General features: G+C 38.0%; 1 protein-coding gene across 1 annotated transcript; it reads left to right on the top strand.

Moving 5' to 3' along the window:
* The first annotated feature begins 31,464 nt into the window (after positions 1-31,464).
* LOC140236860 (receptor-type tyrosine-protein phosphatase alpha-like) lies at positions 31,465-60,654 on the top strand. The gene is made up of 16 exons (XM_072316802.1): positions 31,465-31,515; positions 33,431-33,518; positions 39,576-39,652; positions 47,043-47,079; positions 48,134-48,231; positions 48,784-48,897; positions 51,143-51,294; positions 52,831-52,966; positions 53,333-53,482; positions 54,775-54,874; positions 56,038-56,111; positions 57,623-57,754; positions 58,398-58,526; positions 59,186-59,340; positions 59,975-60,110; positions 60,577-60,654. Exons 1-16 carry the CDS (start codon positions 31,465-31,467, stop codon positions 60,652-60,654), a joined length of 1,707 nt encoding a protein of 568 aa, XP_072172903.1.
* Positions 60,655-63,941: the final 3,287 nt, after the last annotated feature.

The following is a 63,941-nucleotide window of genomic DNA, read 5'->3' on the forward strand; positions in this document are numbered from 1 at the left end:
CACCTCCTTACCGATCGTCCAGCATATCCCCTGCACCCCACCTCCACAGTATGCACCTCCGCTCTCCACCCCCTTTTCTCACACTCCTCCCTCAACTCAGCATACCTATCCAGCTTTCTTTCCCTTGCCTCATCCATCCTTGTCTCCCATGGCACAGTCAGCTCCACCATTGCTAACCTGTGCACAGACCTAGCCACCAGCACCATGTCCAACCGAAGGGCAGTTACTACCACCTCCTCTGGCACTGTACGGTTTCCCTCATCCACCCGCACCTCCCAATCATCCCCCGCTGCTAAGATCCCCCCCACCATCATCCCTCTGACCCTTCCTTCTCACACTGCATCTCACTCCCTCCTTCACAAACCGGATTCCCCTCAACCTATATCACAATAAATCTTACAAATCACAGATATTAATGTAATACCTCTGTAACTTAAAGGTTCACGTTCATCCATATCAGGTTTAAGAATTGGATGAATAATACCCTTTTGCCATATCTGAGGGGAAATACCATGTTCAAAACAAAAAGAGTATAAAGCATGCAGGAACTGAATAGAAGCTTTATTTTTTACTACCTCAGCAATAAAACTATCTATTCCTGCTGCTTTATCTAATTTTGCTCTGTTTACTGCTGAAGTTACCTCTGATAAACCAATAGGGTGATTCAGATCATCTCCCCGTGAATCAATTTCCTGAACATTTGATTCTAACTCAAATTTCTTTTTTATACCAAACAAAAAATCATCATCAAAACCAGCATCATTATCAGTAAAAAGAGAGGAGAAATCATTTTGCCATTTACTCAATACATTATCAAAATTCTCACTTATTTTATGACACCTGTTATTTTCATCTGAGCCAATCTTCCCAATCTCCTTCCAGAAACTACTAGAATCTTTATCAACCATTGCATCCAATGCATTAATTTTTCTATGCTGATATGCCCTTTTTGCCTGACGTACAGCTTTATCAAAATTTCTATGTACATCTTTATAATCATCAAACTTGATCTTTATACCATAAGCATTTTTACATTTCAACCATTCTTTTTGTTTACATTTCAATATATTCCACAAAAATTGGAGATTTTCATCCCACCATGCTTTAGGAGTATGAGGGAGACCTTTTACGGGTCTATTGGTTTTCTTTTTCCTACAATGACTGTGTACTGCATTTTGCAGAACTTTTTCAAATTCAACATATACTTCATCCAAATGCTCTTGTGATGGTACACCATCTGTTAATCTTCTCAAAAGAGAATCTACTGCCTTTTTACTTTCCTCATCACACATAAATCTATCATTTACATCATTTAAATGATACAGTTTTGACAGATTTTGAGAACTAGAATTAACAGGCTCAGTGCATTTGGTTCTATCACCTGAAGGATTTCTGTCGAGTGACCAGCATAGAATAGAATGGTCAGGAATTGAACCTAACACTGGAATAGAATGCTTGTCAATTAACTCTGCAACAAGCAGAACATAAAAATTGGAGTATAGGTTTATATCATGGTAGGGTACGATACAGTAGTCCACAACTGAACTTCCTTTATAAGATCCACAAGTAAAATTATGATTTGTATATCTACCATTTAGGCAGCACAAATTTGACGAAACACAAAAATCCATAAATAATCTTCCTTGAGAGTTTGTTTCAAAGTCAATAGTCTTTCTTTGTCTAATGTAATCTATGCCTTCGATAATATCTGATAAATCTCCAGTTCTTGCATTAAAATTTTACCACAATCTTTATATTTGTATACTCCGGAAAGTAGCTTGTAAAAAATTCTTCACCATGTCCCCCTCTACTTGAGTTTTCTGGGGGTAAGTAACAGATGCATATATAAAACAAATCCTTTCCTTGCTTGTCTTTCAACTGCAGCCATAATATCCCATCATATGATTTCTCCAAACATTTAACAGAATAATACTGAAGCACACGACGATGTATTAAGCAGCTGACTCTTCCAGATCCTTTCCTTGCATATTTGTGCAATTGTAACCGGTTATGCCCAAACCAAATGTAGTTGCTAATTTGAATTGTTTGACTTTCAACAAGATTAGTTTTTTACCAAACAAATAATATCAAAATCACACTTCGCTAAAATGGTTTTCCTCAATGAACATGAATCAGACCAGCCACCAACATTCCAGCAGCCGATGTTTAACTGGCAAGAGCCATCGCTATCCTACGCAATCTCCTTGGTGGCTCCTTCCACTTCCGCTTGGGTGCCAGCGTTTGGCTTCTTGTATTCCACTCCGTCAATGAAAAGTTTGTTGTGCCGGAAGAACGTTTTCTTTCCTGCTTTGAAGGCCTCAGAAGCTACAGACTTCAGTTGCTCCTTCGCTTTGCGATCAGACAAGGTCTCATCTTGCTTGATGTACAACCGAGACTTTGCCTCACGAAGTTTGCCTATGGCCCGTAGGATCCTATCTCTCACATCGATTGAGCTGACTTTGAAGATCATAGATCTGGCAGCCCCATCACTCCTTCTTTTTCCAACTCTGTGGGCTACTTCCACCTTTGCATCAATGCCTAGCTCGCCTTTCAAGACACTGTTGACTATTGCAGCAGGGATCACATCCTTTTTCTCTGGGCCATTTATTTATTTTATTTATTCTGTCTTCTTTATACAGGGTAGTCTCTTCAGTAATAAAACTGCTTTACAAGAGAGCCCTGTATTACATAAAATATCAAAATATAATTTACAATTAGAAACAAATTTGAAACCGTATAATGTTACAATCTACAGCAATATATTACATAAAGTACAATACAAAATACGACAACTTAAAACGGCAATCAAAGTATAAAACTGAATATGATATAAGTTGTATAAAATGTATAACAATGTAAAATTAAAATACGTCTTACATCTTACATTCAGGATTCACATTTATTATGGGTAAAACATCACCCATGATTGAAAAAACAAACAAACAAACAAATACAATCTATCCATTATCCCCTATCCCCTATCCCCACCCCGCACCCCACCCCCTTTCCGGATAATACAGTGTAGGGCCTAGTAGCTGCGGCAAGACGTTTTTGGGTAGAAAAAAAAAGAAAAAAAAAAGGTGAATACGTTCGGCAAGAATATGTTCAGCTAAAATGAAAACAAAAATCAAACTCATATTTACATAATTTCTTTAAATATTCAAACTACACATAGATTCGTATATAAATAAATAATCACTGTTTGGTTTGGGTAAAACCTCAGATGGGTAAAATATATAAAAATCAAGAATCGAAAATCAAAACTTAAACGTTTACACTGTTTCTTAAAATTTTCAAACGACACAGAAGTTTGGACTTGAATAGGTAACATATTGAAATACAATGTGCCTTGATACGAAAATGTTGACTTGATATATTCTGTACGTGGTTTCGGAACAAAAAGAGGATTGTTTGCAGCATATCTTGTATAATAATATATCGGTCTATTGGAAATTAGTTTCTTTAAATACACGGGTGTACGATTATTGATAATTTTAAACATCATTATACAATGATTGAATTTAATCCGTTGTTGCACTGATTGCCAATCAAGCAACCTTAATAAATTATCAGTTGATGTATATCTATCAGCATTTAATATCATTCTAGCATATCTGTTTTGAGCGCGTTGTAATCTTATTATATTACATTTTGTCGTATTCCCCCATATAATGCTACAGTAATCCAAATGAGGAACAAACATAGTATGATATAAATCGATCAAATTCTTCTGATTCAAGTATGTTTTAATTCTACGTACATTTACTGTTACCCATGAAAGCTTACTCACAAGGTTATCAACATGTTTTGTCCATTTCATATCAGAATCAAAAATAACCCCGAGGTATTTCATTTTATCTACAACTTCCAATCTGAAATTATTACATAAATAATATCAATATTGCAATTTCTTACTTTTTTTAATAGAACCAAATATCATAACCTTTGTTTTGTCAACATTGATATACATTTCATTTCTATCCATCTAATCAACTATCATATTAAACTGAGATTGTAATATAATCTGTAATTCTTCCTTGGTTCTTGCTTTACAAAAAAATTACAGTATCATCAGCATATAATGAGAGTTTAGTCAATGGCATATACTTCATTTCACAGATATCATTAACATACATACTGAAAATCAATGGCCCAAGGGTGGAACCTTGGGCGATTCCTGTTTTCACCAAAAGAGAGTCACTCAAAATACCTTCGACTGAAACACAGTGAGATCTGTCTGTAATATATGACTCGAACCATTTATACTCTGTACCCTTTATACCATATGACCACATTTTCTTTAACAGTTTATCATGAGGTATGACATCAAAAGCTTTCTGAAGATCTAAAAATACACCACCTGTTATAAATCCAGAATTCATGTTTTGTAAAATATATTCAGTTATATCAAGGATACAAGAATTTGTAGAATGTAATGGTCGAAACCCGGATTGATTATTGGCAAGTAAAGAATGTTCATTCAAATATCCATACAACTGTTTATAAATTTCTTTTTCTAAAATCTTACCTACTATTGACAATACAGGGTCTATAATTCAAAGGGTATGTTTTATCACCGCTTTTATATATTGGAATTATTTTGGCAGATTTAAAATCTTTTGGTATACTTCCCGTTTTAAGGGAACAATTAAATATATAAGTCAATGGTTTCGCAACACTTTCCGCAGCTACTTTGAGTAACAATGGGTGCACTCCATCAAGACCATATGTTTTACATACATCAATACTCTTCAATTCTTTTATTACAAATTCTTCTGTGATATCCGTAAAAGATAATATGCTGTCAGTTACAGGTACATCTTGGAGACAGCTGTCCTCGTCATTTTGATTTCGGTTTCGTGTGGTTGACCTATTTATTCTATCCGATACAGTATTGGATATCTGATTAAAAACATTACCGATTTCATATTTACTTTCTACAACTTTTCCTTCATATTTTAACTTATATTCTGTTTCACATTTAGGTTTCGACAAAAGATCATTAATAACCTTCCACTTCTGTTTTAACATAACACTCTGAAATTTATTACAATAATATTCTCGTTTCAACTTCTTATTCATATTATTTATCTTATTGCGGATGCGTTTATATTCTATCCAAAAATGCTGCATAGATCGTGTATCAGAAATAGACTTACAATAATCAAATTTTGATTTGTAATAATCTCTCCGTATATCTCTTGAAAGTATCAGATATTCATTCGTTATCCATGGTGCGGGACTACGCTTCTTTCTTATGCTGACGTAGGGGGCGTGTTTATCGCACAGTTCAACAAACTTTGCTTTGAACTCCAACCACATAGCATCGATATTATCATCTTTGCCTGATAAAACACAGTCCCAGTTTACAGAAGATAAATCACGTATGAACTTTTCGGAGTCAAAATTGCGAAAAGATCTCATGTTCGAAATTTTAGGATGAGATTTAACATGTTTTTCAGAAAGGATTGCATATATCAAAGAGTGGTCACTTATACCAATTGATTGAACACCAGCTGTCAATGAGCCGAGAGATTGTGATACAAAAAAGAAATCAATCAATGTTTTACTGAATGGAGTAATGCGAGTTGGTTTTGAAACATAGGCGCCGGAAGTGGGGGGGGGGGCAGGGGGGGGGGGGCGGCCGCCCCCCAATCCAAAAAGTGGGGGGGGGGGGCAAAACGCATTTTTGCCCCCCCAAAAAGCCCCCCCCCCAAAAAAAAAAAAAATACAATAAAATAAAATGAAAATAAAAAAATAGATAAACAAATAGATAAAAATAGCTAAAATAAGATAGCTATGTCTATAAATGAATAAACGCGAAAAACATAGCTACAAACGGCAGTTTTTGGACTGTAAAATGTCGCTCGCTCGCTCCACTCGCTCGCATTCAATCGCTATGCCATTCTCCTAATGTTGCTGCCAGTAATTGCCAGCAGTTGCGCCTGGGCCGCCCCCTCCCCTTAATTTCCAAAGCTAATATATATATATATATATATATATATATATATATATATATAGCTATACAAACGGCAGTTTGGGGACTGTAAAATGTCAAAATTAATTGTCAAATTTATTCGTTATGCCATTTTCCAAACGTTGCAGCAAGTAATTGCCAGCAGTTGAGCCCGATGCGCCTCCCCCTTAATTTCCAAAGCGAAAAACATAGCTACAACGGCAGTTTTTGGACTGTAGAATGTCAAAATTTTCAAGCTCCCTCGCTTCGCTTGCTCGCATTGAATCATTATGCCATTCTCCTAATGTTGCAGCCAGTAATTGCCAGCAGTTGCGCCCGATGCGCAACCATTAATTTCCAAAGCGAAAGATATAGCTACAAACGCCAGTTTCGGGACTGTAGAATGTCAAAATTTTCAAGCTCGCTCGCTTCGCTCGCTCGCATTGAATGGTTATGCCATTCTCCTAATGCTGCTGCCAGTAATTGCCAGCAGTTGCGCCCGATGCGCCCCCATTAATTTCCAAAGCGAAAGATATAGCTACAAACGCCAGTTTGGGGACTGTAGAATGTCAAAATTTTCAAGCTCGCTCGCTTCGCTCGCTCGCATTGAATGGTTATGCCATTCTCCTAATGTTGCTGCCAGTAATTGCCAGCAGTTGCGCCCGATGCGCCCCCATTAATTTCCAAAGCGAAAGATATAGCTACAAACGCCAGTTTGGGGACTGTAGAATGTCAGAATTTTCAAGCTCACTCGCTTCGCTCGCTCGCATTGAATGGTTATGCCATTCTCCTAATGTTGTCACCAGTAATTGCCATGATATATGCCCGATTGCCCCTCCCCCCCTAGTTTCCAAAGCGAAAGATATAGCTACAAACGGCAGTTTTGGGACTGTAAAATGTCAAAATTTTCAAGCTCTCTCGCTCCGCTCGCTCGTATTTTATTGTTATGCAATTCTCCTGATGTTGCTGACAGTATATAATTTGTCGTTTCACACCGTCATTCCATAATCCATGTAAGGAAAACTTACAATGTTGCTCAATGACGGCGTTGTTGAATGTATCACATTCCGTAATGTATTGTAGTCCCATTATTGCGCACGCACACACGCACATGCTTACACACCGTCAAAATTACTTTTCCACATAAAGGTGCCCACCCCCAATGTTTCGACCCACCGTACGCCACTTTATATATATATATATATATATATATACACACACACACACACAAACACACACATATTATACGTATATATATATATATATATATATATGAATATATATATAGATGTGTGTGTGTGTGTGTGTGTATGTGTATATTGTGTAACATAATGTATGGTCTATCGTGAGCCCCCTCCAATATTTGCCCCCCCCCCCCCCCCAATCCAAAACTGCTTCCGGCGCGCCTGTTTTGAAATCAGTTGGTTAAACTGTAAAGCCTCACACATGCGTGTTACTTTCTGTGACAATACATTATCTGTTAACATGTTACAATTCATATCTCCTGTAATCAACACTTTATCCGTCACAGTACGAACACTTTCAAAATTACATTCCTTGGTTTCAAACACATCTGTTGTGGCCTTCGGTGGACGATACACAATACCAAGAAGATATGGTTTATGATTTTTCATTTGAATTTTAATCCACATTATTTCTAAGGATTTTTCTTCTAAATCCTCTCTTCTCTTATGTGATATTAGTTTTGATATAACATCCGACACCACCACCTCCTCCATTAACTCTATCTTTTCTCTCAAAAACATATCCATTTATATGTAGACAACCCTTGGGAAAGTTGTTATCAAGCCACGTCTCAGTCATAGCAAAAATATCATATGGGTTTGACTCTAAGAACAATTGAATATCATCTTTCTTATTCCGTAAACTACGAACATTTAAATGTGCGATTTTAATACCTTTTCCCTGAGGATAATGAGATGTACATTCAGAAAATTCATCATCTTTAATAGATGACTGCATTTCTTCCCCTGGCGAATTTTCTATATATCCTGGAAGTTCATTCATGTAGCAAACATTACATATCCTGTCTTCGGATGAATAAAATGTATCATCTGTGACATTTCCGCATTTAACGTGTGACCATTTCGAACATTGTATACAAAGAATTGATTTTTGATTTTTTCTTACAGATTTGTGGCAGTAAATGCATGGGTAAACAACATTCATAGGTGTAAAGGAAGCACTAGACATTGGCAATTCCATATTTTTATGAGTCAAGTTCCTCGATTTGTTTCGTCGATGTGATAGTTACCCACCTATCTTTAGACTTCTTCAGCACTGTGACCCGTCCGTCAGTTGTGTAGACCTTTGATACATGTGGAGACTTGTTGGCTAGATTCACGAGGGTTTGTCTGTGGCTTGTGAGATCTTCATGGATGTAGATCCGAGTCCCTTTCAATTTAGCTCTGTTGCTGTATATCAGCTGTCGAACACTGTAGCGAGCAAATTTCATGATGATGGCTCGTGGCTTTCCATCTGCTCTCGATCCTGATCTTGCGGTAACTCGATGACTGCGATCGATGTCGGTCTCCGCAAGGTTGATGTCAAGCTTCTCTTGGACGACCTTTCGAACGACGTCATCTGTGTTTTCATTCGCCTTCTCTGGGATTCCATGGAATCGGAGACAATTTCTCCGGCTGTATTGTTCCTGCGTTTCACATGTACTCTTCATCCTCTCGATTTCTTTGTTGAGATCGTTTACCTTCTTTGTGAGTGACGTAATTTCATCCTTTTGTTGGTCAAGATCAAGCCGTACTGCTTCGTACACCGATTGCGTAACACTTTCCACGATGACTTCAACAATAGCGTCAACCAGCCTTTTTTGTGTGGCTTCAGCGCAGAGAGCTTCTACAATAGGCCATGGTTGCAGAGAAGCAGGTTACATCTGCGAGAGTGACGCTCTAGGTTATTGTTGACGTCCTGCAGATTGTCAATTTTTTTCATGCATGCAGACATGTTCTTTGTGAGAGCCTTTAATTTTTTCTCAACTTCATCGGTTCTTGATGCTTCCAAGTTAATCGAGTCTTTCAGCTCAGCTTGTGTAGTTTTAAGTTCCTGGATACACTGCTTCATTGATTCCTGGTCATCTAAAATGGATCTAAGTGCCTGTCTGACATATGATTCGAAGTCAGAATCGTCCGATACATTGCCTGCGTTCATATGTCGTGGCTTTGGTTTATCCCTATTGCCGCCAGCGCCACCGGCGAGGCGATCACGCAGCTCCATACTGGACATGAACACGGGCGCCCACAGTAACACAAGACGCAATACGTCGGAGTGGGCAAGCTGTTTTTACCCAAGACACGTTTGTGGCGTAACAACAACTTTAGTGAATTCGTCAGTTAATAGGGATTCATAAAAATTACAGACTGAACAAACGAAAAATGTCATCTTTTTTTTACCGGTATGTGAACACTCCCAGGATCGCACGGATGTCATCAACAGGAGAAATTCAGCAATTTGTCGGGGTAGAAAGAGCGAACAGGACACTACACAAAGCCGCCATATCTAACATCATATATTTATGTCATCGATCATTACATTTTCTCTCTAAAAAAAAAAAACACTCAAAACGAACAAACAAACAAAAAGAGACATTTCATTATAGTATCAGAGTGATATCTCTGGAATGCTTCACTATCTAACTCTCAAACAGAGAACAACCTATTTTGGTGTAATGATACTGAATCTCAGACTTTCTTCAATTTATTATGGCGTCCCACGGGGCTCGCTGTTAGCTTCGCTTTTGTTTATTTTATATCAAACTTTTATATCAAGTTTGATTTTCAAACTTCATTTGATTTTTTTTTGTCTGTTATATTATTTGCCGATGACTCGAAGATGATTTTCTCACATCGTGACCCAAACGTACGGCTCATAACAATTAACACGGAACTCAGGTAGAAGTTGGTGCGATCAAACAACATCTCCTTGCATGTATCAAAACAAAAACCAAGAACATCTCGTTGCACTGTTACCACTTTTCAATTCCGGGCGATATCTACTCTTGATAGCGTACCCCTTGACCTTGTTCATAAATTCCTCTATTTAATTATAGAAAGTAAACTGTCCTTAATATTTTACATCAGTTTGGTATTTTGGTAAATTTTTATCAAGAAATGTAGGCATTTCTTTCTTGAGATTTTTTTTTTTCGCAGAGAACATAACTTCAAACAGCATTTTCTAGTCTGCCTAACAGAAATGAAAGTTTTCATCATTACCGCACAAGATTTTTTTTAATCGGTTGTAGGGATACTTTCCACTGTTGAGAACGCAACTCATGTAAGAAACATTAGATTACACTGTCATTCCATGCCTTCTAACGAAAAAAAAATCCACAAAGCAATCAAATTAATATATCGTTTAACATGTAAATATGGATTACCCTCAAACTCTCTTTCTCACACACCGACACCTTCTCTCTATAGCTTGTTTGCACGTCAGTTTCCTAGCATGATGCTGAACATTCAATGTAGGAAGCTTTAGAAATATCAAATGCTTTTTCTTTATTTAGGTGTATGTGGAATTATTTAGTACTCTGTATATAAACATTGTAATCATAATTATTTTTTAAATTTTGCCTGCTTTTGGTCTGTACGTCATTTTCGAATATGGGTAAGCCCCGCGTCATAAGCTATGCTTTTAAGGTTTCCGTCTATGATAATTCACTGTGTAATTTTGCCAGTTCAAAAAAAAAAAGCAATTAGTGTGCACTGTTTATGATATCTTTAAGTATCGTAGCCTTGTTTCAATGTTCGTATATGGTTTATGATTATTATGGAAGAATAAATCAAATAAAAAAAAAATCAAATCAAATATGAGAAGAATGCTATTATTAACCCTGCTTCTGAAAGAGGTAATTCAGATGCGTTTGCATAATTTCAAAAAGGTTAAGCTATGTTAAATTAATGTTACAGTCTCCTTACGTCGTTATCTGAAAGGTCACAAAATAGTCTTCTCATCCAAATTTTGCGTACTATAAACCTAAGAGGAGAATAATGAAATATAATAATAATAATATAATAAGGAGAGAGAAACAAGTCACCATTGTGACATTTCTTATTTTTACTCTACTGATTATAACCATTTCATCATTATTATAATCATTATCATTGTTACTGTTAAAATGTATATAATTATTAACGTATCATTGTTCTCATCTTTAATGGTACGAATAAATCCTTATCCTCATCATTTCACCCGGAGGCGACAAAAATCGTTGAGTGAAATTATGCGCTTTGCCCGAATCAACCCGTGTAATCCTCTCCTGATACTATGATAATTAAAGCAATGCGTCGTGTCTCTATACGATTTTGTCATCCTACATTGAATATTTGATGTGCGTACGATTATTCTATTTGCGGGAGCGAATCCTAATTTATATTCGGATTAGCAACTCTATTTAACGCCTTATTTAAACTGATTGAATAAATTGACTACATGTGAGAGATTGCATTCAGTAAGAATATTTCAGTGTTAACAATAGATCAAGCATTAAGACATTTCAGGAAAGAAGCTTAATACTGTACGCCTACACAGATGAACTTGGATGCGGTACAGAATGTAGTATCAAAGTGACACTGAAGATTACCCATTTCCTTTGTAGTTGTTAAAAATTATGAATACACTTTTTAACATTTTTTTTCACTTTCAAGTTAATCAAACCATAGATTTTTCTGGTAATTGATTTCAATGATTTGACAAGTGGACGTGAAAGAAATTGTAGCCACTTATTGGTGTCTTGATAAGAAGAAAATGGTTATTTCTTGATTTGCAGATTTTACCTCAGTGGCGAATCAAACATTGTTGGCATGTGGAGTAAAATCATGGATCGTGGAAAAAAAATAATGTGCAAAAAAAAAAATCGGTATTGAGTTTTATTGTTCAGAATTCAGCTTGGAAAATCATTATAGGAAACAGATTTTGATTTCATTTAAGGTGGTAAAGAATAATTACACATAGATACTTAAATTCACTGCCATGCTAAAGTTGATTATCCGTAGACACGATCCACCGATCCTCACTTTTCATATAATTTCAATGACCCCTTTTTGTTTCACTTTAGATTGAGCAGTAGTTATTCTTTCTGAACCTATCTGACACCATGTCAACCCTTTGACAGCTTCAGATGATTAATTTACGAATCCTTTTTCACAGAATTTCTAAGTAGAGGACAATAAGAATCATTACGAACGTTTGTAGCAACCTCTGGAAAAAAAAAAGAAAATTCAAAATAAAATCATTGTAAGAGGCTTAGTCTCCAATTCTCTCTGACTCATAAATAGAATAGTTTTATTTTTCAACGCATATACGGGGTGTAATGTATTCGTCATTTCTTGTGTCTGTATAATATTTATTAATTTAGATTACGAAGTGCAAAAAATAAGTTGCTTTTGCTAAAAGCAAATCCTTACCTGAAGTACTATGCAATCAGGACATATAAAACATAGTCATAATAATTATCCAAGAAATTATGAAAAAAATATTTAAAAAAAGATTTCCCCTGATTCACACATTCTCCAACAATAGTTATATATATATATATATATATATATATATATATATATATATACATATATATATATATAGAGAGAGAGAGAGTGTGTGTGTGTGTGTGTGTGTGTGAAATGTGTGTCTTCAGGTGGTAAACCCCTGGGTCGTCGCATCTTATGGTAGTGTGTATAACGAGAGTAGAGAAGATGCGGCAGACGTAGCTTTTGAATCCTCACAATTTGATTTTACTTCTCGAGCTTTTGGGCCCTGCCTTTATCAAGACTGAGGACAAATCGGACAAAATACAGAACATGGATATTATACACAAAAAAATAGTGATGATCAGGACAATAATTCAATTTCAATTTCAATTTCAATTCATTTTCATATTTCTCGATGAAAAAATACATCAAATATAACAAAATTGAATGAAATATATGATATCCAGCTGGAGACATACATAAAATATTGCAAATATATAAAACATATAGTGGTCAGTCTATGAAGTTTGGAATCCGTAAATGAATGCTATTCGGTAAAAGAAATATGAAGGAACCTACTTAAAAGCGAGCTTGTTGAGCGTAGGTCCCAGTTAAAGTCGAGTTCAAGATTAAGATGGGGAGCACGGGTACAACAATGACCAAAACAGAGAAAAACGAAAAATAAAAAAAAATACAACTATACAGTTATATAGCAAATTCTTCTCTAATACAGGTTTGGGGTCGGATAATCCACATGCTGTAGGCGGATGAACCATTGCCGTTCTGGCAATAATAACAATACGACTCAATATAATATATCATAAAATGGGTTCAAGAACGTAGCCAATAGGAAGCGCTGAAATGAGTCACGTGGGCTTTGATTACTTTAGTACCATTGCACTGCAGTACCAGTGCGCACTCAATCAGTTGTAACAAGTGCGTCGCGCGCTACTTTACGCGCTGTCAATCCTGTAAACAACTTCTAGTTCGGGCTGCCGGCCGGCCTTTCTTGTGTGCATAACATATTATGTGGCGTACGTATACAGTACTCTTATACGTACAGTACTTACATGTGCGGGATTTCCGAGTGCGACGTGCTTGACTCGACTCTCTCGAGCGAGTGCTACATGTAGCTGACTGGTATTGACCCACAAAGGTACGTGAAAAATGCTGTTAGATTTCGACCCATTTTATAAAACAAATGATGCACAGGATTATTTCGTGGCGTTAGTGGAGATGCAGCTCACTCTCGGGTATTTACAATGTAGTGCAACATGCACTCGGCTTCGCCTCGTGCATGTTTCACAATTGTAAATACCCTCTAGTGCGCTACGCCTCCACTAACGCACTCTATCCTGTGCATCATTTGTATAATAACAATGATACGGTTTAAACAGTATTAGAAATTTATACATTGCATGTAATAAGGAGGAAACACATGCACCTGCAAATCCCCCCCCCCCCTAAAAACAGACATTCAACAACCAGTTACAGTGCAGTGAGAATTAAAATACTAGCTGTTACCCCAACTGTCTTTAAAGAAGGAAGAATATAAATAGGTCACAGAATTTGAGGGCGCTTATAGCTGGTTTAACATGACAACACCCTGGAGTACAGTACAGCGGGATAGTCCTGTACAGCACAAAACAGATTTCAATGAGATGAATTAATGTAATTATTCAGTAAATACTGTCTTAGTTTGCATTTAAAGGTTGATAGTGATAAACAACCTGTGAGTTCAGAGTGGAGATCATTGCAGTATTTCGGTCCGTCATACATAATTGCTTTCATCGCGAAAATTGTGTGAGCACGTGGAAGGTGATAAGCGTCCCGTTGGCGGGTGGGATAATTGTGAACTGAGTAGTTTCTTTTGAACATGTGAAGAAAAACATCAGGAAGATCATTCGTGGAGTATTTATACATAAAAATACCTAGGTTGTAATTAAACAAGTCAGTCAATTTCAAAATTTTATTCTTGTGAAAAAATTCATTTGTATGAGATAGATATCCGGCGTTATTGATAATTCTGATGGCGCGTTTATGGAGAAGGAAAAGCGAATCAAGCAAAAATCTGGACGAATTACCCTATGCAAGAATTCCATAGTTGAGGTAAGGGGAAATCATTGTTGAGTAAATAATTTGTAATAAATGTATGGGGAAAAATATTTCAGCTTGTTTAAAATTCCTATGTTTCTGGACAAAATTTTACTTAAATAGTTAATATAGGTTTTCCAGGATAGATTACTATCAATGTGAAGACCTAGAAACTTGATACTATCTACCTGGTTTAAATTTATACCATTGATCTTGATATAATCAGAAACAGAGTGCAGACAATTGCTGAACAGCATATAATACGTCTTATCAATATTTAGTGACGACTTATTTGCGTGGATCAAGGACTGAACAAGTTTCAGTTCGTTGTTAAACATATGTATAAGCGTGTTCGTGTTACAATGTGAAAAAATAAATTTGTGTCATCAGCAAAGCATATGAAAGAAAGAATCTGAGACGAATTTTGGAGCTGGTTTATGTACAAGATAAATAATTATAGCCGGGTTCACACGTACAAATTAGCGGGATGACGATCGCGATGCTCATCCCGAGTTTTTTTTGCGAGCGTCCACACGTACCAAATTAGCGGGATACCGATCGCGATCGGTATCCCGCTAATTTGGCGAGCGTCCACACGTACCGAATTATCCCGCTAATTGCCGATAGAGATAACAGCAAAGCCTGCAAACTAGGTCATACAGCGCCCTTCTCTATCACTGCCTGCACGCACTTACCTTTGTCCATTGTCTTTTACGCGTCAGTGGTGTGGTTCGCGCGCTGTTGTTGTTGTGCTCCAAAGAGGTGAAGGACCTCTTCGCAGAGGCCTCGCTGTTGTGATGTGCGCACTGCATGATGGGATGTAAAAACTCGAGATTCTAATCCCGACCGTTCACACGTACCAGCGCGGGGCCAATTATCCCGCTAATTGACGAACCAGCGCAAGATTTCTTGAGATTAGCATCGCGATGCTCATCCCGCTAATTTTCGGGTTTTTTCTGTCCACACGTGCAAAAAACTCGGGATGACGATCGCGATGCAAATCTCGAGATTTGTATCCCGCTAATTGGTGTACGTGTGAACCCGGCTAATGGGTCAAGTAGGGAACCCTGGGGGACACCACAAGAAGTTGTTTTCAAGAGAGGCTCATAACCGCTTAAATAAACACATTGCTTCCAATTAGTAAGGTAGTCTTTAAACTAATCTAGAGCTGTCCCACGAATGCCGTAATGGCTTAAATTATAAAGCAAAATATCATGGTCTATCGTATCGAACGCTTTCGAGAAGTCGAGAAAAACACCGATGGTATGGGAAGCGTCGTCTAAACATGTGCTACTTTATCAATGAAAGCTAACAAAGCGTCGGTTGTGCTATGCTGTTTCCTGAATCCAAACTGAAACTTTGAAAGAATATTGCAATTGATAAGGAATCTAAGAGTTCGTTTGTGAACAAGCTTCTCCAAATTTTTTTGAAATTGAAGTTAAAAGAGATATTGGACGGTAATTGCTAACCGATTCTTTAGCACCCTTTTTGAATATTGGAACGACTCTAGCAATTTTAATCTTTTCAGGGACCTTTCCAGTTGACAGAGATTGATTGAAAATATAAGTAAGGGGAGTAATTATTTCAGTTATTATGGTTTTTAAAATAAAAACTGAAATTCCGTCATCACCTGTACTTTTCTTGTTATGTAGTTTGCGAACAATTTCTTTGATTTCTTCCTCGATAACAGGAACAAAAAACAAAGTCCGTGCATTCCTATCCCTTAGAAACGAAAGAAAAGGTGTCCCGGAGCGAGGTATTTTCTTAGCAAGATCTGGCCCAAAGAAGAAGTCATTGAAAACATCTGCCATCTCTCCTGCATTGTCTATCACGCGAACTTCTTTCAGAATACGATTTGGGGAATTCGCCTCAGTGCTGGATTTTAAAGCTGTGTTGATCACCTTCCACGCGTGTACTCTTTATATCAGATTTGCATCTATCGAACTGTCGGTAAAAATACTGTTGCTAAGCTAAGCGTAACGTAGAGGTCAGCGTATTGCGATAACGAACATAACGAGATTTAGTTGAAGCATTTGGGGATTTACGGTATCTACAAAATAATCTGTTTTTCTTATTGATAGACCTAAGAAGAGATTTCGTGATCCAAGGCTGTCCTGGTATTTTTTTTTTTTTGATAATTAGATTTAGATCATTTAAACAAAGGTATATAATTATCACAAGTTTCTATCAAAATTTTCATAAAAACCTCAAAGGATGAGTTTACATTTCCTGCGTTGTAGACAGGAGACCACTCAACGGACCCGAATCCCTCCCTGAGCCTATCTAGATTGCGTTCAGACGTGTCACGAATCCCATGGTTGGGTGTTTGAGTTTTTCTGGTTGTGGACTGAGGTACAAGGGTATAAATCGGGAAGTGATCAGAAATGTCAGAAACTATAATACCAGATGTGACGTCAAGAGATGAATTATTAACAAATATATTTATCGATGAGAGTTGAAGTGACATTGGAAATTCGAGTAGGTTTTCTTATAAAAGGGATGAAGGATTTGGACAACATAAGGTTGAGAAAATCTTGACAGACTGTAGTATCATTATGATTAAGGAGATTTATATTAAAGTCTCCCTTAATAATGCATGTCTTATCAAAATATTTATCAGAGAGGAGATCATGAAGCAACCCAATAAACTCAGTAGGGTTAGAATGCGGGGGTCTATAAATTTCCCCCAGGATAAAGTTTGGAGTTATAACCTCTATAAAAATACACTCTATACATTCTGAGGTGATGCTGTATTCATATAACAATTGACAATTCAGAGTTTGTGAAACATAAAACCTACTCCACCACCTCTTTTACCAGTCCTGTTATTGGTAAGTAATTTAAAACGATTGATGAAGTATTGAGAAGCAGGCGACGTTTCCTTTAGCCAAGTTTCACTGAGGCCATCAATAACCATATGACTAAATTGTAACTCATTAACAAATAAAAGCAATTGGTCAAAATTTATATTCAAACTTCTAATATTGATATGCGAAACAAAGAGGTCTTTAGGGTTAGAATAAGAAAAGGTAACTATATCATTTTCCAAAAGATAATTAGAAGATACATTTTGCAGTGAAACATCATTGAAATCAAAATCCAGATTTAATTCCTGAGTTTCTGCATTTAAAAATGTAATAAAATCGGTGCTGTCGCCTTCTTCACAATCAGAACATGGTAAGGGAGAATTTGGTACAGCTAACTGATAATCACATACTTCGTTGTTCATAACAGGTAGTACATTTGCATTACTTTGTTCAGCCATATTTGGTGACAAACAAACACAAGTTACATAATGGGTTACCAGGAATGCATATTCGTAGATTTGATTTCCATCTGTCACTTTGAGACAATTTTCAAAAACAACATTCCAATAATAAGCAATGACAGAAGTACAGGCGTTTACGTGGGATAATATCCGAAGAGGTGGTAATGACAGGTGTGCATTGCACAGTGTGAAACTACGCAGTAAGGACAGGTATGCAATTTCAAGGGATGGGCATGGGCAATAGATAGTGGAATATGGGTTTGGGCTCACCATCACCCTGAAGAAGACGAACGTCATGGCTCAGGGCACAGACCATCCCCTAACCATCGTCATTGATTGATATGTGCTGGAGACTGTGGGAAACTTCACCTACCTTGGGTCCTCTATCTCAAGCTCGCACACACTGGAAACAGAAGTTAGCAGCAGAATCGCTAAGGCCGCAGCAGTTATGTCGAAACTGCACCACAGAGTCTGGAATAACTCCATTCTAACGGAAAAGACTAAGATGCGTGTCTACCAAGCTTGTGTGCTTAGCACCCTCCTCTACAGCAGCGAAGCATGGACCCCCTACGCAAGGCATGAGAAGAGACTCCACAGCTTCCACCTCAGATGCCTACGACGCATTCTCCACGTCCTTTGGCAGGACAAAATCCCAGACACGGAGATACTACAGCGAGCAGGCATGAAGAGCATGGTGGCCATCTTGAGGGAGAGACGTTTGCGCTGGCTCGGCCACGTGCGCAGGATGGATGCAGGTCGAATTCCAAAGGACATCCTGTATGGAGAACTCGCTGAGGGCACTCGACCAACTGGGCGCCCCCGCCTCCGCTTCAAAGACGTCTGCAAAAGAGACATGAAGCAGTGCAACATCGTCATCGACGTCTCCTCCAGGGAGAGCCTTGCTGAAGACCGGTCTTCCTGGCGCTTAGCTGTGAAATCTGGCGTAAAGGTGGCTGAGGATGCGAGAAATGCAGCTTTGGCTGAGAAGAGAAGAAGGCGGAAACAGAGAGAGTGCCTGCCACAACAACAATCAACATTCGTCTGCGAAAAAATGCAAGAGGGACTGCCACTCGAGGGTGGGACTGTTCAGCCACTCCCGCCGTTGCCGCTGACCTCCCATCTCTACGAAACTACATTGTACTCCATCGTCTCACGAAGACGGAAGGATGCCAACACGCATTTTAAGAAAGAACCAAATAACAAGGAACCGCTATAGACAGTTTGTTTCACTGTGACAAAGTGAGGTCCTTGACAGTCGTTCTATCTACGCGAGAGTTGATCGAGTATCAACGTTACGTAATAAGTAGCTGGAACAGCAGGTTCATGGATTTTTTTAGACGTTGCATGAATGACTAAGGATATGAAGCTTGTCTTACAAACAGTGTAAAGTTGATGAATTCCAAATGCCAGACTATACCAGAAGGTGTTATCGAATAGCTTACAAATCAAGACTACTTGCATTTTGTTGCTTACATTTACAGACATGTGGCTTTTGTGTAATAGTGAGCAGGAACAAATGAGACACAAAGTAAGACGGTAGTCGTTGATTGGTATACAGGAAATGCGTTGAGAAGTAAAAAATGATCGAAACATACTCAGGAAGGAAAATATATCCAAAATAATGAAGAAAAATAGGATTTGATCTGATTTCGAGCGTGTTAAAGCACATAAGATGGCAATCCAAAACAGACTCCAAATAGACATATCATGGACGGACTCCCGGAGTATCAACGGTCACACACCCTACCTCCCCCCCCCCCTCTCCCCGACCCAGTCAGATAGCTGAGACAAAGTTTTGTCCAGTTTGTAACTTGACTGAGTTAAAGTGAAATACAATCAATTTGTGTTACAAAACCTTGAAAGAAACTGATTTTGTCTCATATCAAAACAAGAGACATAGCAGGGTATCAGAGTCTGTGTGGGTGAAAAATATTCGTAATTTTAAAGACGTATAAACAGTCGTGATAGGTTTCATGATACCAGAGTGGCAGCCGAGAACGACACATGCAATATGGCGTTAAGACATTAACCTGTTCCGTTCGGGAACCTACTTGTCTGTGTATTAAGTCTATGGGGATTTCAGAATTCAGTATGGAACGGGTTAAGTAAAGATATTTACCATATGTCGTCAAAGCAATATATCTGGTACAAATACATAATTATGTGACTTTACGGAAGATTATATTATACTTAAGGGGAACACAAGAAGGATAGTGATCTCAAACATCAAGATTAATTTTCACCACAATAGACTTAAAATACCTGGTAGCAAAATAGACAAAAGATAAAAGGCAGGTTTGGTGTACAACAATTACATGAATCCTATAATGGCAGTCGAGTATAACATGTACGGCATGAGCCAAGCTATGAAATAACAACATTGCAATTATGTTTTGTTAACACTGATGGTGTTTTTGTTTTTACCAAAAAAAAAAATGTCTCCAAGATAATAGTGATAATAGTGAAAATAATAACGACAATCATAGAGGCCGAGACGGCAAAACATAACATCACTAATAGAATTGTATACATGAGTCAATTATACAGCTGTACAATCACGAACAAGCATACGAATAAGCACCTACAAACACGTATGACTAAACAACTGCGCACATACATGTACATATAGATATGAATATATACGCACATACACACTTGTAAATGTCCTCACACATGTACAGATACAAAAACACTTAAATTGGTTTTCTGCGGCACGGCTGTCAACTCGGTGAGTTGGGCATCACTGACGTTGCACCTTTTTGCAGGCTCTTACACGATCGCTTGCAGGAATTATTTTTTCAAAAATCGCGTACGGAGACAGTGTTTGCTTTCCACGTGTATAAATTGGTGAAAGGTTATATTTTTCTACTCTTCTAAATTATCAGTACAGTGAAAATTCTCAGGACTGCATCCCTTTAAATAGTCAATATGAATATGCAAATGGCAAAGTGAGCATGTTGTACCCTCACAACTTATCATATAGTTTGTACATAAAATCTTGAAATTTCCAGTTTTTTATTCAAACGCAATTATCCTCGAGGCTCAAATCCTCTTACATCTAATCACTATTCTGAAGTTATTAACCGGGAATAACACCATGATTCAAACTTCAATGACAGAAAATTGAATTCACGTCATTTTCTTGTACACGACCAATGGAAAATTGTGAGGTATGACATGGTTAGCTCACTCATTTGCGTATTCATAGTCACTGTACACACTTCAAAATTACATAACTTTCCTACTTTTTATCCAATTTCAGTCATTTTTTTACCATTGAACTCGATGACTTTACTCTTTTTTTTATCAGACAAATTATATTTGGACTGGATTTCCCTTTTAAACTTGGTTCAAGCGGTATTACAAAACCGAACCGTGGCAAATTTTGGATCACCTTTTGAGGTTACACTAGTCTGTGCCGCACCTCGATCTCTCAATTTGACACATCCATTCCGTAAAGGCTCGATCAATCTTGCAAGTTGTATCAGAGCATCTGCTCAACTGCATGTCCATCATGCAAACATATCATATACAGTATACGCTGAGTGTTTTTTGAACAACAAAGTTGAGCGCTTTTTGTGTATGTGTATTACAAACGCTATTTTCCCCGACAAGTCTGAAGGGGAAAAAAAGAAGTATTACCCACTCTCGTTGTTGTATCCTTCTGTCCTTATTATATAATTCGGAGTGGAGTATATTTGAAACGTCTCGGGTTTCTTGCCTCTATAGAATTTGCAGTTAACGTCGCTATCCCCATTTTTTCTTAAATGTTAGTATGGTCCTGAATTTTTCATTTAAAGCTATGATCACAATCCACAAAGTCGCTCTTCTCGGCCACCGTTCGGCAAGTTTTTAGCCATTTTCGGTTGGGCACCAACCGGTGACCGACTAGTAATGGACCACTAACCGACCGGGTACCACTGATTTAAATCTGATAGAGGCAGGGGAGGGATAGATGCAAGGAAACCACACCAACTTCTCCCCTTGAAAGAAGAAACATGTAGCTGGAGCTTCTATCTGACATTCTCAAGTTGATGGCGCACGCAGGAGAGGGCGTTGTTATGTATAGATATGATTATTTAGGCCTATTAAATGAAAACTTAACGAATGACAAAGGAAATGAGGAATGAATATATAAAATTATAAATTTTGAGAATAGCAAATATAGTGAAAATATCGTAGTAAGCAGAAATATTTTGAACATTTTTATCAAGGAATGAATACAGACTTTTGTTTTCTTTTCAGCTTGGGTTTTCCTCTCTTTTATTTGATTTCCTATTATTTTTTGTACAACTTAATTATCTGAGGTTTCACATAGCTTAGGTTCATAGTTCGCAATTCCAGTTTTATGTTTATTAATCAATAAGTTTCTATATAGCGAATATAGCAAATCAATATTCCCTATGCTCTTTACAATAATCCAATTCATTTCAATTTAATTTAATTTAATTCAATTCAATTCATATGATTTATTTCCAAGTAATGCTTACATGGGTACAAAATGTTTTAAGGAACTTTGCATCACATTAGTTTCAACAAACCATCTCTATCTTTCAACAAAATAGTATCTCTTACCATTTTATAATATTATTACAAAAGTGTATTTTGCAAATTACATGAACCATAACCAAAAATCGATTTAATCACAGAACAAACAACTGCTGTGAACTATGCATTATCAATCAATCAATCAAATTTGTTTCATTTTCCATTAAATAAACAGGGAAAATCATATACAATGCATTAACAGAACATATTTGTAATATTTTCGAAAATGTAAAGTGACAAAATACATGTGATTACGAGTAGCAACTTAAATTCACTTTTTTTAAGGTATTTACATTATGCATAATACAAAGATTGGAATGGAAATGGAGGGTCCCACTAAAATGCAAAGCTTGTAAGATATGGGACCCTCAGAAAATGCATAAGAGAACGAATAATAACTTAATGAAACTTCAAACATTATATGAAACAAACTCAAAGAAACCAATGTCAACTGACATGAAATCAAAGGAAAAAAAAAGGAAAAGAAGAAAAAGAAACTACAACACGCGCCATCGTGGACACAAGCAGACTGGATATCATGATGTAAGTGTAATGATAAGACGTCACGCACCCTGGATTGAAATTGTGAAGGATTGGGTGCATATACCAGTAACAAGGCAGAAGAGCGGATATACAAAAAGAGAGAGAGAGAATAGACACACTGTTTTACGGTGAAACAACAGTAACATCTGAGGAGGACTTTTGTTTGACAGATTATTTTTCTCTAATCAAAAGAAAATGATTGATATAATTGATTAATGCTTGTAAAATGATGACTTGATTGAGACAATAAAAACGAACGTAATTCTGTTGTATATCATGAAATTTCAATAGAAATGATTTTAATTTGTTCTTGAAAGAATCCAAAGTTTTAACTGTTACTACTCTGTCCTTAGAAAGTCAGTTCCACAATTTTGGCCCATCGTAGATGAAGGTGCTCACAACCAGCAAAGTTCTTAAAAAATGGTAAATTGATTTCATTCATTCATTAATATGCGTGACTTAAAAAAAAAATGACTATAAAGAATAAAACTACGGGACACCTGCAGATGTCCCACCGATCACCGGTGATTTCTTAAAAATCGACCGATGACCGGTAGGAGATCGTCCATTTGCCGATGGGTCATCACTCGAAGACTGCTTGATTTCTGCGTGGAGATTTCGCCAAGTTTTGACCTAACATGGACCAGTGACCGACTGGAAATTGACAGAGCTTCGCTCGGGCATCGCTGAGGTTTTACAACCCCCTCGACTTCCCCAAATGTTGTTGAGCGATGCCTATGAATTCTAGCGGTGACCGAGCGGGCTACCAAATCGGCCGCTTGCCGCCCTGAGCAAACAGCAAGCTTGAAGAAAAAAATATAAACACAGAGAACGTAGGCCTACGCAAAGTTTGATCATCGTAATTCAAAGTCTTCTTCTATCTGATGCCGCCAGAGGAATCAAACAGTCTTTTCAGCGTAATTGCATTTTACCTCATTTAACTTATCATTGTAGAACCACTTGCACCCGAGAACCTCATCGTCACTCAATTTGGAACTAGTAGCGTCACCGTAACGTGGGATGCACCTGGCTCGCCAAATGGAAGATTAATGGGTTACAAGCTTTCTTTCTCATATGTCACTAAAAATGAAGAACCAAAAACAGACATTGTTATCCTGCCCTGCTCAGCATCAGCTTGTCAACAGATGAATTTCACTCACGATTTCAAAGAAGACGTGTTCCCTTCAAATGGTACTGTTTACGTGGAGGTAAGAACGCGCGGATACGACATTGCAATGGTCTTAAACTTTGCTTCTGAAAATTGTTATTATTATTATTATTATTATTATTATTATTATTATTATTGTCATCATAATAATCATATTATTGTGTTTTTTTTCTTTTTGGCTAGTCTTCAGAATTTCCCGACGATGTATCGATCACATTTTGTTTTCTTCAGCCCAGATATGTAAAACATTTCACCGCAATTTTTCGTTTGGTACCAACGGAGGCTGAAAACCTTCATAGAGGGAGAGTAGGAACTGTACAAGTTTGTAGAACCTGTTTTAAGAAGGGGGAGCGGATATACAATATTTTAAGAATTTTTCAACCGTTCAGAGGTTTCACTACCGGCATCTGCATACCCAGGTCTTTAATATCTGTTTTATTTCCGTCAAGGTAAACATGTGTATTGTCAACTATAGTAATATCCAATTACTGGCCGTGTATTGTCAGCTGCTCATTGACACGTAGAAAATGAGGTGAATACACATTACTGTTTATTCACACACATCATTTTGAGACTATCGTTACTGAATAAATGACGAGGGTAGTAATTGCATTTAATGATTACTCTCAAATGTCTTTTAGTTAAGGGTAAAAATCCAGCAAACACTTTGATCATCACTCTGTAGGTACGAGCTGAAAACAAAGCTGGATTTGGAAATTTAAGTGCGACGACGATCATCGTAATTTCTTTCACAGGTAAGGGCTTGACACTCCAAACATAAAGAGAAAAATAAAAAATGACATTTTCTCGTCGTTGTATTACTTCTGTTGCGTTTAATGAGTCAACCCACTTTCTGCTGATAATGAAAACTTTGTGAAAACGCCATCTCCAAATAAAATTTTAGTAAGGAGTCTGTGAAAAAAAAGGTTTAAATAAGGAATTGATATGCTATTCTATGGTCTATCACATGGCTTGCATACTGCAACGATGTTCAAGGTATAAATTGCAATATCATTCAAACTTATCCGTTATCTGCTCATAGTCGGTAATTAAGATTTGATGAGCAAGGCATTAAAGTAAGCTGTTCAATACAGAAGCTGTCAAAGTTGCTCAAAAACGTCGGATAGGTCAGATAATTTTGATTGAGATTAAGTAATCGGCGTTGCCTAACATATCGGAATTTTCTTATATTTCTTGTAATTTCTTAATTTTGATAAAAGTACCGGTTTCACATCTTAAGTAAATTCTTCAAGCAATATCATGAATTAGGAAGCGAAATTTGTATATTGGTCTGTAGAAAAAGAAGTATGCGAATCGAATGAAAAGGATTTTGAAACCAATGTGGGCCTGAGAGATATCAAGAATGTTTTATTTCTTGAGTTTGGTTTGCCTAGTTTAATGAGCAAATATTAATCTTGCATCATGCATGTTTATATACTGTTATTTTTTGGATGAAGCTTAAAGGATTTTACTCATTCAAGCATTTCGTATCATAAATACGTTATTACCACACTTTGTCCAGCGATGCACTGTTCAAAATCCTAGGTATAGTCCACGTTTTGTACGAGATAATAATACAGGTCGAAATCGACACCCTAAAATGTATTTTCGCTCATATTTTCCTTGTTCGGTCACCTCCATGGCTTTACCTTAAGAATGCGATTCTTGCTTTAGCATTCAACTTGTAATTATGTAGGCCCCCTATTATCATTATTTTACTGTTTTTTACGTAATTTTGTATAAATTTTGTGTTGCTCTTAAGGAGGCCCTTGTAGGAAATATAGAAATATATAGAGAATAAATAAATTGAACAAATAAAATGATGTATAACAACGTAGTTGCTTATTAGTCATTATAATCTTGAAATCTCACAAGTTTGAAAGAGAGAAGTGAAGTATAAGAATACAAAGATATCGGGTGGAAACCCAAACTATACCAATGCACAATATGAATAAGTAAATGTATAACGTCTTCATAAAATACATTTCTTTATTTCTTTAAATATTCCCGTTTTTATTCGCATGTTTCAACGGAAGCAAGTCCAGATCATAATACGAGTGTATCATTGGTGGTATACCCGATCGTCATTCTGGTAATTATTGGAATGATAGTTTGTATCATGTAAGTAAAAGTTTTATTTTTTATTCACACAACCCTATACATGATAAACGGAGAGATTGAATCGGTGTGATTGCACGGATATCGGCCCTGGTCTCAGGGTGTGTTCCAGCGCTCATTTTTAAGCCTATACCTTACCCACGCTAAAGGAGCTTTTGAACACTTTCAAAGCGGTGTTATGGCAAGCCAAATCACATTTTAAAAAGATTTTCTGATATCACGAATTCCCTTTCATGATATCAAAAATTCGAATTTCTGATATCACATATTCATTTTTTTATATCACAAATACCCATTGGTTTATCAATAACAAAACCAATTTTTTATATCACGAAATCGAATTAGTGATATCACAAATTCAATTCGTGATATCACAAATTCAATTCGAGATATCACGAATTCACATTCTTGATATCAAGAAATACATTTCAGGGGCGGATCCAGGAATTCCGTAAAGAGGGGGCGTGTTTAACAAAATTAAAGGGGGGCGCACGCACCCCTCCCCCATTTTGTTCTTTTTATTTCTTTTGTTTCAACAAAAAATAAAGGGGGGCGTGCGCCGGTTGCGGTCCTCCCTGGATCCGCCCCTGCATTTTGTGGTATCACTGATTCCAATTTGTGATATCATTAATTTGCATGAATTTCATCACTTATCTTTCGCAAAGAAATCATTTGATTTCGAGCATTAGTTTTGCGCTAAAATTCAACAGTAAATTCTAGCGTTAGTTGAGCGCGGAAATACACAGGGAATTCGAGATTTAGTTCAGTGCAGAAAACCAACTGGAATTTGAGCGTTAGTTGAGCGCAGAAATACACACGGAATTCGAGCATTAGTTTTGCGCTGAAATGCAACTGTGAATTCGAGCGTTAGGTGAGCGCAGAAATACACAGGGAATTCGGCGAGCATTGCAGTTTTGCGCTGAAATCTGTGAATTCGAGCGTAAGTTGAGCGCAGAAATACACAGGGAATTCGAGCATTAGTTTAGCGCAGAAATTCTTATGGAATTTCAGGTGTTATCTTTACATAGTATATAACGATAGTTACAAAAAAAAAGATAAATGAAGAGTTTTGGCAACTCGTCTTCATTTGAAGTGATTAGGAATTGGTTTTAAAAGAATCGATAAAAATAAATCGTTTAGCAACATATCTAAATTGCCATTATTGATATGTTGTCAATTATTTCAAAGTCACATATTATCATTAATATATTCTTATTTTTCTCCATTTCTCGCCACTGATTTGGCAGAGACTGGTTGACTTACAATTTTTGTTTGCGTTTCACTTTACTCTGTCACGTGAAAGATACTCTCTCCCGACCTCCCCCTGTTACTCCTCCAAGTTAATAAGAGAAATTTCTCATTGCGCAGATTAACAAAATTGAAGTCCTTCGTACCACTGCTTTTTTCTTACTACAAAGTCTAACTGTTTGTTTGCCATACATACTGCTGCATAAACTCCTCAGAAGATCGATCTGGATATCTTCACTCTTCCTGCTCTGATCTGAAGACTTTTGGGCTTGTGCATTCCAGTTTTGTTCTCCCCGGTTTTGGTTCTTGAATAAACTTGCCTATGATAGATTACCCTTTAAATTATTTTACAAAATCATAAACATATTGGGGCAGGCAAACTGTACACCCAACACTATTGGTCTTAATGGATACACCCCTTTGTTCTGGAGGAGTGATTTTTGAGTAGTGAGAAAATGTCTTTAGGAGAAACACGTTGCTTTATGTGACCACCAGCCGACACCAGTGATGGACATTTGGCAGGGTTACGACTCCCTCTCCGCACCCTGCATGAGTCACAGTCTCTCTATCTTATTCTCCGCTGTTGACATACACAGACCAGAGGGGTGATTGCCCTCGGTCGGTCCTCCGCAATACAAACACGTGGTATGCTTTTATAACACACATTCACATACAACCACACATAATTATCATCGATTTGGTGGAAGAGTCTTACTGTAAGGGGGATTACCACATGAAAAATGTATCATAATTAACAATAATGTAGTAATAGATGACAATTTGAGGACCAAAACGATGAATTAAATGCAGGCCCTAAGTGAATATAGTATCATTGAATTCATGATAATAACGTGTTGCAAAACAATTGATTAGTATCTATAATTCATCGAATATACCTTGATGATCATTTAGGGAATGATGGATGTGTAAATCTCTCATATATAGTTATTTGTATTTTGAACATTGTTCTAAAAAAAGTTAGCAGTAGTATACATTCCATCTGAATATGAGCTCAAAACTAATGTTCCAATTCCCTGTGTATTTCTGCGCTAAAAAAAAAAAACAAAAAAAAAAACAAAAACGCTCGAATTCACAGTTGAATTCCAGCGCAAAACTAACGCTCGAATTCACAGGTGAATTTTAGCGCAAAACTAACGCTCGAATTCACAGGTGAATTTTAGTGCAAAACTAACGCTCGAATTCACTTTGTATTTCTGCGCTAAACTAATGCTCGAATTCACAGCGATTTTCTGCACTGAACTGACGCTCGAACTCCCTGTGTATTTCAGCGCTCAACTAACGCTCGAATTCACAGTTGAATTTCAGCGCAAAACTAACGCTCGAATTCACTTTGTATTTCTGCGCTAAACTGATGCTCGAATTCACAGGGATTTACTACACTGAACTAACGCTCGAATTCCCTGTGTATTTCTGCGCTCAACTAACGCTCGAATTCCCAGTTGAATTTCAGCGCAAAACTAACGCTCGAATTCCCTGTAAATTACTGATATCACATATTCGAATTTTGTGATGTCAATAATTCAATTTGTGATACCACAAAATGGAATTTGTGATATCAGAAATTCGCATTTTTGATATCACAAATAAGAATTCTTGATATCACAAATTCAAATTAGTGATATCACAAATTTATTTCGAAACATCACAAATTCGAATTTGTTATATCAAAAATTAATTTTGTGATATCACGAATTACCATTGGTTTTTCACGTGAAACCTATTATTTATATCAAGAATTCGAATTTCTGATATCACAAATTCATTCAGTGATATCACAAATTGAATTTTTGATATCACATATTCGAATTTCTGATATCACAAATTGAATTTGTGATATCAAGAATGGATTTTGTGATATCACAAATTCGATTTCTTGATATCACAAATTAAGTTCATGTGCTACACTTACGGGAATTTGTGATATCACAAATTTAATTCTTGATATCACAAATTGAATTCTTGATATCAAAAATTTGATTTTTTGATATCACAAAATGGAATTCGTGATATCAGAAATTAACTTTAGATGTACACTCTTATTTCTGCCGAGTCAAAATTTCAACTCTGGATCCGAGTTAAAAAATTTTCACTCCGATCCGTGTAAATTTAACACCAACCGTGTACTTCTGACTCAAATCCGAGTTATCATTTTGGTTATCGGACTTTTTACACCTGCGCAGAGTCACTTAAGAAATACCCAGCGCGGTGTACATGACATACGCGCGCTACAATTGGACAAAACATGTCATGTGTCCTATGTGACGTAGTACCCCCGCGAAAAAAAAGCGTCATTTCTCGACGATACGCCACGGCCGCGAGATGTCTTTTTTTTTTTTTTTGTCTTCAAGATGGACAATTTTGTGTGCACTTTTCTAGATGAATGCGGAATGGAGGAATACATAGGAGTTTTCATTGGTGAGTACCCACCTCATTCACAACACTAATATTGATAATTGCCTGAAACATGGTATAAACAGTCAGTTTTATTTAGGGCAAAATGAACTATAGGTAGCTTGAATTAGCAATCAAGATCGTATGTGTATTTTATGCATGTACAGTGGAGGTATAGCTAGGTAGGTTAACATCTATTGTAGATTGGTTCTAACGTATAGCATATAGCCCAGGGCTACGTACAAAAGGTACGAGCTACCGTACGGCCGCCTACGGCTACGCCATTACCAGTCAATGTGTCCGTGTCGAAAGTTCATTTTGCCCTATAAAATAAACTGACTGTTCAGACCATGTTTCAGGCAATTATTTACATGAGTGTTGTGAATGAGGTGGGTACTCACCGATGAAAACTCCTTTGTGTTTCTCCATTCCGCATTCCTCTAGAAAAGTGCACACCAAATCCGAGTCATTACTACACCAAATTGGGTTACTTACAATGCGGGAAACGACACCGTATCAGAGTGAAATTGTGATCTTTCCGAGTCAAATTTGACACTTTCCGAGTTAATTTGACGCCACAGAAATGACTCGGAAAGTGACTCGGAATCCGAGTGAATCATTTGACTCGGAAGTCCGAGTAGCTTTCACTTGGAAGGAGTTGACTCCCAGCTGGCGCCATTTCCGAGTCACATTTCACATTTTCCGAGTTATTTTTGACGCCGCAGAAATAAGAGTGTAAAAAAAGGGCTTGCCATACGGCCTTAACTTTACTACACCCACATACTGATCTCTGTTTTCTTCTTATCATAATTTTAGATTAAAGGGGATTTCTGTTATTTGTTCTTCTGTTGTCCTGTCGTATGGTTCCGTCAGATTAAACGCTTATTTTGCTCGTTTTGTTTTCTTAAGCGGAATAATCTATCGAAGACGAAAGCAGAAGCAGTCGAAGCATACCTCTGATGAATCGACGAGCAACAGCAGGTGAGGTTTTCTTGGTTGAGTGTGATTTCCTATATTGAAAGCAACGTGTCTTGTGCCATTACGTTTCGTTGTTTGTTTGTTTGTTTATGTCACCTTTACCGCCTTTTCTACGTTTTATTTACAGAGGACAAACATCTGAGTTTGCGATGTATGGAGTTAAGTCGGGTAAGTATGAAGCACAAGTCCTAACGTAACATTCAATATCAACATAAAAAAACAACAACTGAGGGTAGAACAGCAACTGTAGAGTATGACTTTCTAATATTGCTGTTAGAGATACAAGGATTGAATATCCTGTCCATTTTGTATGTGAGCAATTTAGTTACGATGTGATTTGCAATGGTACGAGTACATGGTACGTTGACTTCATATTTTTTTCCATATGCATCAACGGTTAATGGAGTGCAAGATGAATGAGGGAAATATCTATTATGTTTGGAATATCTCTGAAGACGAAAAACTTCAGCCTGCTTGTTTTGCGGCATCAAGTGCAAATGAAAGCAATGACAACGAAGATGTCGACAGTCGACTCAGTTATGACGAGATCAACCAAGAGGCACTGATCTATGAGAACGTCCAGCAAGATATATTACTACGGCCAGCGATTCCTACAGACCGGCTGGCGGAGTACATGACGGGCATTAACTCAAGAGGGGCCACTGGATTTCAGGACGAATTTGAGGTAAAGTGAGGGACATTCACTCTTCAGAGTACTTGCCTAACCTCTTTCCAATTTGCATTAAGAGAAATCTATTCTGAGTATGACACTTTGAGCTTAATATTGCGGAAGATTAAACAGGACAATTGGCATAATGATAATAAGTGATTGTGAGAAGAAACGTATGTTGTGTTTTTGTATACTGTATAATACGATATTGGCGACTATAAGAGTGACGTGAAAAAAGTAAAAAGGGTATTTTTACTCTTACTATAGGTATTTTTTAGGCAACTGCATTATAGTCAAGAAGGTGTTTTGTCTGTTTTTTAGTTCACCCGCGACAATTGTACGTTATCAATTATGATTTTTTTAAGATGATAATGCAGCTCCCCTCCCCCAACACAAAATTATGGATATGAAAGGAAAAAGGGCAGAGAAAAGAAGCACATATAACTTGCTCCTATCGGAGGTGTGCAACTCTATAAAATGGATAGCCTAATCTTCATGATCTAAATGATTAAAAGAAAGCACACAAGTCTTTATTCAGAAAAGAGGTTTTAAGGATATTTTTAAGGGTCTATTCAAGTAATTAATCCCATCGAGCTGCCCTCTGTTTATTGAATGGGACAAAAGACAGGATATAATCTTTATATCAGCCACAATAAAGGGAATATCAGACGAGGCTGAAATGTGATTTTCATAGTCATTGAGCACAGTGAGCACATTCTATAATGGATGAAAATAACTCTAAACACAGTAGCACGATCTTTCAAAAAGTTATCAGCCTTGAAAATGAATGTGTGAAGGGTTATTAAGAAATGGAAAGAGGCCTATGAAACTTACCTAAATACCCTATCCTACAAATAATCAAAATCTATGTAAAAAAGAATTACACTTTCAGAAAAAAAATATCAAAACCCGAGAATTGACTATTAGCAAATCAATCCATTTCACCTAGACTATAACGAGTTTGTTGGGTTTTGTGATGCACGTATAGAGCACGATGCACTGATGATGTAAATCCCAACAAAAGAAGAAAATGACAAAAGGCTACAGATTGCTCTGTCACTCCTTACTTTTTTGCCGAAAAGAAAAGATGAAAATGCTATTTTTACTCTAACATTTCATAATCTAATAGAAGTTAAAATCTGGAGCTAGAAACCCACTTTCTATACAAGTTCCGTAACCATCCGATTACCATACTATAGCTACTTTGATTTTATGTGCATCATTCTAATGGAACTGCCTTTTGGCAATGAGCTTGGAATTAAGTGTTTTTTTTTTTTGTTTCGTTCACTGATTTCTTTTTATTACAGTAGGCATTGCTTCAGTCGAAGCAATTAGATACTTACTAAACGGTTTCTAAATTTATTGTTTTTAATTTTGAAAGCTTAAGTCGACTCAATGAGACCATGTTACTTCTACCGGAGGGAAGGAGTTTCGAGAGATTAGAGTCGTAACTGTCTTATTCTCTTTGATTCCATGCTCAAAGCCGCATGATTTTGGTTTCATTCCCATTTCAGTCGCATCAATTGCATATCAAAAATCCCTGTCCTATGCGTGTCGATTCATGCAAGATTTGTCAGTGATGTAGAAACCATTAGCACGATTAGTCTTTGTTAGTCGTCTATTTTATACCGAAGTGAATTTACACTGGCATCACAGTTTGCATGGTAAAAACACCTATGCAAACAAACACCCACACACAATATGCTTACACACAATGTCTGTAACGCATATGTATACACACATAAATTAGTGTGTGTGAAATAACTATAAGCACGTACTATTCTTGTATGCATTGTTTGAGTGCTGTTGAAAATTGTAAAACAAAATACACGATGAACATATATATACAATTAGATATGTAATCCTCGCGGCACTTAAAAATTCTTACCTTCTATTGATGATGACTTCTGTTTTAAAATTCGTCAATCAGATTTTTCAGTTAGAAGTGACGTATCCGACCGATGTGGCTAACAAGAAGGAAAACCAAAAGAAGAACCGCTTCCTAAACGTCTTGCCATGTAAGTTGGATACGTTTGTCTTCCCCTAATCATTTAGTTGACAGATAAAACAAGAATATGAACATAAACAAAAGAAAAAGCGAGAAAATAGTTGAGCAGAGGCCGTCATCAAACTCAAGCTTCAGCTTCAGCCAGGGGATGGTTAGTAACTGATCAGTGGGAATCGGTGGGAATGCTGGGGATGATTGCTCCAATCCTCGTGGGATTCATTTTAAAGTACGTTAGGTATCTATTGTTGTGTGAAAATTATTTGCTTCAGAATGGTCTCATATTCAAGTAATGTGCAGTTTAATGTTTCCAGCTAAAGCCCCTGTTCCACTATGCCGTTCTGGCTACGATTTGACAATTTTCTCAGATCGGGAAGGATCGGGTAAAACCTGAGCCGATCTTGACACAGTACGATGTTAGAACGCTCTAAGTACGCTGCGGTTACGACTATATACCACGTGCTTTCTACGCTCTTACTACGATGATCGAGAATGAGGCATTACGATCTCTGCCGCTGTAGCTACGCTTTAGAAAGATGTAGCTATACGCTGTCAGTGCGATGTTGCCGATGTTATCCGATTGATGCACGCTGTATCTACGCTCTGAACGATCTATACGATCTTATCACGCTGTCACCCCGTTCAGAGAGCTGAAAAGTGCCCGATGTGCCCCGATGTACCCCGATTCGACTGTCAATCTGCAGTCAGTCAACTTATTAGCATGCAGAACCCAAGAAATATACTGTGGACCTCGAAGAGGCTCCTCAACTCCCGGTTCTTTTGCAGCAATGCATTGTTTTAAACAAAGACGTGCTGATTTTTCCAAGGCTTTTCTCGATGTCGTTGCTTTTCAGGGGCGTCACCAGCTTTTTTTCAAGGGGGGTGCGTTTTGACAGTAAATGTAAACCGTGAGATTTTTTTCTTCAATTGATATATTCGCTTCTGTGTCATCATGTACATTTACACATACTCTATATATTGTACATAAACATGTGATTGTATATATACACACACGAATCTTTCGCTATGAAGGACTATACGGGGGTACATTATGTGACGGTGTGAGATCCTCGGCGATGATCCATTCCGCTCCTTCAGTGCGGAGGGTGTGGGAGGGGGATATATACCCCCTCCCACGGTAGGAACTTTTTGTAAAAACAAGGGTGTAAAAGTCGCGTTTACAGAGCATAGTGAAAATAAAAATACTATGAAGGACTATTACGGAGGTACATTATGTGACGGTGTGAGATCCTCGGCGAGGGAGCGAAGCAACCGAGCGGGAGAGGGTGTAGGAGGGGTATACCCCTCCCACGGGAAGGACTTTTTTGTAAAAAGAAAAAAAAGAATTGCATAACAATTAAATGGGAGCGAGCGGAGCGAGCGAGCTTGAAAATTTTGATATTTTACAATCCCAAACTGCGGTTTGTAGCTATATTTTTTCGCTTTGGAAATGAAGGGGGCGCACCGGGCCCACCTGCTTACAATTACTCGCAGCAACACGAGGATAACGGCATAACGATTAAATGCGAGCAAGCTGAGCGAGAGAGATTGAAAAATTTGACATTTTACAGTCCCAAAACTGCCGTTTTTAGCTCTATCTTTTCGCTTTGGAGATTAAAGGAGGAGGGGGGTGGCGCACCGGGCGCAACTGCTCGCAATTACTGGCAGCAACGTCAGGAGAATGGCACAACGATTAAATGCGAGCGAGCGAAGCGAGCGAGCTCGAAAATTTTGGCATTTCACGGTTTAAAAATTGCCGTTTTTAGCTACATTTTTTTGCTTTGAAATTTTAATGGGGGGGGGGGGCGCCCCGGGCGCAACTGTTGGCAGTTACTGGCAGTAACATCAGGAGAATGGCAAAGCGATTAAATGCGAGCGAGCTTGAAAATGTTGACATTTTACATTGAAAAAAATACCCGGGTTTGTAGCTAGATTTTTTCGCTTTGGAAATTAAGCAGGGCGCACCGGGCGCAACTGCTGGCAATTACTGGCAACAACATCAGGAGAATGGGATAAAGATTCAAATACGAGCGAGCGGAGTGAGCGACCTTGAAAAATTTGACATTTTACAGTCAAAAAAAAAAAAACTTCCGTTTGTAGCTATATTTCTTCGCTTTGGAAATTAAGGGGGGCGCACAGGGCGCAACTGCTGGCAATTACTGGCAGCAACATCAGGAGAATGGCATAACGATTATATCGTCTGTATCACTTCAGTCAATCAATTTTCCTTACAACGTTTTTGTTACCCCAAGGTTCCGCAACTATGTTTGTTTTTTTTCAATTCACTTTGCTTTGATTATGCAACCTTATTCTATGTTACCAAAGAAAGTGAAATGTTTATGTTCTTTTCGAAAAATGAAATAAAGTTTGAATTGAATTGAATTGATTAAAATGCGAGCGAGCGGAGCGAGCGAGCTTGAAAATTTTGACATTTTACAGTCTAAAAACTGCCGTTTGTAGCTATTCCTCTTCGCTTTGGAAATTAAGGAGGGGTGGCGCACCGGGCGCAACTGCTGGCAATTAATATTGGCAGCAACATCAGGAGAATGGCATAGCGTTAAAATGCGAGCGAGCGGAGAGAGCGAGCGTGAAAATTTTGACATTTTACAGTCCAAGAACTGCCGTTTGTAGTTTTTTTTCGCTTTGGAAATTAAGGGGGGCGGTGTGCCGCTGGTAGTCAAGGATGTCGGTTTATGTTCATGATTGGGGGAGGTATAACCAGCGAGGGGGCGTCGAAGTGACCAAGCGGGGGAAGGATGTCCAAAATCTGCACTTTAGAGCATCCCATAATTGTTTGCGTTTGTGTGTGTGTGTTTTATACATGGAAAAGTTGGGAAATAGCCCAGGTCAAGTCTTATTATTGGCAATGCAAGGCATTTTTGTATAGACTATAGTATGTAAAGCAACACTCAGTGATCTAGCTTTGATATAACAAAGTGTAAGGTACAGAGGTGTACATTCTACATCACATTGCCCAACATTGCAGCGATTCTTTGCCGTTCGGATGTTCTGAGTACACTGCTCCATCCTGCTTATCATTCAGAATGCCAACCAGGAATCACGCTGAATCACAATCATTTTTTCGGCTCCGGGCTTTTTGAACAATGTTTCACACTATTGATGCCTCTTTAATTATGGTTAAAAGAAATCTTAGAGAAAAAAAAAAGATAATTTCTTGCTCACCCTTTCATGTCAATTTCAAAAGCAGTTTACCAACCCTTGAATTACCATTTTGATTTTTTTTTTTTTAACCAGCGGATTGGGGGGGAGGGGGTACGTGCCCCCCCCCCCCAGCTACGCCACTGATTGGAGACCTATAACGGGGGAGGGTGTGGGCAGGTTATCTCCCTCCCATGCGACGGAGCTTTTGTATTTTCTGAATTGATAATCCGTTGCCCAATGAATGAAATATACCTTACGTATACAGTACGGGCGATAGTAAACACGTGATGTATGTAAAGCATCAGTGCTGCCACAGCCGGGGTGCGATTGTTTTTGTTGTTTTTTTTTTTGTTTGTTTGTTTGTTTTTTGTTTTGTTTTTGTTTTGTTTTGTTTTTGTTTTGTTTTGTTTTTTTCCTCCTGATGCAAAAAAAAGAAGAAAAATAAAAAAAAAGAACAATTATTTAGCGTCCGGCGTTGAGGCCGCTCGCAGACTGAAGCGTTTTTTTTTTGTTGTTGTTGTTTTTTTTTTGTTTTTGTTTTTTGTTTTTTAGGTTCTGAAGGGGGGTGCGTTCGCACCCAGCGCACCCTCCCCCCCCCCCCCCCCTGGTGACGCCCATGCTTTTATAGTCCGTCTTCCTCCAGTTGTAGATGATTTCATATTCATCAAAATTTTGCTATGTCCTTTTCCTCCTCTTTAAGCATCACTTGCAGTCTCTCTTTCTTCGCCTTTTGGGTAGCTGCTTTAAATTGCTGCTTTCTTCTCTTCTTTCTCTTCATCTCTTCTCCTTCTTCGAAAATTTGAGCTCCTTCTTCTTCATGTTCTACCCTGACAGGTGCAGCGACAATGCCATCCTCCTCCTCAAAAGTTCTGCCTCTCGATCTCCTTGATCTTCTACTGGCAGACATTTTAGTTTTCTTCTCATTCTTGTGCCGATGTTACTTCGCTCAGAAAGACGTTGTTACGCTCATCCCGCTGCGTTTACGCTGTCACTACGCTCTCCCCGCTGCGATTACGTTGTCACTACGCTCTCCCCGCTTGCTTTACGATTAAAATTAGGTCAATTTTGATCGGGGAGATCGGGAAGAAATTTTGAACAGGTTCAAAATTTCTTCCCGACCTGAAAAAATGCCCGCTCCAACCCCGACCTCCACATGCTGCTGCTACGATGCTTCCGATCCTCGTACGCTTTTGCCGCTCTCTCCCGATCTGCTATAGATCGGAACAGATCGGGGTCCAGATCGTGATAGTGGAACGGGGGCTTTAGCATGCCTGTATAGTGACGGGGCGATTAAACTGCACATTACTCATTACTTGAATATGAGACCATTCTGAAGCAAATAATTTTCACACAACAATAGATATATGATGTACTCTTAAATGAATCCCACAAAGATTGGAACAATCATCCCCCAGCATTCCTACTGATTCCCACTGATCAGTTACTAGCTATCCCTTTTAAGCTGACGGTTTCCTGCAATATATTTGAATTAACTCGACAGAATAATCAGTGATTTTCCATTTGTTTTTGTATGATTATTATTCAACTGTACAATATTTCATTATTGGTTCATTATGACTGTATTTCTTTTCATCTTGTGTTTGATATAAAATATTTTAGTGCTGGAAAATAGTTTGTACTGTTGTATATAATTTGTGAAAAATTCAGAAATAAATCAAATCAAATCAAATCAAAACTGTTAATGCCAGCCTCCTGGTTTTTTGTCGAATGGTTACCATATTTTCAGACAACAGCTGATTTAATCTAGATACTGATGCAAACAAAATGCTAAGAACTATTACGGTTACGGTACATATTGCAAGCAAAGTTGCGCAGTTCAGCGTAACCAGCGCTATTTTGAACTTTATAAATTCCTCCACACAGCTGTTGCATTTTTGACTTTCCTTTCGTAACACTTTGTTCACAGTAATGTTGTGCAATTGCAATCAACAACCAAACACCTCATTGTGACTATATATAAACTGATTAGAACACACGCACTCACACACAAATATCATATATATATATATATATATATATATATATGTGTGTGTGTGTGTGTGTGTGTGACCCTGCACCTCAAAACAAACAAAAAGTCGCCAGACATGAATTTTTAGTTAAGACCATATTCTGCAAGAGCAGACTTTAAGCTTAAAAATGATGTATAACTCAAATCAAATGGACTCTCCTAACCTTTCTAAATATTGGAAAGAAAGCACAAACTCAGGAAAAGTGTGAACTGAGAAAAGAGGCTCTGGAGTACAGTGTCTATTTAAGCGCTTAATCTTTACCAAACCGTGCTGGCTGTGCGATGAATGGGACAAAAAACAGGAAGTAAACCACCGGAGTAACAACAATGAAGGAATTATCAGATTACTCTGAAATTAAGCATGCCTCATTAACACATTCTGTCCATAATTAATGCCAACTTTCAAAGCAGTAGCACTATCCTTTCAAAAGTTATTAGAGTTGAAAGTGAAGAGTGTGGACAAGGTTTTTCAGAAATGAAAAAGGGATTCTAAAGACACACCTAATCACACTATTCTACCAAAAATGTTCGAGATAAACTGCTTTAAAAAACACACTTTCCTGCCCGTTTTATGATACCAAATTTTAGCATATTGTAAAAGAAGACCCGCTCTCTCAGAAAATATGAAAAAGTCAAGTTCGGCTAGGTTGACCCATTTCACTTATTTTCAGTCCTCGCGCAAAATCAGTGTGTGCGACTTTATGTTCGTTTTGAGGTGCACGGTCACATATATATGATATATATATATATATATATATATATACACATATATATTTACATATATTTATATATATAATTACAGTGTGAATATAACTTTCAATGTCATGCTGATAATGGAGTTAGTATGTGACATAATTTATACATTCATGTCTTGTACAGATGACCATTCTCGGGTAAAGTTGAACTTGCGTGGGAGAGATCCAAATTCTGGTTACATCAATGCATCGTGGATACACGTAAGCAAGAAGCGGTCTTTTTAAATTCATGCATTCTTTGGATACCCCACCCCCTCCCCCCCCCCCAAAAAAAAAAAAAAAAAAAAAAATATATATATATATATATATATATATTGTTTTCTGGTGAGTTTTCCCTTTCTTTGTTTCAATATGCTATATATCACAAAAATGAAAAAAGCTTCATCGCTTCAGCGATCCCTCGCATTTATTCCAAAGTTGATTTACATCCTATTGGGTTTATGTCAGGTTAATGTATGTATTTTTTGTTACAAATGGGCATGTCATTTTGTACCTTTGGGAACCCCCTGGAGGACATTGTCGAGGGGATGGGGAAGGGAAAGACAGACAACAACCCAAAATCAAGGAATCTTGAAAAACTGAAACGAAAAGCTGAGTTTGTGCTATGAGTTTGTTACATCAGTGGCTGTGGTTTCAGGTTTGTCCAAGGGATAGGCGGGGCCGGGGAGGGGATCACGTTAGAACCCAATTTTCACATTAAAGGCATGGTCAGATTTTTAACAAACTTGAGTTATCGCTATAGAATAACAGAATAATGTGCAGATGTGCACCATTCCCCCAAAACCAGAAGTGAAAAACAAAGTTAGTGCTTTGAGTAAGAATATTGGTGACTACAGTAGGAAGTCAGGGGGTTGTGGGGCGGGGGGGGGGGGCTGGGGCAAGCTAGGATATAATTTTCATATTTATTTATATTCTCAACTTGGCAAGCATTATCTCTCGTGTCGCAATATACGTATATTTCATTCAAGTACTCTGGAACCCCCTTTAAAAAAAATTGTCTAAAACCAGAAATGAAGTTATTAAAATTAAGTTAATACATGGATGTGCTTTTTAGTATGTATTTGTGACACATCCAGGGGACGGGCGGGGAGCGAATTGGGTGTCTGTTATATATATGTATATCGTCGCTGGGGCGACAAGAACTCGTATCTCAAAAATGTCAAATGTTCAGGAGAGCCAAAAAAACATGGCGGCCAAAGCACTATACTGAATGGGATAGCCGTTCCTTTGATATGCCGTGGTGGCTTCATTTTTGGGGTAAGACAGCTGGGATTTGGACAGGACATCACTTAACCGATTATTTGACCACTAATGCAAAAAAAAAGTCATTTTCACAAAAATTTGACATACAAGGTCTTGTCACCCCAGCGACGATATGTGTATATACATGTTGCGAATTCACGTATTGGCTCCAATATAGCGAAGAATCAAGAAATAAACTAGTAATGCATTATTTCGCCAATAAGAATGAGTTTATTGAACAACTCAAATTTTCGGTGGCCTCCACCTTCTTCAGGAGTCTCGACGGGGAATGTCAATACCAAAACATAAATTGAACATGAAGAGCGCGCACTCATATACACAGAATTGGTTGCTATGAGAGTGCGTACCCTTTACAATGATGTTGCCATGTAGACGCAATATAGTCAAGGTACCCCACGCATAAGGAGGAGGACATTGACATGTTTATTACGTAACAATGGTGTTCAATTACTTTGTATTATCACGTTATGATATCGACATAGTACTCATCAACGTACCATATGTTACAAAATTAGGTTAAAGAGCGCTCCAACAATTAAATTGTTTCATGACTTAAAATACAAAAATCATCGGTAGGAAGAAGGCAGTATAATAATTCCTGTTAAGAAACAGATGAAATCATCAATTACAAAAGCCACAGTTTGGTGTCTCGCTGAAATCTAAACAGATTTGAACATGCAAGTGTGAAATTGATTGACTCATACAACTGAGTGATAGGATGACAGTGTGAATCCATCTACAGAAAATAATACGAAATAAGAGTAAATTGATTATTAAGATGGAGACATGAAATCATAATATTCGCTATAATTAATCATAATCTCAGACAGAATAACCAACTAATTTCTCTATCACAACACCAGTGGTAGTGAAACAGTTATTAATTAGAAAGATATTTTGAAAAAAAATATCTTATAATCCTCATCATGACTTATTCCTCTCTTTAACGGAAGAATGAGTAACCGTTTAGAATGGATAAATCCCTGTTCAACCCTTCACCTTGAAAGCTCTTACTCTTCACGATTACTCGTAACTCGGCGAGTTTTCTTTCCTCTGCTGATGTGTAATCTCCCCCGAAAATGCACACTCTGACATCCTTCAATGAGTGGCCGGGGAGGTTGAAGTGTTTGGCAACGGGAAGGTCGTTCCGATTTTTCAGGATGGACGATTTGTGATTATTAAAGCGCATCCGGAATTTGGTGCTGGTCTCACCGATATAGATAGCGTGAGGGCATTGTGCACACATCAGACAATACAGTACATTACTGGAATCGCAGGTAAGTCTCTGTGGACGGAGGGTGACATTGTTGGAGATTTTCACCCTAGTGTCAGTAATAAGGTGTTTACAAATTTGGCACCTAGGCTTAGCACATGGTGTGTTACCACTCGGTGGTAAAGGTGTTGGGAGTTTGGTACTTACAAGCAATTTTCTGAGATTTGGGGGCTGACGCTGGGCGTGCAGAGGTTGATCTCCAACAAGTTTCCCTAACTCAGGGTCGAGTGCCAGTATAGGCCATTCTTGTCTGACTTGTTTCACGAAAGATGTGGTAGCAGGGTGGTAAGTGGTCACGAATGGAAGGCGTGCCTTGTTTTCCTCCAAATTAGTTTTGTTGAGGAGAACTCTTTGGGATTTCCTTTTACTGTACGAATTGCATTCCTGATCATTTTTGGAGGATATCCTCGTTTGAGGAATTGTCTACCTAGTGTAAGGACCTCTCTGTCAAACATATCCTCGTCCGAGATGATTCGGCGGAAGCGAAGCATCTGACTATAAACAATCGATTGTTTGATAAGGTGTGGGTGAAATGAGTCAAATCTCAAATATGAGAAAGAGTCGGTGGGTTTACGGTACACGGATGTTTGTAGCGTTTGGTTGTCCTGGTCTATCGACACCAATACGTCCAGGAAATGGACCTTCTCTTGTGAGCTTTCCATTGTGAATTTGATGCTTTGATTGCATGAATTGAATGCCTGGTGGAAAGCAGCGAGTTCTTCAACAGAGTGATCCCAAATTATAAATATGTCATCAATGTAACGAACATATACCGTAGGTTTCTGAGGATAGCTTGACAGAAATTCCTCCTCCAGGGTAGCCATGAAAATGTTGGCGTACGCCGGTGCCATCTTAGTTCCCATGGCAGTGCCCTCTCATAGCAACCAATTCTGTGTATATGAGTGCGCGCTCTTCATGTTCACCTTATGTTTTGGTATTGACATTCCCCGTCGAGACTCCTGAAGAAGGTGGAGGCCACCGAAAATTTGAGTTGTTCAATAAACTCATTCTTATTGGCGAAATAATGCATTACTAGTTTATTTCTTGATTCTTCGCTATATTGGAGCCAATACGTGAATTCGAGACATGTTTGGACCTAGACTAAATGCAGCATCTCTTCACGCCCGACGCGCTTGTGAACGTACCTACACCAAACTCGCTAAAACTAGATCTGATATCTTCTTCCTTTCACGAACTAAAAAACTTGATCTTATCCTGAAGGGATTTCGCATTAAGAATCCTGTAAGTTCAACCCTCAACACTCGAAAGGCGGAAAACATCTGCAAGAGGACGTCTGAGCGATTAAGGAACGAAACACTGAACGAATCTTATCGCAGACAAAAGAGCTTGGATAACGAACTTCACCGAGCTAAGGAAGGCCTTGCACTCCGCCTTCAAGAATCGAATGCTGACGGCAATTATGGTACGATCCTCCAGCACCTGGAACGCCATTATGACAAAATGGTGAAACACTTCATGTGGCAGAAGTCACAAGAACTTGACCATCTAATCCAGCAATCCCCGTTACTTCGAGAAGAACCTTCCCGAGACGAACGCAACTCTGCTGAAATGGTTATCAATCTGTCGTCCTACGAGCTGATACAGGAAGAGAAGGAGACTCTACAACTTGGCCTGTCGTACTGCCCACCTCAACCCCTTGATGGCATTCGGCTATGTCAAGACACGGCAGATTTCAACCGACGAATCAAGCTGCGAGAGTTCTTCTCCGACAACGACAACAACGCTGACAAGCAGCCGAACAAGCTACACAAACCATCTACAGCCAAAGTTAAGTGGACTCCGCCGCCGGGAAGAAACTCCCACATCGACGCTTTCACTTCTAACGTCCAACGTCATCTTGACAACTTTCTCCGTGACGTCCGGCAACCAGAGCTCAGTAAAACCGACAAGATAAGACGTGAGTCTATAAAATCACTCAAGAACAATAATGAGATTATTATCAAGCCCGCCGATAAATGTGGCGCTGTGGTAATTCAGAACTTTCAGGATTACCATTCTGAGGCAGTGCGACAGTTGTCAGATAATAATTACTATGAACCTCTGTCAGAGGACCCCACTGATCAATTTCGTGAGAAGGCTACGGAATGTGTTAAGCATTTGACAGGCAATAACATATCTCTTCCTGAGAAGGTAAGGGTTAGTCAATTTTACCTCTTACCTAAAGTACCCAAGTTTCCTAAGATGGTGACGAGTGTAATTAAACATGAAGCAGCAAGTTCCGATTCTATCATTGCAGCAGCCAAACAACATGCGATAATCCCACCAGGCAGACCCATTGTGTCCAGTGTCGGTTCCCTTACTGAGCCAATGTCTCAATTTGTTGACGAGAGACTTCAACCATTTTTACCGAGAATCAAGAGTTACATCAAAGACACGACGGACTTCTTACAAAAGATAGAATCGGTTCAAGTTGCCCCTTGTTCGACACTCGTCACCATGGATGTTCAAAGTCTGTATACTAACATCCCACATGAGGACGGTGTACAAGCAATACGCCGCTTCCTTCGTGACCATGCTTATGATGACGAGGCTGTAAATGTAGACGCATTAGCTCAAATGACAGAATCCATTCTGAAACACAACTTTTTCCAGTTTGACGACAAGTATTATCTACAGAAAAAGGGCACTGCCATGGGAACTAAGATGGCACCGGCGTACGCCAACATTTTCATGGCTACCCTGGAGGAGGAAATTCTGTCAAGCTATCCTCAGAAACCTACGGTATATGTTCGTTACATTGATGACATATTTATAATTTGGGATCACTCTGTTGAAGAACTGGCTGCTTTCCACCAGGCATTCAATTCATGCAATCAAAGCATCAAATTCACAATGGAAAGCTCACAAGAGAAGGTCCATTTCCTGGACGTATTGGTGTCGATAGACCAGGACAACCAAACGCTACAAACATCCGTGTACCGTAAACCCACCGACTCTTTCTCATATTTGAGATTTGACTCATTTCACCCACACCACATCAAACAATCGATTGTTTATAGTCAGATGCTTCGCTTCCGCCGAATCATCTCGGACGAGGATATGTTTGACAGAGAGGTCCTTACACTAGGTAGACAATTCCTTAAACGAGGATATCCTCCAAAAATGATCAGGAATGCAATTCGTACAGTAAAAGGGAAATCCCGAAGAGTTCTCCTCAACAAAACTAATTTGGAGGAAAACAAGGCACGCCTTCCATTCGTGACCACTTACCACCCTGCTACCACATCTTTCGTGAAACAAGTCAGACAAGAATGGCCTACACTGGCACTCGACCCCGAGTTAGGGAAACTTGTTGGAGATCAACCTCTGCACGCCCAGCGTCAGCCCCCAAATCTCAGAAAATTGCTTGTAAGTACCAAACTCCCAACACCTTTACAACCGAGTGGTAACACACCATGTGCTAAGCCTAGGTACCAAATTTGTAAACACTTATTACTGACACAAGGGTGAAAATCTCCAACAATGTCACCGTCCGTCCACAGAGACTTACCTGCGATTCCAGTAATGTACTGTATTGTCTGATGTGTGCACAATGCCCTCACGCTATCTATATCGGTGAGACCAGCACCAAATTCCGGATGCGCTTTAATAATCACAAATCGTCCATCCTGAAAAATCGGAACGACCTTCCCGTTGCCAAACACTTCAACCTCCCCGGCCACTCATTGAAGGATGTCAGAGTGTGCATTTTCGGGGGAGATTACACATCAGCAGAGGAAAGAAAACTCGCCGAGTTACGAGTAATCGTGAAGAGTAAGAGCTTTCAAGGTGAAGGGTTGAACAGGGATTTATCCATTCTAAACGGTTACTCATTCTTCCGTTAAAGAGAGGAATAAGTTATGATGAGGATTATAAGATATTTTTTTCAAAATATCTTTCTAATTGATAACTGTTTCACTACCACTGGTGTTGTGATAGAGAAATTAGTTGGTTATTCTGTCTGAGATTATGATTAATTATAGCGAATATTATGATTTCATGTCTCCATCTTAATAATCAATTTACTCTTATTTTGTATTATTTTCTGTAGATGGATTCACACTGTCATCCTATCACTCAGTTGCATGAGTCAATCAATTTCACACTTGCATGTTCAAATCTGTTTAGATTTCAGCGAGACACCGAACTGTGGCTTTTGTAATTGATGATTTCATCTGTTTCTTAACAGGAATTATTATACTGACTTCTTCCTACCGATGATTTTTGTATTTTAAGTCATGAAACAATTTAATTGTTGGAGCGCTCTTTAACCTAATTTTGTAACGTATGGTACGTTGATGAGTACTATGTCGATATCATAACGTGATAATACAAAGTAATTGAACACCATTGTTACGTAATAAACATGTCAATTTCCTCCTCCTTATGCGTGGGGTACCTTGACTACATTGCGTATACATGGCAACATCATTGTAAAGGGTACGCACTCTCATAGCAACCAATTCTGTGTATATGAGTGCGCGCTCTTCATGTTCAATTTATGTTTTGGTATTGACATTCCCCGTCGAGACTCCTGAAGAAGGTGGAGGCCACCGAAAATTTGAGTTGTTCAATAAACTCATTCTTATTGGCGAAATAATACATTACTAGTTTATTTCTTGATTCTTCGCTATATGTGTATATAATGTATATATGAAGAGTTTGTTTGCAAAAACCGATAAGTCCATTTTTGAAGATTCTGAAGTACGGTATCTGTCATTTTAAATGATATATTGGTCACTACACATAAAGGTACATTTTTGAAGTTATGGTCAAAAGAAGCAAAAAATTTCTTATTATTCTCTTTATTTTTCTTGACCTTTAATCGCAAATATCTCCATTTGACAAATATGGACTTATCGGTTTTTGCAAACAAAGTCTTCATATGTATGTATATATATATATTGGTTGGTTTGTTTCTGATTTTGCATTCTTTTTAACTCTATACTTGGTGAATCTTGCCTTTTCATTTGCATATCACTGATGTCATTTGGACACTGTATTTATATCTTTGAACACTCACATAACTTTTATGAAAATTTATATTTGGTTTAGGGTTATGATACACCGAAGAAATACATAGCTGCTCAAGGTACGTTGTCCTTTATTTCTGTATGTTGTGTTTCAAAACTATTTTCTTGTGTCTGTGTATGTGTGTGTGTGTGTGTGTGTGTGTTTCGGTGATCAGAAACTTATTGATCTTATGTTCTACATTGTTTATAAACATGACTGAGAATGAATGTAATTACCTGTGATCTATCTTTCCGTATTATACCCTATTAGTGCAGACAAAAACCAGTTCAATGAATGCACGATCGATACATTTATTAGAATTTCTTTGGTTACATGGGTGAAACGGATGCACTATGCCGGCATTTAGCAAGTTTATGATAATTTGCTTCCTTATTTCAGTAAGAACTTCGTTTCTACGCATTTTGTGATTAATTAAGAACTATAATATTCGACATTTTGTAATATCAAAAGTAATTTATTTCGGAAAGAAACATGCTTTGATTATTAGCATAGAAATGCCGAATTATAACCTAGATCAAGAATATACAAATTGACTTGAATTGTCATTGCCTTATCAGATAATATAGATATGGGTAATAATGACTAAAGAAAAAAATATATATACCATATTAGGCATAGCCTGAAGGAAAACCCGGCACTATTTGATATAAGGTGACGTAAATTCCATCATGATATTCCGTACATATCCCGCAAGCGTGTTTGTTTTAGACGGCACAGATTGGGGACCCTTACCCTAACCCTAACCCTAACCCTCAAACCCTAACCCTAACCCTAACCCTAACCCTAACCCTAACCCTAACCCTAACCCTAAACCTAACCCAACGTGTTTCTCATAGGTTTAATACGCGCCACGCCCCAATCTGTGCCGTCTAAAAAATAAAAAATAAAAACGCATCCCGCTATGCGGCCAGAGGTGCGAAACACTATACGCGGAAGTCACAGACTGAAATGGAAACTTTAGACTCAATTATGGTTTTTCCCACGCTTTGCTTTTTTTTTTCAGACTGCTTCTTCTAAAGGTTGAAGTGGTTTGATTTTCCCCGACGCATTTTTCCTGTGGATGACTATTAAAATAACATATCTTATGACCGCTTGTTGCTTTGATTCCTCAGGGCCGGCAGTTGCCACCATAAATGATTTCTGGCGCATGATCTGGAAGTATGGCTGCAAAAAGGTCATCATGCTTACTAATCTCGTGGAGGGCAAGAAGGTCTGGAAAGTAACGATTACATAGAAAGTTGCAGAATTATATCTGTTGTGAATAATGTAAACGCAATTTGCTCGATGTAATATGTTTTGTTGGGGGAAAAAACAGAATGAAAACAAAATTAGGTGAATTGAACGTACTAAAAAATACGTATACATAAAATGATGAAGAAACATATAGTATACATGGATTTTGTGTGTTGTGTGCGTTTATGAGGGTGTCTGATGTACCAGTCGTTTACTGAGGAGGCAAATTATGTATTGGAAGCCAATGATACGGGCTTCCGCTGCGACATCGTCATCTCGTGACTCTTAGAACGAGCCCTCCGAGTCTTGGTGGGTACTTCTTTAAGAAATGGATTCTTATTGTGCATTCACTGTGAACCGTTACCGTTATAATCCACAGTTTCATCTTTAGAGGTTATATGAGCTGCAGTATATAAGTTACACTGATCTAAACTTGAGATCAATAAAGAAAGCAAAAAGAAGGAGTGTATGGAGCTGAGAAGTGGTGACTTTGGTTTGGTTGACCACTGTTTCATCATGTTCTCTTTAGAGAAAATGTGAACAGTACTGGCCAGACGAGAGTTGTTCCTATGGAGAAATTTATGTTGCTGCTAAAGGCAAGCAAGTGACCAAGAATTACACCATCAGACGATTCGACATTGATGTAAGTAAATAAATTGCTTTGACTAAGTTATTGGAAGAATATAGATACGGCATACCATCGATACAGCTTAAATATACTGTATAATACATATATACAGTGCGTATAACAAAAAAAAAAAACGCAACAAGATTTAATTTCGAATTTGTGAAGATTGTGTTAACTTAACATCAAAGTGAGTAGCAACATCTTAAAGCCACATGTCTCTTCTTTTCAATGATAACATATCTATTCAAATTTATGAAGTTCTTCCGTCGAGATGTTTTCATTGCAACTGATTGACAAATTGCCCTACATCGACGTAAATAAGCACTGAATTGATCAGTGTTTAGTAGTAGCCTTGATAAAAAATCATGGGCGTGGGGTCGAATCCTGCTCGAGTATGTACGCCCATGATTTTTTATCATGGCTACTACTAAACACTGATCAATTCAGTGCTTATTTACGTCGATGTAGGGCAATTTGTCAATCAGTTGCAACATATCTATTCTTACACGGTCATGGATGACTCAGTAATCATTCTTTTTAGACAATGGGTCAAATTGGACTTGGGACCAAGTTTCAAGTAGTAAGACCAGCGAAAATTTTTAATCCTTTTCAATTCTCCTCTTTTTCTTTTTTCTTTTTTTTTTCTTTTTTGGAATGTCAGGCAGGTGAGACATATCTAGGGCCCTCCTTCTTTGAAAACAACATGAACGGAAATGGATACTTACAAATTTCAAATGAACATGTGATTCCTGAATTAATGGAAATTTTACCTGTGCAACAAAGGGGTGTGTTCAGACGCCTATGGTGGGCACAGGATGGCACACCAGCCCGTCGACTAGTTGCAGTAAAAAACAAATTGGCTAAGGTATTTGGAAATCGGGTGATTGCCTTGTATCATGATGTGGAGTGGCCACCACGATCTCCGGATCTGACTTTTAGTGACTTTTTTCTTTGGGGTTATCTCAAGAGAAAAGTGTTCATTACCCCTCCACCTGACATTGCAACTTGAGACAAAGAATCACTGATGAGTTTGAAGCTCTATGCCACCAAGCCCCAAGCTGAGGGGCATGGGATGTAATGTTAAAAAGAGATATCCGAAAGAAGACAATGGTAAGTTACGATTATTAATTTCATTATTCCATTTGTTAAGTTAATTTCTAATAAGATGCATTCTGATTCTTGCAGTGTCTAAACTTGGTCCCAAGTCCAATTTGTCCCATTGTCCAAAAAGAATGATTACTCAGTCATCCATGACCGTGTATGAATAAATAAGATATCATTGGAAAGAGGAGATATGTGGTTTTAAGATGTTGCTGCTCACTGTGGTGTAAAGTTAACACAATCTTCACAAATGTGAAAGCAAAAATTGTTGCGGTTTTTTTTTTTTTTTTTGATACGTACTGTATGCAACGTTTCTGCAACGTTCGCCTAAAGTCTGATTTCTTTGATAATTTATTTTGAGACGAACGTTGTTCTTTACTTTCTCTTTAACCTAGCTTCTTAGTTGTCATGGCCTTTAACTCCTGTGTCATGCTTCCGCGGTACAGTGATCATAAACATTATGTTGCCGATTTGAGGCTAAATAGGTCAGCATATGGCATATTCGGATGCCGACAATAAAACGGGGTTATCCCACGAGACAGACACCCATGAGTCACGCAGCCCACGGGTCATACAGCCCACGAGTTCGACACTAGGCAAATAAAACACATGAGTTAGACAGATACAACACGGGGTTTAATGTATCGGTCTCGTGGGCCTTGTTTGCTTATAGTGTTGAACTCGTAGGCTGTATGACTCGTGGGCTGAATGACTTGCGGGTTTTGGTCTCGTGACGTGCACCCCAATAAAATAAAGCAATTAAAATACATGCGGTAACGTCTGAATTACGTGTCTAATTTCGGATCAGATACAATGAATAATTATTGTAGAATGAATGATGGTCGTGTCGAATTATCTTGGGCACATTAAGGGGTTGGGTTATGGACGCCAAATATTACGGCAGTATGCATTTCTGTACCATGTACAGACTCATGATCTATCGACAATAATGTGACATTATGTAATGCAAGATTATCATTGCTGTTGTTCTACATTATGTAATCGCGCATACTCATTTGAATATAGAATATTATGAAAATAAACGCGCATGATTTTGTTGAAATTAACAATAAGGTACTTGCATGCTCTTAGTCAATTTGAAACATGATGACCATCATGTCAACAGATATGATAATTGATTCTGGTCGAAATCACGCAGATGGCTGGTGTACACCGAGAACTGGTGCAATTTCACTACACAGCATGGCCTGACATGGGGGTACCGGAACAGCCTTCCCAACTTATGAACTTCATCGAGGTCACCAGAGAAGGGGAAGGTGCAAGCAAGTCACCAATCATAGTTCATTGCAGGTATTATCGCATTACAATGTTGACGTAATAAAGGAGCTGGTTATTAGAACTGATAATAGAAACTCTCTCTCCTCTCTCTCTCCCTCTCTCTCTCTCTCTTCTTTATTTGTATACCTGTAAATGTTTATGCTTTGGGTATTGATTGCTAGATTGCTATTGGATATTCTTGATACTGACATCGATACTATAGGGTCTACTGTGTTGTATGCACCACTTTCTACTGTACACATGATCGAAGGATCTGAGACGTGATACTAACCAAAGGATGCTAACACACTCATAATAAAGACACTACTCTTTTACTAATCCCAACATGTTAAAAAAGCAAAAAAAAAAAACAAAACAAAAAACAAAAAAACAAACAAACTAGATCTGTCGTCTTTGGGACACGATACATACATGGTATAAGTTTGAACTTGATAGGCATAGCACTTTCTGAGCTAACCTCTGCACAACTTTTGGGGAAAAATAAAGAAAGAAAGAAAGAAAGAAAGAAAGAAAGAAAGAAAGAAGAAGAAGAAGAAGAAGAAGAAGAAAGAATCCGTACAGATACAGAAGGTGATCCGAGAGAATACTCGGATCACCTAAAAAACTGGGAGTCCGAGTATTTGCCTGCTCAGCTCCCAGCCTGTGGAATGACTTTCCATTAGAAATCAGGAAATCCTAAGCTAAAGCAGTCTTTTAATCAATACACAACCCCCCTTTTTTATTCACCTGTGCATTTTTGTCAAGCATAACAGTAGCTACTGTAGTACAGAAGATATATGTACATATATTTTGCGCTTTATAAGTTCATACTATCATTCATTGTTTAGTTTGATGGAGTTGATTCTGGGTCTGTAATAGACTTAGTTCGTGACAGTATGGTTTTCTTCAGTACAAACATTGTGCTGTCTCTTCCAGAGTACTTAATCATTAATGTTCTTGCAATCCCACAAGCCCATTTACACACTCTCGTAAAGAAAAACAACAAGTAAAAAAAAAAAGAGTTTTATATATACATCGGGCAGGATTCAAACTAGGGAATTCAAAGCCTAAAGGGTCTAGAGCCCATCCCTTTCACTACAGCTTTCCACAACAAACGAGGTTAAGTCTGGGCAATTAATGGAATACTATCACAACATAACGTCGCCTTTCTACATGCTGGTAGTGATTTCATAAGGCTTCATTGGCCCTTTCATCATAACCCGAAAAATCCTGGATGTATTGCCACAATGACCTCAGTTGATAATTTTATCCACTTATCTGTTTATTTCTTTTTGACAAGCCTCCAAGAATAACGAACTCCCACATAATGCTTTATGTATGGCTGATTAGTCTTTGTATATGTGTGTATGTTTTTATGCGTGAACTATGCGCTATATAATTGTTGCTTACTGTGAATTTGTAAACGTTGAACAGCTGTACCAAATTGAATTGCTACTTACTTTTATTTGAGTGGAAAAGGATCATCGAAAGTGAAAAAAGTGCACCTGTAGATAACATCGTGAAACATTAGACCATAACGTTTAAAAAAAACGTTATATGATTATCTAGCGCCGGCGTCGGCAGGACTGGTACATTTATCACGCTGGACGCCATGGTAGACCAGATGAACGCCGAGGGAGCTGTTGGTATCTTCAACTTCGTGGCCGGTATGAGGCAGCACAGGGCAAAGATGGTGCAAGTTGTGGTACGAATAACAACAAAACAAAACATTTCTGAGTTCTAAGACTTACCTGGAGCTTACCGTAGCTCAAGCCAGAAGTTTTTCATTAGGATACAATATAACCAGCGTTTCTTATGTGATGATTGAATGTTACTGATAGAAATCAAAATATATCACGTGCACCAGCCGACAATTAATTCTCTTGATATCTGCGAAGTGTTATTATTATAATTTCTTTTTTTTTACGGGGAGAGCTAATAGATCACGAAGATAGGCTAGTGAAGAAGACTTAGCAATGCATCTCACCCAAAGTCACTGAAAATTCCAAGCGGTGGTGTTGGCGACGTGTTACCATTTCTTTCGTGATCTGTTCGTCTCCACTCCACACAGGAACAATACCAGTTCATCTACGCCACTCTTCTTGAAGCCCTTACCTGTGGAGACACATCAATCCCAAAGGTTGATTTTATGAGGCGCTACAGAGCTTTGAAGACACCAAGCCCTGATACAGGAGTCACATCTCTTCAGGAAGAGTTTGAAGTAAGACAAAAAGAGCCCAGAGACAGATAACGGATTTTAGAGATTATTTCACATTAGTGGCGGATCCAGAGGGGGTGCACCAGGAGCGCGCCCCTCTTTATTCTTGTTGAAGCAAAAGAAATAAATAGAAAAATAGGGTATGGGTGTGCCCCCCCCCCCCCTTTAACTTTGTAAAGGCGCCTCCCCTTTACAGAATTACTGGATCCGCCCCTTCATATGGATATAATGATGAGGATAAATAGTTTGAAAGATGGACAGAATGACTGACAGATAGGATTATAGACTGATAAATACTTTAAAAGCATAATTTACCATTTGCAGATGAAACAAAAACCCAGCATTAGTGCTTTAGAATAGTTCTAAAATGTGAGTCAGGAATAGAAACAACCACAGTGATGTTAAGTATTGTTAAAGATACAAAATGTGAACAATAGTTATGATAAAAATGTTTCCAGACTAAACTGTCTACAAACATCTCCTTATATCTTAGGCTTTATCGCGAAAATTGTATATGATAGGATATTTTGTGGTACAACAGACCTACACATATGCATTATTATCTTGAACATTTTTAGATCACTGTTTCCAAAGGTAAACAGGACCTTTAAAGGAATAGGTGGATTGATTGATTGATTCGATGGGCAACTGTATAAATATATATAGAGAAAACCAGGGAGAGGAGGAGAAATTATATCACGTTCAGACATGAAATGAGATGTATTCAAAATAATGTTATACTACGCTGCTCTTCCGTTAACTTTTAATTAAACATTAAGTGGTTAACTGTAATATGTTATACACTGTACTTTTCACACGCAATGATTATACTCACCATCCAGAGAAGCACTATGAAATGCTATGACTTAGGTGAAATCTTGTCATTAATGATCAGTGAGAACTGAAAATTAAGTCTTGTTTTCTGTGAAATCTGGTAATAGAGCTAGTGGTAAATTTGTAATGACATCCGAAGCAGTGAGGTGTAACGAATACCTGGCGAGAGATCCTGAGTTCATTTTGCTTCCCACATGACAAGATATTTTAGTCAAAAAACCCTGTAATAACATTTACAGTGTAAAAATGCAAACTTGGATGATTATGCAATGATTATGGTTATGCCCTTAGAAAGAGCATTGATAAGCAAACTCTAGCTTAGTATAACAATATCATGAGAAGAAAATCTATCTCCATCTTTCTGTCCGCAATGATACATGATGATATCAACAGCGATGTATAATAATTGTATAATTCGCTTCAAATTCCGTGATGCTGTCATTCTACTGCCACTGAAATAGTTGCTAAGATCGTACACCGTAATACCGGGAGAAGACGAAGTCACCGCTGCTACACGCGAGGAAAACTTGAGCAAGAACCGTTACCGAAATAAAGTTCCCCGTGAGTTCCTTTCTTTGCCTTTCTTTTCTTTCATATTCTCTGTTCGTAGGCTCCCTTGACACGCTCTCAGAATCACTCCATTATGTTTAGTGGGCACATGTACAATGCTTAAATGCGTTTACAGCGCACTTGATTGTGTTGGAGTTAAGCAACGTGCTGTGACAGGAAAACCCTTTGACTGAAAAAAGTTTTCATCACCTCAATATAAATCGACAATGGTCAATGCTGGAAATAAGGGTAAAAAAGGAATCACGTAACGTTAAATGGTAATAATAATGAACTTTTGGTAGATCAAATTCTATATTGTTATGTGTTATCATTATGTCGCAGACTTATATTGCGGAACTCCACCAAAGCTGAATACTTTCACTATATAACGATGGAATAATGGATTTTAATGGTTTGCACTTCCTTCCGGGAACGTTGTAACCTTCACACACAAACTTTTTCCCTCTCTCGCTCCTCCTCCTCCTCTCTCTCTCTCTCTCTCCCTCCTCCTCTCTTTATTTCTATCTGTCTTACACACACACACACACATACATACACACGCACATGTATAATTCTGATACATAATTATAGGCATACAGGAAAAAAAATGGGGACACTATAACGGACGAGTTTCAATATCGGTTTGCTCATAATTTTGAGCTCATTTCTAAATACAGTTGTATAGCCAAACAGGCAGGGGCAAAACCTATTACACAATGCATGCATTTCAGACAGGTACTGATACTTCTATTCATGATCAAGCTCACTCCGTGGTATAACTGATAAAATGTTCTGATAATTCCAATGGCGTATTCATTATTCCTATCAAGGGCATGAATTAAAAAAAGGAGGTAAATTTCGATTGGTGATATTCCTGACGTATACTGAACTACCACTGGTTTGTATATTCCATGCATAATGTGACATTGCGTACAATATAAAGGCATGGTATTTACTTTCTATATTCTGTCTAAATGAACACGTATCATACAATCTGTTTATTGTATAAGTATACATGCAACAATATATATATATATATATATATATATATATATATATATATATATATATATATATATATATATCAACAGACATATAACCGTTTTATCACAATAACTTTTAATCCCATTTCCAATCTTTTCATTCTGACGCAATTCCATCTCTCTGCCAACCAGCCGACAGAGTACGTCCATACCTCATGACTGAAGTTGAAGGTGGCACTAACTACATCAACGCAACTTACTTCCCGGTTTGTTCAATTCAATTCATTTATTTCATTCTCATTTTCTTTCCAACAAAACATAACACGAGGTAAATCAGAAAATCCATCATAAGCATGTATACAGTACAAAGTGCGAAGGATTAACGATATACAACAAACTAATAGAGATGAATCATGTATACATACGGGAAAATACAAAATTATATTTTGAGGAGAAAAAAAAAAGAGAACTGAGAGGTCCACTAAAAAGCAGTGCTTGTAGATTGTGGACCACTCAAGAATTTCTTCCAAAAATACACATACAATTACAAATACATTACACATATACACAACAACATGGCATAACTAAACTAAGGAGATACAATCGAACGGAATGGGACAAAAACAGAATTAGTGGAAGAAAGGGAAAGGAAGAAAGAGAGAGAGAGAGAGAGAGAAATGAGAGAGAAGGGGGGGGGGGAGGGAGGGAGAGGAAAGATAGAGAATGCCTACACGCTGAACAAGAGAAACGGAAAAGAGAATTGATGAGGTGCTTCGAACAGCTGGTGACTGCACGCAGCTGTGTAGAAATTATGCAAATAACATGCCGTATTTCATTGCCTAGTAATGCCGTTTTTCACTGCGTAATAATGAATTAAATAACCGATGATGACCCTCATGTTTGCTGTAACCTGTATAGGTAATGAAAATAAATATCTTAGCTAGAATTTAACAAAAAAGATTTCAAATTACGCTTAAAAATGTATAACGATGAAGAATTTTTTATTTCAGGACCTAATGAATTCCAAAATTTAGGGCCGATGTATATAAATGTGTTCTGAGCTAATAAGGTTCTCAAAAGGGTAAGTGAAACTCATTGGAGCTCCTAGTAGGATAATCATGAAAAGATTGATTTCGTGGAAATCAATTCTACTTGTTTATCAGTGATACAAGTAGAATTGGCTAATTTCGATCAACATTCCGAGTAATATGAAAAATCGTCAACTTATTTGTTTGATTACCATGTCCTCAAAATGAAGGGTAATCGTATAATTAAGAATGATCCCAGGTCTTATCTTGCACCCTTACATATAGCAGGAACTGTGCATGAAAACGAAAGATTATTGCAAACGGTAAAAAAAAACACCTTTCCTTTTAAATCGATGTATTACAATTACACAATGAACTGAAGCCTTTTAATATTTGTGTGTTTAAACAAGACTGTGTGGTAAGCTCCATGAACGAAAATTTGCCATGATAGACATGTTGAATCAAATTTCACGCTACAGATCTCGATGAAATCATATTACGTGTGTGATGTGATAATGTGACACAAAAATACAGAAAGTTTTTTTTTTATTTGCTTTTTTCCAATGTTTTAGTCCACCAATGGTTCATTCTAATATTGATTAAAATTCTGAATGAAAAAACAATGTGTTATCTTCTCATCACCTCCTCAGTGGGAGTGATGGGTTTATTGACTTCCTGTAAAATAAACAAAAGTATAGATAGATATCAGCATCATTGTTAATGATATATTTTGATATCGTGATTTACAGGGCCGGAAGGCCAGAAATCAGTACATCACCACACAGAGCCCTCTCCCAAACACAGTGGTGGATTTCTGGCGCCTCGTGGTAGACTACAGGGTCACAAGGATCATGATGCTACATGGGGACACGCCCGACGAGGTGGGTATCAGGGACACCGTAGCAAGGTGTGTGTGGCTTTAGTGACGCAGTGGATTGTTGAGGGGTGTGTACAGGTTCGGGTCCATAATGCCCGACAAATTTGTGACTCGTCATTGGATAATATTACATCATACTCTTCGTATCTTAAAGAATAATCACGCACATTATGGATTCCTTTCTCTGTAATAGTTTTGAGTTCATAACAAACAGTAATTTAAAAAAGTGTTATAGCCTACTTAGATCATTGGTCGTTTTGTACGTTTATATTTTCATGCCATTACATAATGTGTGCAAAAAAAAAAGGAACCAGTCAATCTACAACATAGAGCACATCACGCATGCGAATCGCAGACATTCCAGCTACATTAATGTATTATCCCCATCATGTATTATGCGGTGGGATTCGTTGGGCAATCAATAATCCTCAGTTTAAGCCGAATGCCCACTGTGCTACCAAGTGCTGTGAGCTTGCGTCCTGCGCCTGCGAGCTAGTGCGAGCTGTATGGGGCGCCAAGTGTTGCATGGCCTATTTCGTTATGAAATCAGTCATTTCGTCGACGAAATGTTGTCATTTCGTTACGTTTCGTTATGAGTAGGAAATTCACTCTGATTTCTGTTTTATTGCAATTTCTATAATCACCAGACTTTTGCAAAGTACTGGCCCAAGGATGGTGAGCTAATCTGTAGTCCCTTTGTTGTGACCAGCACCAAAGAAGTCATCGTGCCGGGAATTGTGGAGAGAACATTGACTGTACGCAAACAGACATCGAAGGTATGTTAACACGTATCTCCTCACAGTGTGGATACAAAAATGAAAGAATGAATGAATAAATAAATAAGAAATATAAATAAATAGATAAAACCATATCATGTCCTCACAGTGCTGATATACAAATAAAGAAATAGATAAATAATGGTTATTGATAGATATTTTTGTCCCTCTGACTTTTGAAGTTCGGTGCGGTGTTACATTCAAAGAAGAAAATATTTTGGTATTTACTCTTAATGTGCCTGGCGTATAACCTTGTACTGGTTTTGTTTTGTTTTGTTTTGTTTTTCCCTGTACTGGTCAACAAGTATGAAACGAATGTGTTAGACGAGATAGCAATAGTTGCTATTCAATTTATTCAAGAATCTGTTTTAATGAGCGGGAAGCAAACCGTAAAAGACGTAATTTGATGTGTATGTGTGTGTAGATTCGTGTGCCCATGCCGGATACATTGGTGCAGGAATAAAACGTTGAAATGCGCAAACGCATAAAATTAGGACGGAAGGAGTCAAACTCAACCGGGCTTTGGGAACAGATACACTGTATAAGAGAATGAAATTGAAAAAAAAAAAAAAAACATATACTCGTATCTCTGCAATGGAATACTTGCAACTATATAACATAATTCGTGATTTCCCATGAAACTTCATCTCACCACCAAGAGACCATCGCAGACTATCTACCAGCTACAGTTGGAGTGTAACCCCGTGGAGGATGATGGACTGCCCTCTGCATCGGACATGATCTTCATGCGGAATCGCTTGAAAAGCTGGCCGACACAGGGCCATGACAGCAGTCCCATCCTTGTTCATTGCAGGTTGGTGAAGATACCAGCTCAATGACATCAAAGATATTGATACATAGATGGTTAGGAGGCGGGAGAGGGAACTTCAGAATATTTCAATTTTCAACAACCTTAACTGTTCTAAATGGTGGTTACTGCCCTTGCCGAGGGCGTTACAACCTTTCCAATTTAACAAACCGCCATATTCGTTGTATTAAATGGGTTATTAATGTATTTTGATGATACATACCAACAATTGTATTTCCCATGGTATTGCTTGATATTCAAATGTAACACCGACATTGCACCAGTGCCCATAATTATAGCTCGTACATGCATGCGCTTCTTACAGTGTATGTGAGAATAAAAGGTGTCATTGCATGTTACTTTTTGATCTAATCATTTTTTTTTTTTTTGAGGGGGGGGGGTAGTGAAGAGATCTACGATGGATGGCGGAGTACAAATACATTGTATTACTATTATTATCATTACTATTGTTACTATTATCATCATTATCTTTATCAATACTAGTATAAGTCCTATTTGTCGCATGTCCAATAGGAAGCTTTGATATTAATGCTTATTTCCCTCCCCCCATCCTTTTCTTTTTCTGTTGCCGTCTCCCACCCTCGTTCCTAAAACACACGCACATAAATTCTACTCACAGGGATGGCGTTGGAACGTCTGCAACTTTCTGCGCCTTCTTGACTATAATGGATCGCGCCGATTGTTCAGAAGACGTGGAAATCTTTCAGGTATGCAAGAAAATGAGAGCTGTCCGACCTGAGGCCATTTCACATATGGTAAGTAATGTTGTTCATCTATGTCGTTCCTTTAAATATGCCAATTAGCAGTTAAACCCCATTTACAAGTTATGATTTAAGAAGGTATGTTCAACAGCCAAAATTGGGGAATACTGATGTGCAGTTTTAAGAGATTGACATCACCATAATAGATAGTTATACGCGGTCCTTCATTCCACCGTCCACAATGATTACTGTAGAAACTGAAAAGGCAAATGTTTCACAGATCATTCGTGCTTTATGTGTTATTAGTCGTAAGCATTTTTAGTTAACAAGTTATACACCTTTACGAGCAAGGCGGCATGAACTGCAGTAGGAATATCTGAAAATAATCTATTCATGAGATCTTATAGAGTTTATATGATTGTGTCTACTTTTTGTATTTGTGTTTGCATCTGTGTATGTGTATTCACACCAATAAAATATGATTCATGGCATCGTTTGATCTGTTTTCCCTCCCAAACAGAAAGAGTATCAGTTGCTGTACGACGTTCTCCAGGAATACATCAGTTCCTTCGAAATCTACGAGAATTGCAGGGGCTGAAATGACCTATCAACGGCATTAACCAACCACTGAGCTGCTGTTTGAAGGACCGGGGTTAAAGAGCCATTCTTAACTCCTGGAAAAGCTGTTACAAACAATGAAAAGCTAATTCAAAGCAAGAGATTATTGAGCAGAGGGGTGAAGATATTAGGCATGAGTTTCTTTCCATTCGTCTAAAATCTGTACAAATGAAATTTGTAAGATCGAAACTTACTGCTGATCTACATTTTTAACAAACACGTCGGGAAAAACGAAACCAGCGGAAATCGAAAAGTAGTAGATGCATGTTCGATTCCTGCTGGATCCTCGTTTTTGGTTTTTTTTTTTCGACATGTTTTCCGACATGTTTGTTAAAAATGTAGATCAGCAGTTGCGACCTCACAAACTGAAGAAAAATCATAAATCAATGTGAATAAATCTTTATGACTTATTCATCACTTTTCACCAAACACACTATTTGCTATCCTATTCACCATGCTGGCGATCATGATGTACAGTAATTTGCACCAAAGATTGTAAATGATACTTCAATACCTCATATTTATTAATTTTGTATTCTATTTTTATAAGACTGACATAGAGATATATTTTTTTAATATATCAAGAATAACATCCACTTTCCATCCCCGTAAGGTCGTCTTCCGGGATGCGTCGGGTTTGATGACGTAGAATAGGACAATTTTATGCACGCAGAATATGCAATATGCATGTCCAATGCACGTCATATTCAAGTCTTAAACAGGACCAAATATCGGTTAAAAGGGGATCTTTTTCTTTAACTCTTTGTACAAACTAGATCATAATGTAGCTATGGGTATTACACAAATCCTTAACAAGCAGAAGAAACCGCTACAACTACCTGAAGCTGTAAGTATGGAGAACTATTGAACAGTTGCTTCCTGTTACTTACCATTATCAAGTCTCGATTAAGCTGTACGTGATGACTGTATTATTGTATTAAAGTACATGAGACACACACCTGCTCGAAAATGAACCTAAGATACTTATGTTTGTATAACGTGCATGTGCCAGTTTGTCAGTAGAGTAAAGTCACTAAGGTTCGTGCAGTGGTCGCTTTTCTGGAAGAGTTACTCAACTTGTCTAATACTTGCACCCCTCATGGTCATGCATGCGTGGGTCCGATTAACCTTCTCCCTGGCGGTTCTTACTCATACTAGGTTCTACACCATGCAGGTGCAATGCTGAATTGGAGTCTGTGATAAAGATCCCTGTAATGACAAAATATCTAACTAGGTATGCATTAAAGCATTGAAGCGGCATGCTTAACGAACAGAGGTAATTTAATACACAAACCCATATGCGATAACGCAGCATGATAACTCTGATCATGCGGAAGTAGTGTGCAATCTTTGTGTCTGCTAATTCGAAACTCTGTAGCTCGAGTGGCACAAACACACTCAAGTTGAATTCCTTGTATATCTTGGCAGCGTTACACGCATGCTCCACTTATTGTTCGGCCGTTAAAGGAAAATTTGGCACCATCGACAAACAAGGCAGCACTTATATCATCACACAGAATCGGTGGTGACCCCCTGTTGATATTACGGAAATGAGAGCTGCATTCACAAGAAATAAGAACACCCTGGCCAGCATTCAGCACACTATCTCTTCTCGTCTTCTCATCTCCTCTATCAAACGTGTATTTTTCCACAGTGTTCTGTGGCACGTACTGCACAACGCATATCCATAATCCTATGCATGTCATCAATACAACAATGCGCTTAAATGAGACTTCGAGATGATTTTTCAGACTTTTACAATTGAACACAATTATTTATACAGAATACAGAGTTTCAGAATTTATAGTGATTGGGTTGAGGAATAAGTGAATAATGATGATGACATAGCAGCCATAAGAATGCACGAGTTGGGGCTCAAAAAAGCAGATTAAAAGAAGAAGGCATGCATAGAATTATTACACAGATGAACTTCATAGCAAGCAGTATCGAAATGAATTACATGTTACATTTCTGAACTATATATTTATCATGAGCCTCCTATGTCATCATCATTGTTCAGTGTAATTTGTTTGAAGTATTGCTGTTTTTGCTCAAGGTCCACAGTAAATTCCACAAATCCCTACATGGAGCTGTCGATTTAAGCACTACATGATGTGAAACTATGAAAATCGTCTGGAATGGCACTTTGTTGCGCTCCAGTACTGAGATGATTTTAACAATACCTTTAAGATGTGTGCACGACGCCAATGAAACCAATACCTATGACAGATAAAGGCTGCACAAGACTGTTCATTGTTGTACTAGGGTAAAATAAATCAGGGAGGGGACTTAAGCATAGAAGAAAGATAAATGTTATCGTAACAGCTCTATCATACTCATGATATTGAACACTGTGTGATTGTCGTTAGTCATTAGCCAATTTTTCTCTATAAAACCGAAACCCATGGTCGAATGTTCTCTGTAGAGTGGTGTCATTGTAGCATGAGCCGTATTTTTATCTTCCGCGTTTTTGTTTATATTGAATATACGTGATCTGCATGGCAACAACATTGATTGTTATTTCAATATGATGAGCCAATCTCGGTGAGAGGGCATAATTTCGACATTGCGAAATGTCTGTATTGTGAGTGACACACTTGTGGTGTTATGTTTTCATTCTAGGGAGCAGATAATTCACAAACGATTCCTCGATCAGAAGAAGGGTAGTCCTTGAGTCAGTTTTGTAGTTTTTGTATCTCTCTCACATTTATGCATTTATTTTCAACTCTGTCTGACAGACACTTTATGATTAAAACGAAAGCTTCAGATGATATGAGGAAGCTACATGTCATTACCTGCTGTATGTGCATGTATCACCATGCTCACAGACGAACCACACGTCTGTGCCTTTTACGAATTCACGAACATTCTTTCCTGGAATGAACGAAACATTGTGCATTTACTAGTTGTACGTACATCTTATATTGAGATATACATTGGAAGCGAAAACAAAATGTGTAAAGATGTAAAGATTTCTTGCGAATATTTGAAAGGTTTGGGTCAACTTTTTCGCAGCAAGGGCATCAACATGAGAGAGCGAGCCAGAGCAGGCTGACTTATACTGATGTACATAAAACTTGGATCAGCATGTAACATATCAGTAGGTTTGTTATGATAAGAAGGTGAATTACGTACGCACACAAAGACACATGTATATATAAACAGAATGAAAGATGGAAATAATGTGTAGGTGAGACAAATGGCATGCACTATCCGTCAGCCTGTTGAGCCTGGCAACTTTTAATAATTGCCATTGTTATCGATTTT

The sequence above is a fragment of the Diadema setosum genome, chromosome 13, assembly GCF_964275005.1.
Source record: "Diadema setosum chromosome 13, eeDiaSeto1, whole genome shotgun sequence".
Classification (NCBI taxonomy): Eukaryota; Metazoa; Echinodermata; class Echinoidea; order Diadematoida; family Diadematidae; genus Diadema; species Diadema setosum.

Coding starts and splice junctions, on each gene's coding strand:
- LOC140236860 (XM_072316802.1), top strand. CDS start 31,465: ATGACGGGCATTAACTCAAGAGGGGCCACTGGATTTCAGGACGAATTT. Junction 31,516..33,430: donor GATTTCAGGACGAATTTGAG/GTAAAGTGAGGG, acceptor TTCGTCAATCAG/ATTTTTCAGTTAGAAGTGAC. Junction 58,527..59,185: donor TACGCAAACAGACATCGAAG/GTATGTTAACAC, acceptor CTCACCACCAAG/AGACCATCGCAGACTATCTA.